At 40.6% G+C, this 72,089-nt stretch overlaps 3 protein-coding genes across 3 annotated transcripts; 2 read left to right on the forward strand and 1 right to left on the reverse strand.

Moving 5' to 3' along the window:
* The first annotated feature begins 10,645 nt into the window (after positions 1-10,645).
* On the forward strand, positions 10,646-35,292 carry LOC137293715 (cilia- and flagella-associated protein 36-like). The gene is made up of 9 exons (XM_067824421.1): positions 10,646-10,766; positions 13,150-13,214; positions 13,801-13,911; positions 14,476-14,690; positions 15,662-15,803; positions 17,082-17,210; positions 24,389-24,628; positions 25,093-25,366; positions 31,579-35,292. Exons 1-9 carry the CDS (start codon positions 10,661-10,663, stop codon positions 31,590-31,592), a joined length of 1,296 nt encoding a protein of 431 aa, XP_067680522.1. The 5' UTR covers positions 10,646-10,660; the 3' UTR covers positions 31,593-35,292.
* Positions 21,588-22,433, forward strand: LOC137294252 (uncharacterized). The gene has a single exon (XM_067825255.1). The coding sequence runs from the start codon at positions 21,588-21,590 to the stop codon at positions 22,431-22,433; it is 846 nt and encodes a 281-aa protein (XP_067681356.1).
* On the reverse strand, positions 35,068-38,771 carry LOC137293716 (nuclear nucleic acid-binding protein C1D-like). The gene is made up of 5 exons (XM_067824422.1): positions 38,528-38,771; positions 38,276-38,342; positions 37,894-37,949; positions 36,869-37,013; positions 35,068-36,429 (listed from the first exon to the last, which is right to left on the reverse strand). Exons 1-5 carry the CDS (start codon positions 38,663-38,665, stop codon positions 36,323-36,325), a joined length of 513 nt encoding a protein of 170 aa, XP_067680523.1. The 5' UTR covers positions 38,666-38,771; the 3' UTR covers positions 35,068-36,322.
* Positions 38,772-72,089: the final 33,318 nt, after the last annotated feature.

Genomic DNA, 72,089 nt, shown 5'->3' on the forward strand with positions numbered 1-72,089 from the left:
TGTGCACTCATTCACGTTTTTGTGTGTCTGTTAGTGGTGTGTGTTTTCATTGCGTCTGTGTGTATTGTTGCGTGTGTGGTGCTTGTTGGTGTGTTTCATGCGTGTGGACACAGGTGTGTTCGTGGTGTGTTTTGAGTGAGTATGTGTTTTGTTGTGTGTATGGTGTTTATGTTTGTGTGTCTACGTGCGTGTGTGTGCTTGCTTCACTCTTACAAAAACGAAGGTTGAGATTTGTACATTTGGCTATGGCTAGTTAGCGTTCGTTCTATATTGTATTCGTTGTGTGCTCTTGTAAGTCAAGCAGACAACACATACACGTATACATACATACATGCATGCATCCATCCATGCATACATACACACACACGCACGCACGCACGCACGCACGCACACACACATACACATACATACATACATACATACATACACACACACACACACACACACACACACACACATACATACATACATACATACATACATACATACATACATACATACATACATACATACATACATACATACATACACATGAGTGCACGTTTTTTAACTCAAATGTTACATTTACTTTAACTATCAATATAAACTCGCTCTGGTCTCTGTTCAAAGGGAGATATATATTATTCCTGTCTTCATTTAACTGCACACACGCCCAAACACCCATGTCAAACATTCTGATGTGTTTACATTACAACGACTTTCAAGGAAATGACTTAATCAATGAGTGTACGAACCTTAGATTGTGATGAAAATGCGTGAATAAATACAACCTACTTGTATGGTGCTATGGTTTAGGACAGACCACTCGACTAAACATTCCTGACAGAGCGCCTTTGTTGTTTCTGGTCAATACTTTCTAAAACAAGCCTTATCTGTGTTAAAAGTTCCTGGTAATATTGTTCAGGTTATACAAACAATTAACCACGTATGTTCATTGTTTGAGTTAGTTATAATATATCGCCACTTTCGATGTTTAGCACTCCCTTGGGACGCAGTTAAAAGCATTACTGATTTAACAAAGTCTCTCCTGCTTTCCCGAGATCTGGGCACAGATTCTAATCCTGTGTTCTCGTCACGCACGAGAGACCGTGAGATTTCACACAGAAAAAGGCGCCAGTTGAGCGATGCCTCCGTTGTTTGGCATCCATTGAATGAGTTTAGATAGAATCTCAATCAACCCATGTACTTAGGCAGTTCAATGTGAAAATCTCGTCAAACGGAGGGGATTTGAGGACAGAACGATATCACTTGGCTTATCGATAGGCTAAACCTTGCTCAGTCAGAATGATCTGACCGCTTACAGGCACGTAAACCTCTTTTAATGGAATATCTAGATTCATTTACTTTTACCTGTCACGGAGCGTTGATGTCGAATAATCAGTAATTATTCACGTCGCCGAAAGGGTGGGTCACGTGATGGCAGCCTAGCAACCTCTGTTATGGATCCACCAATAAGCTTTCAGAAATTCAAACTTGTAAGCCAATAGACAGCTGGACCGTGACCGATCGATGGTCGACATATTACTAAGCATTGTCAAGAGATGGTTTGGAATATTTGAAACAGAAAAGCCATATTTTTTAATCATTTAATCTGCGAAGTTTTCTTTCTCTAAAAAATCAAAATCAGGAAAAACTGAAAAAAATAAAAGTGTTAAATGAAATATTGAGCGTTTCGTGTCCGATATTTTGCTAATTTGGATATGTGTGTTTTAGGAGAAAAGTAGTTTTTACAGGCTTAAACACAGGGAATCTAATCGCGAATCTTGACATTATTCAGTATTTGTAAATCTTTAGAACGCCAGAAAACGGGTGAAAACTATACTCTGGGATACAGAACAAAGTGAAAGCGATAGCGGGTAAAACGCAAGGTAGCCCCATTGAATCATGCCAGAAACGTATAAGAGAGAATAGTTGCTAAACATCTGCTGAATGTATTCTCCAGGTAAAACCAAATATTTTCTTATATCCGACGAAAGGCAATCAATATTCATTTAGAACATCAACTCTGTACAAAGTCTTTGTTTTATGACCCGATCTGCATGTGGAATCAGGTTTTACTACAAGTCAAAATGGAAGTTGATTAAATATATACTGGACAAACATAGTTAGGGATATACGTAAATTTTGAAATTATTAATAATGATTTATCCATTCATTGACACACTGACAAAATATCAATCACAATAATACCAATATCCCTAATTTATTTTGTCCAGTATGTTATAACAGAAAATCGACACCGTGCCTTTCCTTGCTTATAGGAACACCACGACCAAATACACAATGGTTGAAAACCTTCTGAGTTTCAAGAAAATTCTTAAGAAATATATATCTTGGTGGACAATGAGGACCACACACGTTTTGAAAATAGACAAATAGTTAGACGTATGATCTGTGAACACAGATATCGCTTCTATAAATGAGGCACGCATGATGAAATGACAACTTGCATAGCATTCAGGTCCATCTGACATGGTACCTTTATACAATAAGAAAACCGTTGCAATAATTATTTTATGAAGATGGTTGTCGAACTAAATAATATCTAAACATATTTCTACCCTAATGAAATATAATTAAGATAATGACACACTTCTTAACATTACTGATTCTGTTTCTAACTCTTCCCTGTGAATATACGATTTGGATAGACTGACTAACGTATTTCATAAGTGACAGATTATATGTGATATATTTCATGTGACATGGTTTCAAGTTCATAAAGCTGTATGATGTATGTTATGCTGCATTTCAGTTTGATAGGGCGAGGATGACTTCGATCGCCTGTTTATCATTCATCATTCCTCTTTCATAGTGATTTATTGGAAATGGATAATAAGACAATATTCAAGCCTTAGGCATGTATGTACATAAGGTAAAGGCGGCTTACTGAAAGCAAAACTTGTAGAAAGTCATTTGTGTAAATGCCGTTCAGAATTATTTACGTTATTGCCTCAAATGTGGTAATTACATCAAAGATAAAGGTTATTGTTCTGTTGTTGTTGTTTTTCACAGCTGACATAAACTAAATATTTTTCTAGTATTTTTCTAGAGAACGATCCAAATACAGACAGTTTCAAGGAATTCCATTACAAATTGCACCTTATCATATTTATAACTAAACTCAATAATAATTTGTTCCGGTTATGTTAACCCATGTTTGTTGTAAATAGTGCAGTTTGTTGCGTGCATTGTTACATTTATGATTTTCTACTCTGGAGAAGGAAAGACCTTTCCCCAACTCCTCAGACTGGTAACAAAATTATTTCAGTTTATACGGGACAAATCCTGCTGAAATTCTGCCGATGAACAATCGAAGATGAACCGATTATAAAACTGAACAAAGCGGTCGTAAAATCACTTACTGATTTTCTTCACATTTTGTACCTTGAAGATGAACGAAGTACAGTTAAAAATCCCAAATGTTCCTTTAACGTTTTGCATCAATGGATGAAAAGTATTATATACACATGTCGCGTCTTGAAATTATATATGTACTTCTCGCTATTAGGTAATCGTGTTTCAGATATACTGATCTCAAACCTTTGCTATATTCCCTCTCGGACAATGTTATAAATTAACTTTTATAAGAATGCAGCATATTAAATTCTGACAAACACTTCCTCTGCCTGACATGCTTAACATCACTAATGTGATTTTATTAGCCATATTTAAGAAAGCTAACAGGGCATTTAGACACAAGAGAGCGAACAGGATATATTCGAGCCTTCGAAGTCATCCTTAATTTAAATAAATCAAATTTGTATTTGTGTAGCCTACTGTATTCAGTAAACAAAACACTTTATCGGTGAAAACATCGCATAAGCATAACAATTGGTCCCACGCCGTATACAGAGTTGCGAAAGATGTAGGTGTCGCGTTTGACTCTGAACAACAATAAAGGGCGAAAAAAAGTGGGAAATCCACAGTAATTGTGTGTTTACAAAGTTGATCTTCGTTTAAGCCATGTAAGGGATTGTCTTGAATATACTCCCGAAGAGTGCTGAAAGGCAATTTTATTTACAACCTTTCTCGAGTGTCTCATCTTAAGTAGTCTAACGATGGCCATATAAATCATAGCGACTACACCACACAAGTATTAGACGTCTGAACAAGAAATATTTGTAAAGTCGTGCTAAGATCCTTTATGGGGCTACTTTGATACCCAGATAAATGCCCAGTGATGGGCTCTATAAGATGCGCGCGCCGCTTTGAAGCGTTATCTCGAGACGCCATCTCGCGCTTGTGAGAAGTGGGATTTCAATGCGTAGACAGCGTCTTATCAAACGCAATTATCGTGATTAATAAAACATTTTTTGCACTAAAATGATGCTGGCTATTTTGCGTTCCATATTCAATATTGAAATCTGATATCGACACCGAGGGTCAGAACTAGGGGATCAAAGTGGTGAGGAGGTCGGCAGTGGTTTACTTCTCCCTCTGACATATCCCATCATACAAAGCAATCTCCATTCATCAACACTTTTTACCCTTAAACGCCGGAATTAAAATGATCGAGCATTAAACACCGCTTTTGTATACATTTAAATAATTGTAAAATGAAATGATATAAAAAGTTAACAAGAAATCTGAATTAAAATCGACTTATAAGATCGTCACTGAGATTATTTGGAAATACTATACGGTTAGAAGAGACGGGATGGGTGGGTAGGTCGGTGGGGGTGGGGGGCTATCTATATTGATGTAAGCGATCGGGGTGGGTTTGGTAAACTTAACGAAGAGAAAGAAGGATGGGTAGTAGTTGGCATTCACTTGAAAACGGGTAGTGACGGTCTTCGTTAAACTATAAGCCGATAAATAAACAACAGCATCTTACTGATTTGAGAAGAGTGGTAGCATTATTAATGCACGGATTAGCCTGACCGAAAGCAGCGTAGTGATTGAGAGTGGATAAGAGGGATGTGTAAGTGACATAATACGTCGACAACACGTCAGCTACAACGTGACGCGAACATTTTGTTTAATATGAACATAGAAAATGTTATGGGTTTTATCTTCTTCTTGTTCTTGAGTACAACGTCTCCAGGGCTTGTACTCGAGAACAAAAGAAGAGGAAACCCTGAGAATTCCTTATGTTCATAGAATAGCATCTTCTAAAATATCAATCAAGCATATATTTTGTATTTTAGAATTAAACTCGAAAGTTGAAAACGTGTTGTCGATGGACAGTATAATAACTAGACTACCACACAACTTAACTTAATGACGCTCTCATACATAAATTTACTGGTAGATATCACTAGAGACAACAATACAGAATAAAATCAGGCTATAGATTACCAGCAGGTGAAGTCGGATCACCATACTAGGGACGACGGCGACTTACAATAAATATATTTGTGTTACCTGCATTGACCCAGCTCTATTTACATCATACACGCTGGTGTTCATGGGGACTTTAGCAAATAGCCACACATTAAAATGACAAAAAACACTACGATTAACACTCTTGCAAATATAAATCTACATTAAATACTGTGGTCTTAAATACCCTCTCAGAAAGACAACTGAGAGTACAGTTGGTAGGAAGTAGATTGGGGTAGGTGAGTAGGCGTGGTCGTACAACCATGTATTAGAGTGGTATTGAGGAGGAGCTGGGCCCACTTGCACAAAGCGATCTTAGCGCTACAATGATTGTAACCCCCATTCTCCAACATAGGCTTAAGATAGTTGTAGCGCTAAAATCGCTTTGTGCAAGTGGGCCCTGGTAGTTACGGCGTGGAATAAAACATGGAACGGTTAAGTCGAGGGTAGTGTGGTTGGCTTAAGGGGGTGGGATGGGGTGGAGGGGGGAGCTGTGCGTCGAATGGGTAGGGGTTGAATTTGGGAGTGGGTTGGAGTGGGGGCTAGGGGAGGAGAGGGTGAGAGGGATCACTCAACTCTCTCAGACACACCATCAATCACAGCAGTAGACACTTCTAGCAACTCCGGCCTATTCAAGTCAGAGGTTTATTACAAAGGCATTTTACGATTACTGTATTACAGAAGGGCGCGACTTGTGTTAGGATAGTGGGATCACTTGCCTGCTATTGACACTGTTCCTATCACATTCTTCACAACACCCGCCCCTATAACCCGCAGCTACAATATCTCAACACGTTACCCCTTTCATCCGTGTTACCCAACACCTATATTGTATATTCGGGGACAGATTACTATGCGATAACATTCCACGCACGTATGGACGACTCTGTCGCCCACAATCACTTAAGAACAGGAAACCGCCAATGGAATAGTGGAATGCTATGGCAAACACAAGGGACACCACCACGCGCAGCAACCGAGGATATCTGCGTTTTATTATTTGATGAACATAGAAAAAATCTGGGTTTCATCTTATTTTTATTCTTTGATGAAACTCAGAACATTTTTCTATGTTCATGAAATAGTATCTTCTAAGCTGCAATTCATGTAGCGTTTTAAGATTTTATTTTCTCAGGTTGTTGATTATCATCTGTTTTGACAAATAAGATTTTCCAGTGAGTGTTACAGCTTCATGTAGAATATAAATATTATGTTGCTGCTACTACTTATACTACTACAGTGAGCAATACTCCAATGACTACGTCTATCACTATACCTCTGCTAATACTCCTACCACTGCTGTTAGCTCTGCTACTATCTGCACCACTACTTCCACTAGTGTATCTAAACTACCACCTCCACTACTAACTACCCCAAGACCCGTACCCACACCACTACCTCTATTTCTACCCTTCGTCTCCTAGACCTACAACTACCTCTACTTCTAAATCTATCACTACCTCTATACAGCGAGGCCCCGGATATCCTAACACAGTACCTATTTTGCTTAAATCGTCCGGATAATTGAATATCTGGCTATCTGGATTTTTCGTTTTCGTACACCTCAAGGAATACTTTTACTATTAATTCTATCATCACCTGTCACCATTCTATCATCATACTTCTACAACAACAAGAAAAACTTCTACTACTGTTGCTGCAGCTAAAAATACTATAAGGGCAAACTTTATGGCATTCTACAAATACCATTACTACCACTACCTCTTCTACTACCGCCATCTACTACTACTACTACTACTACTACTACTACTACTACTACTACTACTACTACTACTACTACTACTACAGGTGCTGCTGCTGCTGTTCCTCCTCCTATTGCTACTACTATTACTATTACTACTATTATTACTACTGCTATTACTATTGCTACTACTATTACCACTACTATTACTACACTATCACTGCTAATAGTAATGCCTCTACTACTTCATATCCCATTACTACTACTACTGCTGCTACTACAACAACTGCTGCAACTGCTTATACTATCACTACTGCTAGTAGTACCACCACGTTCTGTCTATCTATCTATCTATCTATCTATCTATTTATCTATCTATCTAAAGACTAATTACGTTTCACCAACTATAAATGACGCTTATGACAGAGGAAAATGACATCGCTTTGATCAAAGACCGAAACGTGCCATCATCGACAACAGCAGACCGCCGCCAAATATTCTGACAGAGTTTCAAAGGGTAGGTTCCAAATAAAGTACTTAATCATGTCAGAACTGGCTAGTATTTCGATTTTAGTACCGAACCCTTTATAGGCGTTGCTGAAGTGTGACTTTATAGTCTTATAACGCGGGATGGCGAGCGGCTCACTTGACGGTGTCAGCACAGAAGCCCAACCTTGCGAGCAGGGATGGGTATTGCTTTCCTGAGAGAATACTCTTAGCGCGGTAAGTGCTTGTAATTACGACCAAGGCTTTTAATGGGGGAAGCCTTTGTTGCTAATACTTTAATATTGACAATCATTGACTTCGCAGAGGCGACGATCGAGATACGAATCGGAAGCATGACACTTCAAAACAGATCTTTTGTCCACGTTTAGTGAAGTGGGAAGAATGTCAAAAATGTTTAAATCTTTTTTTGGAGAGTTTCATAACCAATAAACGTGCCTGGCCACCACGATGTACCACAATATGGCGCAGGTAATACATTTTGAATGAGTACATGAATGACGCCGCTTTGACCAGTATTCTATTTGTATCTGGGTGTGTCGGCTTTGTGTTGAGGAGGAACACTAAGTGTTGTATGCGTTCGGCGTTAACAGCTTTGGCGGAACCCAGAACATGGGTATGGTATTGAGAGACGCTGGGATTCGAAACCACTGACAGAGGTTTCCGGTGTGGCGAGTTGTAGCTATTGAGCGCCAGTGGCGCCACCTGTGCCGTGACGACATTAGCTAATAACGTGACGAGTCAGTTTAATGTTGAAAGATAGTAATTTGAAAGCATCGCTTTGACGGAATCACGGGGGTGCGTGATGCATACAAACTAAGGACCATAATCAACGAGAATCTGTAATTCGAAGTAAGGTTCGGGGATCCTAGGATATGGGACTCGAAACTCCGAACAGTGTCTGTTTGCTGAACATCTGCTCAAGGTACATGGGTTTAAGCAACGGGTGGATTTGGAAATTAATTAAACGTTTTACGCCATATTTCACATATGATCAAAATTGTAATAATGCTACGCAAGCGTTTCACTTTCTTAATGAAGAAAATTACTAAGCGTTATATGGTCTGTAACTGTTGTGTCAGATAATGTGTAACTTCCGGTGCAAAGATGCTTCGGGATGGAGAAGATTCATTTGTTTAATGGCGATGGAGAAGAACGTGTCCATCTGTACTCTGCACTCAAGGGTGACTAACACATGATTTGAATATAGGGAAAAGGTGACTGACAACATATTGATGCGATCGAGTGGTCTTGGGAACAATTAAATCTGATGCAATTTGGCCATAATCAGTAACACGCATTTTAAAGGGTACACGGCATCCAGCATGAAATGTACCAGAATGGGCTTGGCATGCATACTGCGTTATATGTTCAGGTTTGTTTTCATATTTGTCTTTGTAATATATGATTCTCAGTCTAAGTAAACTTTTCCTCAGTACTTTTCGTTACACTCCACTACTGAGTCTGACAAAACCTTATGGGGCGTCGCGTAAGGTAACCTTTGAGATTGACCAATCAGACCACGGCTTACCAAATCGCGAAAGCGCACATTCGTACATACCTTTTGAACTTTTTGTCTCGAAAAGGTTCGTACCCAAACGATTCTGAATGCTATTTAGCGTACGCTCGCTTCCGGCTGATGCACAAGGCGTACGTACAATCATGACAACGGTGAGTAAACAGTCGATGAAATTAGTGTTTGGGGCAATATTCAAGGATGTTATCTTGCGGAAATATTAGCTAATGGTAACCATGTCAACAGAAACCCCAAAGCGTATATACTGCAGGTCAAATAACTGTGTTATATGCGGATGTTTGTTTGTGGAGAGATCTGTGTCAGTGACCTGAATATTTTGAAAGTCCCTCCGATCCCTAAATAGTAACCGTTGTCTGGTTAGTTAAATCTATTTAACCGTCTCGCATTTGATTGGACGGTCATTGGTTGCTCAAAGGTTACCTTCTACTAAGTTTTGTTAGACTCATTGTTGGAGTGTAGCGAAATACACTAAGACTAAGTTTACTTAGACTGATATGATTCTATGTTTTGTTTCATTGTCGTAGGGAGTGTCTATCATGCAGGGTGCAATATGTCCTTGCTCAAGTTGCTGTACGTGAAGAGAAATGCTATTTATCAATTAGCATTTATCAAATTTCAGTTTTGATGCAAATTAGTCACTTATATACTTCAGTAATATTCCACAATGTATTAATTGGGTTGCTAAGATGGTTTGCTCCTTTGGAAGAATTTGGTTTAGGAGATCTGGAGTTAATTAAGATCCGAACAAAAGTTTCGATAATTTTAGGAATACTATTGTGTCAGAAGAGAAAGGGGTGATTCTGAAGTTACAAAATTAATTCATGCAGATTAGATAAGCTGGAACTGGCATTCAAAATGGTTTGAACGCTTGCTAATTATAACTTACTACATTGTAATGGTGGTGGCGTAGCCAGTGTTTAAACCGTTCGCTCGTGACGCCGAAGACCCGAAGTCCATTCCCCACAGCATCTCAATGCGTGGTCCCGGGGTAGAATAGGCCTTCAGCAACCCATGCTTGCCATAAAAGGTGACTATGCTTGTCGTAAGAGGCGACTAACGGGATCGGGTGGTCAGACTAGCTGACTTGGTTGACACATGTCATCGGTTCCCAATTGCGCAGATCGATGCTCATGTTGTTGATCACTGGATTGTCTGGTCCAGACTCGATTATTTACAGACCGTCGCCATATAGCTGGAATATTACTAAGTGCGACGTAAAACTTAACTCACTCACTCACTCTCAATGCGTGAGGCCCATTTCTAGCGTCATTGGTCGTGAATTTGCTGGAATATTGCTAAGGGTGGTGTAAAACCATACTCACTCACCTCCCACAACATTGTGTAATTATGTAAATAATTTATAACGTGTATAATGCCCTTAATATTTGATGATTGTAAACTAATACAATAACCGCACATTTATTCCGAAATATTGATAGTAATTTATGTTTTGTCCGCGGGGTTCAGGACAAAACTGTGAAAGGAAGCGCTTTGCACTCATGTCATCAGATGTTTGGAGTTCGCAGTTCGGAGTTCGTTATAAAAATTCGCAGTCTCTCGCGAGATCTGTCATCGCGTCGTATGGATTCAAAATGGCGTCGAGAAGCAGAGAATACGTTTTGGATGAGTTGCTTTGTTTCCTAAGCAACCCAATATTTCAAGTTCCGGTTTTAACCTTTATGGAAGATCGGTGCATGAGTAAGTTATTGCACTGACAATACTAATATTTATTGCTGTGTCTGACAGTCCAAAAAGTTTTCAGCTATGGGAATAAACTCCCGATCCGTCAGCCTTCGTTAGTTTCAATTGATTTTTCTTCTTTTTCGATTTCCAAGTCTTATCTCCTTATTTCGCAGACGTACATATCTTGTAGTGCTAGTTTTCAGAGAAGTGACCTTCCCATATAGATTACTTTTGATAAAAAGTCAGAGGTATAGCTACCTTTACCGAGTGCACCTTATCTTGTCCACTTTATGCATCTTGTCAGCAATATGAAGACATTCAATATCTACAATATCATGTATTCCCATTTTTCGTTTTGGTACATGCGAACAAATTCTCGAAAGTCTCAATGGAAAGAGTTCCTTCCGCCCCCTCTCATTTGGGAGCATCGTTTAAAACTGAAATATATATCAATTTATAAATAATATCTGGGATGGGGAACAGAAGGAACTGTTATTAATTTCCTTGTTATTTATTTTAGTCGAAGTAATATTAAATATGCGAAATATCAAATTATACAACATCAATGAACAGGAAATAGGAAGCTCAAGTATTTTTCAAGGCATCATCTTTATTCTAGTTGAATCACAGGGCAGAAAGCAGGAGTGAATTAGTGTCCTCAAAATTCAGGTTCTGGCTATTATCAAAGTTATGGGAAATAATGCAGAGCCATAACAACACATGTTTTGGTACACCTACAGAATACCTGATACTTATCAGCCATGTTGTTTGGCATCACATGCACTTCCATTACCAGGGAAGCATGAGCCATAAAATTCGAACCAAATACGGAAGCATCAAATAAAGAATAACCATTAAAATCACATCATATGGGACAATTTCCAATCAGTATAACTAGCCAACGATTTTGAAAATGAAAGGTTAGTTTCAGTTATAGAAAATATGTATGTATCTTTGTGAAAATGAAGCTGCAGAATTCTGCAAGTTGAGACTGAAGGAGTATGGGAGAGTTTTCTAACCCCAAACCTTATATTCATTAAGCTATCCCCAAAGAAGGTATCTTAAAAAGAAAGAACACTAACATGCTAAGATAGTGAAGTATAAGTAACTCTAGTGGCGTAGAACATATTTTTTGTGCAGTTCTACAGTTTTCAAAGATGATAGATGGTATCCAGTCCTTTGTTGTCTTTCCCATGTTTTAAGTCATGTCTAACTGGAGGTGATTGTGTCATGCACTTAGCAATTTGTAACATGTCTGAGCAAGTGGAGTATTTTTCATGAAAAGTGAGAAAGACCATATTTGCCACTTCGTCTGTTGACTGAATAAGTTATTTCTTTCAGTTTTACCAAACTATGACACTGACATTATTTATAGTGTGTGAAGGTTATGATAAGAAGGAAGTGAAGTCCTCAGTGAGTATATAACCACAGGCAAGCACCTGTTTCTCATATCTCCCTGATAAGAACCTGTGACATGATGAATATTTTGGAGTATATGAGGAGGTTCCGTCTTAGAAGTGAATTAAGAATATAATCCAAAATTTAATCCATTTAGATTTAAAATGAAGTTTACGATCATGAAGAACATTTCTTTCTTTTCCAGCAGTGAAAAATATGTCAATTCACAGGTGTAATAGTACTCATAGTCGCTATTTGAAGTCACTGCTTAGAAAATTAGTCTGTCAGTACACTGAGAGTGAGATTGTAGACATTGTTAATGTTATGTAGCCATTGTAATTCACAGGGACAGTGTTCAAACTTTTATGAGTGAGGGGTTCTATGCCTCTCAGAGCAATAGGGAACAACAAGGAATAGGCTTCACACATTCAGAGAATCAAACCTGGGCCTTCATCATGATGAACTGACAACTAGGCATATAACAGCTTTGCTGCCTCAGCTTGAGCTTTGTTCCTGTGGTATTGGAATCTAGTTACCTGCTCACTTTTCAAGCTTTGCTGTTGTTGGTGTCAGGAACACTTTTGTCGTTACAGATATTTTTCAAATCCTGCAGTCCATTTCTAAAAGAGGTGTAAAACCTTATTCCTTCACTCGATTAATTATGGAACAAGGTATATATTTCATTTGACATTGTTCAATCAACACGATACCAACTAAGATCTGAGTTGGAATTGGTCATCAGTTACATACACTTGTCATAAGAGGCATGGTAACAGTAGGGATGGTCAGGTTGTCTGACTTGGTTGACATAACCCAGTTGTGTGGATTAATACTCATGCCATTAATCACAGAATTGTCCGGTCCAGACTCAGTTATCTGTAGACTGCCACCATATGGGTGGAATATTGCTGAATGTGATGTTAAACGCCAAAGCAACTGACTGTCAAATCCTGTAACAACATGTTTCTGAGTTTATATTTCTTGTTTCCCTGTTTTGCAGTTTTTGATCCAGAAATAGAAGATTCTGCAGAATATCGCAAGACCCATGAAGACTACAAGCGCTTGGTAACTGTTGATCATCTGTACCTCACATTTAAGGCTTAAATTGTCATGTTTAGGATGAGATTGTCATGCTTATAGTCATTTTTATGATGATATTGTCATGTTAACAATATCGGCTGGAATAGTTTTTTTTATTCTGGTTGCTGGATACACACCTGATTTCAATTATGTTGAACGACTTTTTCAGTCATGGATGTGCCATGATTTGATTGACAATAGTAACTGAACAGTCCAACAAGTGTGATTTCATATCAAATACACTACTGCCATATTGCCTTATTGCCAGCTCCCCTCAGAAAGCAAACTGACAGGACTCAAACGATCATAAATAATCAAACCTGTTTTTGCTGAGGAAGTGTAATCCCAACTGTAACCATGGTGACGTTGTACAGAGCGATCTTAGCGCCAAGATGACTGTAACTCTCATACCTTAACATACTCTTAAAAGTAGTCTTAGTGCTAGGATTGTTTTGTACAATTGCACCCATAACCATAACATTTGACCAGATTTTAAATGTTTTTTGTGTATTGATGTTTGTTGTGATCTTGGAATGATTAGATGTTAATGTTTTTGTGGTCACGTCACCAGGTGGACCGGATGCTACTGTCCTTTGAACAGGACACAGGCCTGGATTACAAGGCCATTATGGGTGCAGTGCAAGAGATGAATGACAAAGAGGACATCAGGACTGTATTCCAGGTCAGTCGAATCTGGACAGCCTTCCACACAGTGATCATAGTGTTAAGGCGATCGTAACTCCCATGCTTTAACAAAGGCTTACCAAATATGTAAAGCTGCGATTGCTTTGTGCAATTTCAGGAGTAACCTGCCAGTAAATACTCCTTGCAATGAGATCGTCACAGAAAACTGAGGACATCCCTAAGCGTAACAGATGACCTCAAATAGTTCAGTCAGTCTAGTTAGAGCTTTGCTTACGAGATCAGGAAAGTGAATCTCACTATCTATAATTTGTCAACATGGGTCATTCTTGATGACAGATTATAGTTTTCCATGAAAACTGTCATGCACCTTTCCCTTCAATTATATAACCGTTTGAAATGTAAGCGACATTCCATGGCACATATGATGGACTCACAAAGTCACATAAAATTTTGCCTGTTCTGTCTTGTTTATCCAAAGCAGTAATTACTGATGACTTCAACATGCTCAATCACTTTGGGCTTACATCAACACTGAAAGTACAAATACGTGTGTTATATACCTTTGTGTATTGTGTTGATTCTAGTGATTGTTCTGTGGCAGACTGTGCTGGAGCAGGTGATGTCTTCAGTCGACTTTGGCCTGTTTGTGCGAGTGATGGCTCATAAGAATATTGTGCTCCAAGAGGAAGCTCTAAAGATGATCATGAAGAATCTCGGAGCTCTCCCCAGCAGTCTAACTCATGGCAGCAAGGAGGAACCACGGAGGATGAACACAAGGCAGAAGGAGGAAGATGCAGTGCTAGCCGCAGCTATGGAGTACGTAAAATGTGTGGGTTTTATCTGATGAGAGCACTGTGAGAATGTTTTGTTGGTTGTGTAGGAAGCTAGAACCAAGTGTCGAGTTTTCATACATCACCACAACTTCATGTTCAGGATATTTATTACACATGTATCATGATATGGATTGTCTCATGACACTGCTATTGTTACAAATAATGTATCACAACCTCACATTCAAGAAGTATATTGTATCATGATCCCACATTCAAGAAATATATCGTATCATTATCCTAATACATAGTGCCAGGAAATCACGGTCAAGATATCTATTGTGCAAGGACCTCACTGTCAACGTATGAATGTTGTGTTAGGACTTCTCTGTCAAGATGTATTGTGCTAGGATTTGCTGTCAAGATATATATTTTGTCAGTATATGTATTGTGTCAGGACCTCACGTCAAGATACATATTTTGTCAGGACCTCACTGTCAAGATACATATTGTGTCAGGACCTCACTGTCAAGATACATATGTGTTGTTTGAGGACTTCACTATCATCAAGACCTGTATTTGTCTAAGTGGAGTGTATTGCTGCAATACCAGTGTGTAATGATTGTTGTCACCTGACTAAATCCATGCCATTGTGGATCCTCATATTATAAACATCAGTGACAAATATCTAACACCCAAGGAGGTTCCCAAAATGTTGGGACAGACCTCATTTACGGCGTTTCAAATTTTTGCTGAAATATCAACATGGGCAAGGAGACCTTGTCATAACTTTACTGTTAAGGTCCAGGATTAAGAGTGTTTAATGGTTCACAAACCCTCGAAGACCTCAAGGCATGATATGTTATTCTAATATGTTTGGTCCAGGTTATTTTTCAGGATGTAGATCTAGTATTACTCTCTGTGGTATTCACATTACTTCCCATTCAGTTGCTCTTAAAGCAAGAACACTATTTACATGTTGATTTCATTTCAGTGAATTTGTTCTGTTAATGTCAGGAAATCACGGCAGGAGTTTGAGAATCAGAAACGTAGGAGCAGCCAGGAGGAGGAGGAGATGAAGGCTGTGCTTGAAATTTCAATGTGTGAAGCCAAGCGCCTCAGTGACAGCAGGAAGGTGGAGGAGAAGAAGATTGACATGGTGAGTCTAGGCGGGGATAGTGACTATTGAGGAGTGAGTCAAGAGGGATGGTGTACTCTTGACCAGTGAGTCTAGGTGGGGATGGTGTACTCTTGTCAAATGAGTGTAGGGGGATGGTGTAATCTTGACAAGTGAGTCTGAGGGGATGGTGTGTTGGTGACATGTTGAGTTTTGTGGTGAAGGTGTAATACTGACAGGTTGAGTCCTAGGGTGATTGTGCACTGCAGTGAAAGCCCTCTAAATCAGCGTTTGTTGATAGTAGCGAAATATGCCGCTAGAGAAGACATGTCAGTTTAGAGGACTTTTCTAGGTGTCTTGACGTGATCAGCAAGTGGCAAATTGAGACATTACAATCAATTTATAATACAAGCGACATATGTCACCAATGTACCTCATCTACCTGTTCCTAATGCTTATCCATATTCTTTTTTATCAGGTAACATCAATGAGTTGAATGGCAATGGTAACAGTGTTCATGAATGTTGTTTCAAAGTAGCAAGACATTGGGTCCTGAAAGTTTCAGATGAAGGACTGACCCACTGAAAATTGACAGGACCCATATAATAAAACTTAAACACACATTTCAGATTTAACATTTCTTATAATAGGCATTAAATTATTAACAAAAGTGAAATTTATAAACAGCAGACAAGTGCGACGTGTCACATACTACATCTTCAGGAAGAGTCATTGTGAAATATACAGTCAGACACTAGGCCGCAGGTTTTAGACATCCGCCACAGCGTCAGTGAAACTGCTGCTTTTGCAAAGGGTCCATGCTAATCGTGAACACAGTGGTAATTCATTGTGTTGTTTATACATGTTTATCCAATCAGCCTATTGAAAAGAGAGTCGAGATACCAGGCCCAGTTTCACGAAACAAACTTAAGTCTGAGTTTTGAGTTTGTACAAACTTAAGTTTGTCTCGAGAAATCGGGGCCTGATGCCAGATTAAAGAGGGTAAATTACTGAACAAACAGTCAATTGGGTAGGTTTTTTTTGTGCCAAAATACGGAATAGAATGATGCCAGATTAGAGGGCATGTAAATTATCATAAATTAACTAGGCTCTGTCTGAACCAAATTCTTGTGCCGATATTAAGAGCAAGCAGGATTGGAGGGATGCCTCTGAGAGAGATAACACTGTATTGACAAGATGAAGGTGTGTTATTGTGTGGGTCCCAGTAGGAAGATAATATCTTCTAGTTATTTCAGGTTCTTGTCATAGACAGTGCTGGTATCTGCCTTTTCACAGATGTAATTCCATTCTGTATTGCAGGCTCTCAAGAGTGGATCCAGTGGTGGATATGGAAATGTCGCAGTTGTCCCCCCTGTTTCATCAGGTGCCCAAAATGCAACAGCCCAGCCAACCAGTCCCAGCAAGCCAGAAACTGACCTCAGATCTGCAGTAAGTCCTCAGTTACTGAAGCAAAACTGGCATTATACTTTGCAAAGACTAGTTATTGGGACTATTACAACTACATAGCAGTCTGTGCTAAGCATGTTTTGGATGGCTAGCCCAAACATATCTTGTCATGATTCATATCCATCAATTCAGTTGAACTGGAATTTAGTGATAATGCATGGATAATTTCTTTTGCTGAGCTTACTGGGGAAAATGGTAATTTTTCCGTATCCTGACTCATGCTTAATGGCTTGCTCTCCTTTTTCTGGGGAAGGTAGTGGAACACCTGAAATCCCTTGAAGTTCCCTTCTAAAAGAAGCGGACGTAAAATTCACACTCACCCAAGTATTACCTCCCTTCCCCCTCCTCATGATACTTCACTTTCTCCCTATCGCCCAATGAGGGCGGCTGGAGGCCTGGGTTCCGTACATGGCGATACGTCTTTCATTCTTTTGGTTTTTCTAACTAAATTTGTGCTGTATGCGGTTTTTGGCTGGTATATATTTGTCATTATTATACAAATTTGTGATTATTGTGTCTATTTCTAACACGTCTTTCATCAACTGAGCCTTAATCTCAGTTGATGAAATCGTGTTTTCAGTTCAGATTATGGCTGTCAGCGGTTGACTCGCACATACTTTGCTCAGCGTGTAAACCTTTATATTCTGCTCATACTCGTTGTGTATTTTGCATTAAATTGTCTGAAGCAGAATTCTTATTATATTTACGGTCTGTTCACAGACGTGCTAGAGATAAGCAACGTTGGTTCGAATTAGATATATCTAAATCTGGTGAAATAAAGTCGGGAAACTGTTTAATTATTGATGCTGAGATACATTCCAGCGAGATGCCAGCCGTATCTCCAAGGTTGTGTCCAGGGTCGGGCGAGTCCAGGGTCGGGCGAGTCCCCTCCCAAGACTCAGAAGAGACCATCTGTTGAGACAGGACCATCTCAGACTAAGAAAATTAAGAAGTCGAAGTCTTCATCTGCAAGATCATCACAGAATTATACTTTGTTGATGAAGAAGTCATTCGGGGAGGAGATAGTCCCCTTAGAAGAACGTCAGTATTTTGACAAGTCTCTGTTAATGATACGAAGTGAAGACACCACTCATCGGACATTGGCAACTAGATCAACACCAACAGCATCATCAGCGCCTCAAAACACATCTCATCTACAACAGACATCGCTGATGTCGACTGCATTCACGGGCATTGCAGACAACTCTTCAACACAGTTGTCAATGCACGCACCGCATGCATTCAACATAGGCGTCTTCATGCAACAACTCACAACGCAGATGATGAACCTTAGGGAACAAAGATTGGAAGTGGAAAGACGACTGCACTCGTCAATGATGTTGACTGCGAATCAGTGAGAACATTCATTTAGACCTGCACTCACGTCTGAGGATGAAGAGGAGGTGCATTCACGCATGCACTCCAGAAGATCCAGGTCCCGATCATCAGAATGCAGCACAGAGAAGGATATACCCACACCGAGAGAGTGCACTCACACGAGTAGTTATACTTGGGTGAGTGACGTCACGCACTTGCGTGAGTGCACTCGTGGATGGACTTGTCAGTGGAGAAGGTCTCCTTCAGTCTCCCCTATTCACAGAAGACATCGTAAGCAGTCATCCCCCCTTCGGACTTAGACTCGTGCAGTCGGGATCGTCGGTGATCTGTGAATTCGTCTTACTCTAGGAAGAATGAAGTTAGACATCAGTGTGATTTGTCGCCGGAGGAAGTCTTATTTTCAGATTCTGAAGTCATATCATGGATCACAGATGGTTTAAAACTGGCTTCCCCATCTAAGGATACCAACGAGTTCAACACATACAAGATGAATGACGACATTGATACGTTAACATTTCTGCCGATAGCTCCTGTATCTACGATTCCTGAGACTTTGTCTGCAGCATTCAAGACATCAACCAAGTTTCAACAGCAACATGTGCCGCCTTTTAGCATACGTCGTTTCCCTCTTCATATGGAGCCATTCATCAGACCCCCTGAGGTCGTCGAAGGTTATAAAGTCATCAACTCAGCTCGCAGCCGATTTTACAAGGTGGAAGACAGAAGACTGGCACTACACTACTACGAGGCGCACTTTTTACGGATTAGCTCGATCAACAGCCATCAACGAGACTCTCATCACTAAGTTTAGCAATCCAGTAAATGAGGAAGAGAGGATGATCCTGTCGGCACTTTTTACACGAGGAAGGATCAGCGGTTTATGTCTGAACTTCTAGCTTCTACTACTGCGGCGATTAATCTACTTCGTAGGCAGGGGCTCCTGTCTGCTGCGTCGTGGAGTGAGAACTTCACAAAGCCTTTGTATCAAGCCCCATGGTCTGCACGTATGGTATTCGACGGAAGGATTGAAGGGGTAGCAAGATCGGTTACTGAAGATTCAAGGGAAATTATGATGATAAAATCCATCAACACTTTGACTTCTGTCCTTAAACAGACAAATCAACGTTACACTAGCAAGTCCAAGTTTTCCAGGGTTCAAAGAACGAAGGACAAGAAATTCAACGATCGAGGGGAGAAATCATCTTCTTCATTTCTTCACCCCTATGGAGGAAATAAACGTTCTCAGACGTCAGGAAGATCAGCTAGGGGCAGTGGAGGAAATAAACGCTGAGGATCAGGTTTGGAGCGACTGGAATCTTCCACCCCTAGCCGTTCCCATACAACCGTCTCAAGTGGGTGGACGTCTTCAACACTACTGGAAAAATTGGGGAATCCTCAATGACAACTATATCATGAATATTCTACGAGACGGCTACAAGATTCTGCTTGAGGATACACCACTGCTCACAAAACTACCAACTCCCATCATTTATGCAGACGATCAACTAGACAAGTTGACCGATGTTATATCAACACTGTTGCAGAAGGGAGCAGTAGAAGTAATACAGCCACAAAATCTAACGCCGGGAATTTACTCCCCAATTTTTGTAGTTCTGAAGAAGAATTCCAGAGAGAAATTTCCGTCTCATTTACAACATGAAGGAATTCAACAAAAAGTTTCTATTAAAGCCAGAACATTTCAAGATGGTACATCTTCCTCAACTAAGACTCCTCATCAGACCAGCAGACTAGATTATCTAGCCAGCACAGATCTACAAGATGCATACCTGCATATCTGCATATACATCGAGTCAACTTAGACTACAATTACACTTCGCGATCAGGCTACTAACACAACTGGGTTGGTTAGTAAATCACCTAAAGTCAGACCTGGATCTCAAAAAGATATCAAATTCCTCGTGGATTTGTTTCATCACTACGTTGAATCAGACTGTACTTCCGGAAGACCGGAAATGATAATGCAAGCTCTACTCTCTCCGTTAACACTTCGACAATGGCAGTGTCTACTAGGCCTCCTCACATCAGTGCAAGATATGACCAGAAGAGGACTGCAGTTGCATCCCTTACAACAATTCTTGAATCTTCATCTCAACAACAGAGGACAGATTCCGCTCCCAGACAGCCTGAAGCCTTTTCTGATGTGGTGGACTCACCGATCGAATGTCTGCGCAGGAACCTATATGTTAGACCCAGTATTCAGCAACCACCTTTATGTATACGCATCTCTACAAGGATGGGGAGCTCATCTGAGAAACGAGGTAGCAGCAGGAATCTGGAACAAAGAAGAACAGGCTCTTCACATCAACCAGTTGGAAATGAAAGCAGTCATTCATGCCATCCACCACTGGTGGACAGCATTGAGAGACAATATTAATGATCCACACGGACAACTCAACAGTAGCGTTTTACATAAACAAACAAGACTCAACAAGATCACTCTCTCTACTATGCCTAACGTTTCAACTGTTCAACCTAGTCGACAGTCTGAATCTTCAAGTACAAGCATTTCACATACCAGGAGTCTGCAACGTCATGGCAGACGCCCTAACTCGTCCCCTTCGTCCATCTCCAAAAGAATGGATGCGGCAACGGGAAGCATTTCAACTAATCAGTCAAGCTGTCGGATCACCGCAAATAGACCTATTTGCAATGAGATTCAACAAACACACAACAATCTTTCTGTCACCAGTACCAGATCCCTTAGTCTGGGAAACAGACGCTCTCAGTATTCCATGGGAAGGAATAAACACATACGCGTTTCCCCCTCCAGTACTGTTACCCTCCTCCAGTACTGTTACTAAAAGTCATCAAGAAAGTGAGACAAACAAATAGGTTACAACTCATTTTTGTCTCGCCCTACTGGCCAACGAGAGATTGGTTTCCAACACTTATAGAAGAGCTAGGACAACCAACACTACAATTACCAGAATGGAAGAATCTTCTCATTCATCCCCACACAAAGCAAATGCACGGCCAACCATTGGTATTTCATCTTAACGTATGGACAGTATTAAGACTTGCTTGAAACGCAGAGGATATTCGGTGAGAGCAGTGAAAGCAGTCACCTTAGCCTTACGGAAATCCACTTGCACACTTTATGACGACAAGTGGAAACAGTTTGAGACATACACCAGGAAAAAGGGATTTTCTGTGAACAAGGCAACTCATCCTCAAATAGCAGATAATTTATGCTATTTACCTCATTCTAAGGGTCTGAAGGGTTCTACATTATCTACGTACTTAGCTGCTCTCAGCTCAGTCATCACCATGGGGACAGGGACCAAACTGACTAAAGCACCAGAACTTATTGCCTTACTTCGTTCGTTCAAACTGGAAGATCAACAACACAGATTTAGAGCTCCAGCGTGGGACCTAAATATTGTATTCCAACATCTCACAAGTGATGCATATGAACCACTTTGTCGAACTTCAATTGAAATGTTGAATCAAAAGATGCTATTTTTACTTGCCCTGGCTACAGCAGCAAGAATGTCAGAAATTCATGCTCTAGACTTTAATCGAACGAGCTTTGATACAAGTCACCAAGAAACAGCTCATTTAGGTCTAAGATGGGATTTCATAGCAAAGAATCAACTGCCAGGTCAACCGAATAGACAGTTCCATATACCGGCTTTGTCATCAATCTTAGGACCTCACGATACACAAGATTTAGCATTATGTTCAGTCAGAGCATTGAAAATATACATTGCACGTACCAACTCTAGAAGACAACGGTTCAAGCGCCTATTTATCCCTATATCTATTGAGATACCCATGGAGGTATCCCGCAACACTATCTCAGTGTGGATCAGAGCTGTTATACTTAGTGCATATAAAGCAGCATGATTACACCCTCAACGAGTCTCTAACCCACATGAAGTAAGAGCTCTAGCCTCTATACTAGCAGTACATGGTAATTGCTTGCTATCTACTATTATGGAAGGCTGTTTTTGCAAGTCAAATATGGTATTCACCAACCATTACCTACAAGACATAGCCACAGAGGACATCACTGTCATTCATCACTTTGGACCACTTGTCATAGCTCAGCAACTAACAGTTTCCCGACGGAGCTGACTTAACTCACCCGATATATCACATGACCTGTGGTGGAAAGCCTATGCCCACGTCTTGAACAGACTAGCATAAGTGATTATGACCTTGCATTAATTATGAAGATAGTTAAACATGAAGGAAGGTCGCAACTAGCTTCGATTGTTATATCGTGATATTTTGTTGCATCAGAAACTAACAGGACACTAGCTATAGCAGTGTCGTCATGTACCAGTCAACAAAGCCATTTTTTCACCTGGATGTGAATTCCCCAAAAATCTACAACGAATATGGGAAGAATAAGACTAAATTATCGCTGTTACAAGTTCCCGTTAAGGGGGGAAATTATTGGACGTAATTTGCAAGAGACAGCAGAATCCAGCGTAATCTGGCCCACCACCATTCCCGTCAGATTCTGCAAGCAATTAGGTGTGAGTCAGTATAAGGAAAAATATGTAATTTTCTGAATAAAATTGATATTTTATACTTATCCTGACTCATGGCGAAAGCCCTCCCAGCCGCCCCTCACAGACACGCTGAATTCTCGTATTGTCGTGTCGGGTGATTAAAGGAGAGAGTGAAGTATCATGGCGGTCAACTGACCATGTGGAGGGGAATGGAGGTAATGCTTGGGTGAGTGTGAAATTTACGTCCGCTTCTTTTAGAAGGGAACTTAAAGGGATTTCAGGTGTTCCACTACCTTCGCCAGGAAGAGGAGAGTAAGCAATTAAGCATGAGTCAGGATAAGTATAAAATATCAATTTTATGTAGAAAATTACATTTTGGCTCAGATTCCTGACTCATGTCTCATGTCACCAAGAGCAGAGTACAACATTCTTTGTAGCACAACTGAACATACCATCCTCCTCTTGTTAAAGCAAAAAGAGAAAAATATCTCCTTCCTCTTTCCAACCAACTCTATTGTTACCCCACCGATCGAAAGCTATTTTTTAATCAAGTCAAAGTCATGACTGGAGTGAAATTTGACTCATTTTCTTCAAAATTGAGTATGTTATTTTCATGTTTATCAGTGTACAGAGGGCAAAAATGGATTGCAAATAAGTAATGTGAATATGGATTTGATAGAGAAATCTTTCAATGTTATCAGTCATTTGTCGGCTACTTTCTGTCATCGGTATCTTGAGAATCTGACAGATCTGAATGTACTCGCTTTTTTTTTAAGTTTTCCAATTTTGCAAAATTGTGTGAGGTTATATTTATGATTACATTATGTGACGGGAATCAGTCCATTGACCATCTGATCCCTCTGGGTGACAGAACTCAGGACAAGATGGACATATTGAAATGCTCATGTGGTTTGGCTTTTTGTAGTACACTCATGCTTATTGTGACAGTGCATTGGTGGATCCAGGTAGTTGTGCTGCTTGCTTTTTCAGACATCTAACATGTGAACTGGTTAATGGTCACACCACTTTATGACTACAGTATTTTGACCAAATATCCTGAACAGTGTTGGCTCAAGAGAGGGTTTTTGAGTGTTTTGATTCATCAAATTCAGTGAGGACCCCTCTATTTTACATCTGTCCATCTATTTAACATTAGAGGGGGTCCAGAAACATTATTTTCATCAATTTGGACCCACTCAAAATTTCACCCAAGTCTAACACTGCTGAATCTACAAAGGGTGCCACTTTTGATCAGGTGTACATTTAAACTTTGTCATATTTCTAAGTACAATCGTATCACATACACTTCATAATGCTTGATATGATAACTGAACCTTTCAGCCCAAAATAGCTGCCATGTCCGCTGCCTCCCGTCCAGCACAAGCGGCTGCTGCATCCCCCAAATCCCCCACGCCTGCCACTGGCCTTGCCCCTCTAACATCACCTGTGCAGCAAAAGCATCGAGATATGCCAAAGGCAGTTGGGGTGAGCAATGCTGATGCTGCAGCCAACTGGATGAAGTCTGCCCAGAATGAGTCCAGCTCCAGTGTCCAGCAGTCTGAGAGGTACCAGGCAATGCAGGTGAGTGAAAGATGCAGATAGGATATTGTGCATCTGCTTCTGTATGGACCAAACAGGATTTTTCCAAGACTTTTCAGTTTGAACAAAAGTTGAAGGAAAATAAATATTGGTTCAGAGGTTTATCCACATCAAGATATTTATCACAGTGTTGGAATTGTTTTTTGTGTTACTGATTCCTAATTGTGTAGGAAATCTGTGGGAATCTTCGACAGAAATATGGTAATTAAGTACTTTGCTTCCTATCCAATAAAGCCTAGTGCTTCAAGAGTTTGCTCATCATGCCAAAGACCTGGGTCAGACTCCCCACATGCAAACAATTTCTGAAGCCCATGTCTGGTGTCACCCTTTGTGACACTGCTTGAATACTGCTATAAGCAGTGTTAAACCATACTCATATCTTATATGTGTTATTTTGGTCAAAATGTGCCCAGAATAGACAGATCAAAATGCCTTTTTCACTGCAGAAATCAATGGAAGCAATGTCATTGGATGAGCGCCAACAGCGTCTGCAGTTCCTAAAGGAGCAGAGGGACAAACTGGTGAAGATGAAGAAGGAAGAGAGAGAGAAGCAGCTGCGACGAGTTGAGTCTGCTCAGCCGCAGCGACCGCAGTCAGCAAGGGCTGCTCGCGCTGCAATGTCAGGCAAAACAAATGAACCCGAGAAACGAGACCCTGAGATGGAGAAAAGACTTGCTATGAGAAAAGCCATAGCTGACAGACTCAAATCTGAAGTGATTGGTAAGAAGTTTTGATGTTGTGTGCATGCTGAAACTGTACTTCGGACACTGGTGGCTGTACACTGCATGATTTATTCACCCTGCCTCATCCAGAGATGCATGTCTGACTGAGAGTATGACATCAAGGACCCTCCTGCATGGCTCTGCACTGTTGCATACTCTTTACAGATGGTCCATTCCAGAGTCTGTTGCTATCAGTGCTGTCAGAAATTCGTCATTTAGAGACTGTGTTACCTCTCAGTCTCAGTAACTTGCAATATTTACTTGTGTCGAGTGCAGTTGAACCTGCTTTAGTGATATAAACAATTGCTTTTCAAAAAATAAGGAATTCTTAGAATGGAGAAGCTAATGTAAGTGTTTAGTCACTGGTCATTAAGGTTTGATTTTCTAAGAAATGGTGGAAAAGGTACCACAGCTCTGCTCAAGTTTGGTTTGTGTAATTACTGATTTGTGTAAACCAGCACAAATGAAGTTTTTTGTAAGGAATGTATACTTGAAACATATATCCTGCATGAAACTTGGCAGATAAATACAATCATTTCTTAAAATAATTTGAAGACATCAAATTTCATGGAGGTTTGTATTTTGTAGTTGATAGGTTTAATTTATTCAGCTTGAAATAGAGGTGCACATCCACCTGGCAGCACACACACTTGTACTCACATACCAGTCATTTTAAAGTACCCTGGCTCACATCCTGGTACTTCAACTCACATCCACATCTTGAACTGCTCAAGGTCACATCCACTTGTTGTATTCCACCAACGCACACCCCTACCACGTAGCACCGTCTCACTTACCTGTTTTGTTTTTTTTTTGTATGGCACTGTTTCATGACCCCATCTTGTACCGCACCCAATTTTATTGAGTTTAGTTCATGTATGGTGTTCTGTAATGTACAATTCACATGTAAGTGGAGGTCTCAAGGCAGACCAGGCCCGTTCCATGAATCAGTCTTAGTGCTTTGGTGATTGTAAGCCTATGTTAAACTATAGAGAATAAGATCACCTTAGCACTAAGACTGCTTTGTGCAATAGGGCCCAGGGTGCTGTTGTACAAATCCTCTTTAGCGCTAACATTACCTCAAGTCAATGTTAAGGTATGGGAGTTTTGGTCACCTCAGGGCCAAGATCGCTTTGTACAACGGCACCCTGGGCATCCTTTCAGAAAGCATTGAGGTGATCATAAGTCACTGAGGTATCCTTAGTGAAATGTTAAAGAATGGGAGTTAAGGTAAACCTTAGTAAAGGTTGTTTTGTGAAAGGATCTCCAGATCAGGAAATTCACTGTGATATCATGATATGTGAGTTAAAGAATACTGATTTTCTTGAATGTTCACTTATCAGTGTAATATGAAAATGACTTATTCTGCCATGTTTGTCAAGTAGTTACTCATATTTGCACTTTCATCCCAGGTCTCAGGGACACAGGTGCCATTGTTGTCTAGGTTCCATCAAATGCCAAGTAGCATCTCTAAGAACAAAAGAAACCACTGATTGATTGTCTCAATCCCAGACTGCCATGATTTTACTCCTACATTTCCCAGCTTCATACCCATGTTTGGAGTTTCAATAAATGGAATCCATCTGACCAACAACACTTAGAGGAATCTTCCAACATTGAGCTGACACCTCATGATACAAGTATAGGAGAAAACACGCCTCCGAGATTTTGGTAGACAAACTGGAGCGGGATGGGGTGGGATGGGGTGGGGAATCCCAAGAAGTGTTCTCTCTAACATATATACTGTCAATGATGGGTAATTACAATGTAGATGATCTAATAATGAAGCTACATAACAATAACTAAAGCACGTGTAAAATCAATTTAATGGCAGTAACTATAAGTAGATGATTTAACCACTCCACCTTCGTCAGCCTGGAGTGTCTACCTACAAATGAGAGAATTGCATTTCCAATGCCACTTCGGAAAAGGTTTGTAATGTGAGTTAAATCTTGAACGATATTTTTCAGTTGATTTCAAACACTCATGTATCATTTGAATGTTGATGTTCATATTAAGTTAGGAAAAGTAAACCCTGGGAAGGGGTCTTACTAGCGAAAAGTAAAACCTGGGAAGAGATCTTACAAACGATAAGTAAAACCTGTCCCTCCAAAACAAAAACCTCAAATGTGATTATTCTGGGAAAACAAGAGATGGCATGACAAGTTGAAGCATTCACTTGTCATGCCAAAGAAGAAGTTCAACTCCCCTCATGGGTATGATGCGTGAAGCCCATTTCTGGTGTCCCCACTCACTTACTTGGGTCCTTTTGCCTCACAATGTATTGAATGTATGTATAAAGCCCTACCTCCTTGATACAGGATAGTTCAGCATGTATAGATGTAACCCTCTGATGCAGGATTTGAAGGTGAGACTGGAGTGAACCAAGTCCGTGAGTGGACCAAGGTTGTGTGCACTGTTGACTGACATCATGCACTTAAGTTACATCACAATGTGGGACAAAGCACTTAGCGATTTACTTAAATTAACCCCCAAATTATTAATTTAATTGCATCATTTATGGGAATGTTTGATGAAATCAATTGAATGACATAGCAGACAATAATTGTATACAAGGCAGTATTGGAAAAAGTGGATTCAGTTGTTTGCTCTGATGTCCTAGAATTTCCTTTTGATGTGGAATCATATATGGGTGATGGATTGCCAAGGTTACAAATAGCCTTCAATCTGTGAAGATCCTGGTTGGAATTGATCTTCAGTAACCCATGCTTGTCGAAAGAGGCGACTATTGAGATTGGGTGGTCAAGCTCGCTGACTTAGATGACACGTCATCAGTTCCCATATGTGCAGATCAGTGCGTATGCTGTTAGTCACTTGACTGTTTGGTCTAGAATTGATTACTTACAGACTGACACCATATAGCTGGAATAGTGCTGAGTGTGGCTTAAAACTTAACTCACTCACAAATAGCCTGCCTCTTTTACGCATTGTGGGTTAGTCCAGCAAGTCACTCTGAGACCCAAAATCCATCACAAATCGGTAGTTTGACATATTCTAGATGGATTGAAATAAAGCATTGTTCTGATTTCCATGTGAATTGTGTATTTTCTATTTTGTAGATATATGTTTATAAATAATATGTATGTATTTCAGAGACTAAATGTTCCTCTGAGTATGCTGTGCTTATCCTCTGCTTCTCTGTCGCTTTTCTGTGATATTTGCCATTGATGTGGATGTGTTGATTTTGTTATTATTTTGAAATTATGTCTGTATTTGTGTGAAATAATGTTTATAATGTAACCTGTTTGTTACTTCACGATGTTGGTTCACAACACATATTGTTCGGTTTGTTTCACCTTGGTTGACCATCTGCACTAAGCTTCTAAAAAATTTGTTTTCAAGTTATGGTGAATTACTCACCTTCAGCATGATGTTTGTACCCTGAAATGTTTATTGACAGATAATACTTTCGTCACGGATGTCAGCTACCTTTAGATCTACTTGAAGAAAGCCTATGTATATTCTCTGTGATTTTCATCACATTCATCATAATCAAATCGCTAAGGCAACACAGGGTAAAGAGTATTGAGAATAGTGGGGAAAACATTTTTGGAAGATAGCTTAGATTAACTCTGTGAGACTAAACCTGCAGAAGGTTTATTAGTTAGTGTTGTTACGCAACTACCTTCGAGAAATCTCCTGAAGTCACAATGAGGTTGTTGGTACTCGTGTTGGTAGATCAAGTCATGTTTTCTCAGGTCATCACTACAGTCTAATGGCTTCAAATGTAGCAACTATTTAGTAGTATTTGGTCTGTTGAGCCATTGTTTAGTGTTTTGTTTTCTAATATTGTAAATTAGGCTTGTCATCCAGACACTAAAAATATTTGATAAAAAAAATAAATAATGAGAAAAGAAAAAGTAAGCCAACTTATGTGTAAAATGGATTTGCATGTCCTCATTGTGTCAGTACAAACGTTAGAGGAAATCATAGTTCAGACCTCCATTTGAATTTACATTTTGTTGTGTCAGTATTTATCTTTAGATTTCTTTGTGAAACGTAAGTTGAAGTTAACATTTAAAATCATGTTTATACAATGTATGAAAAAACCCCAAGCCCAGTCACGCATCAGGGCTGGTAGCCTTAAAATGTTACCAACCCAAAATGGATTTACCCAGACCAGGCAGTATTACTCAGACGTATGGAACATGCTGTCCAATGATTCTACCAGACCATCGGACTGGCTAGCTGTAAATTTAGACCCTTCATCAGAAATCTAGCCTGTCTTGCGCAGTCCGACTTGCCTGATTTCATAGACGTATAGAAGTCTTGATTGTGTAATATGTCTCCTCTCTTTTCATGGAATTAAGTAAGTTTTAATCGTGTGTCATGAAAGAACATGTAGTGAAGTGATGTGTCATGCATATGATTGATCTGAAACATTACACCTGCCACGTTGCTGAAAAATAAAATTAAAAAACTGGTGTCAGTGCTTATTGAATAAACAGTATGTTCTCAGGCAGCGTAATCATGTGTTCATTAACGTGAGGAAGACAGCCACAGAGGTCTAATACCCAAACCATTCCTTATGAAAACTGAAAGAGCAGTACTGTCAACAGGTTTTTTGATGAGGGACAGAAAGTGTTCGTTGATACATACAATTTCATTGAGCAAGATCCGTCCACAGAGTGTCGCAATATTTTATGTGGGAGATGCATATTTTTTTGTGTTTGTATGCACTTTATTTTCTGTATGACCATGAAGACTGAATTATGTTGTCATTTCATGATTATGTTGTGCATGGTACATAATGATGATATGCCGTCCATGTCTTTTATCCCCTTTACCTTATCTGTATCAAACCTCTGTGAGTCTTATGTATCTTCTGTCAGTCGTCTATTTTCTTGCACCCCTACTTCCACCCCTACTTTCACCCCTACTTCCACCCCTACTTTCACACCTACTTCCACCCGTCTCGGTTATCTGATGTTACTGTTACTGCCCGAGTGTTGAATACACCCCTGGTCTAATTCAGAACTGATCATATCACCGTGAATATCATTACTTCTATACTCAAGAATGTGATGGTGGTACAATCACTTTATGAAACGGGCGTCTGACTTTATAGGTGATGCTTTCTGTCTTGTGTGTTTATGACTTTTTTTTACTCAGAATATTTTCATAATAAACATTATCATGAGTATAACATAACACTGTTTCACCTTTGTGTTTTTGTTTATTTGAGGAAAATTATTTGCCTGTGTTTGTCTTCCTCAAGTTTGACTTGGGTCAGGATATGTAAACTTTGGCTCAATATTATGAGTTACACTGCCATACTGAGTCGAACAAACCCTAGAAGCAGGTTGCATCAGTTAATCTTAGCGTGACCTATGACTGTCCAGTCAAATGCAAAATGATCAAACAGATTTAACCAGTCATCAATGGCTACTATGTAGGGTTCGGCGGGAATAACTGAATGTCTTTTCATTCTCTTCCCCAGTTGCTGACACTGATCACTCAACAACCAAAAATTTGTGTAAAACACAGATATTTGATCTGCAGTATATATGATGAAGGGCTTCTGATGACATAGTTACTGTTAGCTTATATTTCCCCAAGATGACATTCTGGAATTTTCTGGAATGCTATTTTCAGCGACTGTTGTGAATAAAGGCATCCTCCATGTGTGTCGCTTCCAATGGATCAAAATTGTGCAGAAAATAGCATTTGGAATCGTTAAAGTACAAATGATTTTGAGGTAAAAGTTCAAATGGTATGTGCAAATGTTATCTTTCATGACTTGGTAAGCTCTGTTTTCACTGGTCAATTTAATAGGTTAGCTGATGTGACCTTTTGTCAGACTCTGTGTAGCAGTATAACGAATAATACTGAGACTAAGTTTACTTAGCCTGAGACTTAAAATGGTCTTAGCTTTAAGATTTCTTTGTGCAAGACTCCATCTTTCACCCAAACAAGCTGCAAGACTGTTACTTCAACACAGTTGAAAAGACTGGTCTGGCTTCCTTTAGACAGCATCTAGGACAAACCTGAACTGACATATTATCTCTAATTCTCTGTCTAATGAACATGGGATCAACTTGAACATGGGATAGTTCTTCCGAAGCCAGTTACATACTTTGAGATGAAGGCTAAGTCATGGAAAGAAATATTTGTTTGATAAATCAGTTTTGAGAAACAGCTGGTTGACATTAATTATGTAATCAAATCCTTCTGTTTTTGTTTTCACAGATCGTCACCATTAGATGGCACTGCAGCTACCATTCCCCACTCAAAACAACCGCCAACTATAACTGTTGTAACTGTGTTGTCTCGCACCATATTGAACAGACCAATGGGTCACAGCCCGCACTGAGATAGAATCAGACCTAGACAACAGTTCTACCAACTATACCCTTCATGAGATTTTTCCGTCCGGGTACTCTGCTGTACCACAACTAACAATGTTTGAGTTCTTAAACAAACTCCTGTCCATTTAGCATCATATTCCCAAGTGACATAAGTGACTATAGAAATCTATTTTTCAGCCTTGACAAACTTGCTGGAATTGTTTGTTCTGTTTTGGCACTCAATGAGTCCTATCATGATACTCCAAAAGTCATGTAACAGAAGTTAGATTACAAAGAAATGTGTCTTGTCAAATGACATCTACAGGTATATACAAAATCTTTATTTATTCTGTCAAGAGCCTAGCACAGTTGGGTAGCCTAGTGGTTAAAGCTTGTGACGCTGAAGACCCAAGTTTGATTCCCTACTTGACTACAATGTATAAAGCCCGTTTCTTGTGTCTGCAGCTGTCATATTGCTAAACGTTGCATTACAATACACTAACTCATGAGACCTAATATATTACAAGTTAGATCATGATGATGATTTTCTTGACTGCAACCCTTTTGTGTTAATCAAATGCAGTCGATATGAGTGTTGAGTCTGGTTGGATAGGTCACAAGATTGGCATAACTGGTGGCACCACCATCAAGCCACAAAATTCCTGTCTAGTTTGACAAGGGAAATGTATTTTGTAGTCAGTCAATTTGAGAAGATGATGTGTCAGTCACAACATTTTTGTCTTTTTAAAGATACAATCTCTTACACATTAAAACCGTCCAGACATGTGACAGCTGATCCCACTGCATCAATGCAGTGGATGTCTTTCAGAATGAAGCTTGATGTCCAATGTTGTATCGATGCTCAGCATCCTCAGATGCAAGGTTAGCACATAAACCTCATTGAGGAAACGTCTGTTTCCTCACTTCTACTTCAATCAAATTGTTTGCTGAATGTTTTGTTGGGTACCTGTATGTGTACCATAAATGGAGTTAGTGATTTTGTTAGTAATACATGCAGTTTATATATATATATATATATATAGCATAATATGTTCTATGTATGATGAAAGACTTGTGTTTCTGCATGTGTGTGTCTGTCTGAATGTAAGGAAACATGGTTGAGACAAGCTGGTGGATCCCGTCACAGTTTGATATTATCATGCACTTGGTGAATATATGATATTTAGTACTTGGACTGTCATTTTGCATCCTCATGGAACTTTCGCTGGAGCAGCTGCTTCTGGTTTGGATATTTTGTTCGTTGTGTTGTGCTTTACTGAGCAACTTTCTAGCTGCAGAACAATGGCCTATAAGTAATCTGGACCATCAATCCAGTAATTTAAATTATGAAAACCATTCCATGCTATCAGGGTATTATGAAACCTGACCAAATTGTTCACTTCTTCACCTTGACTGGCTAAGTTTGCTCAGAACCAATTTTAAACTAGAACCCCACAGGCTAAGGCTTTGAATTATACCAAAGATGTCACCTCTCACAATGCACTAAGGAAACTTTCCTGTGATTCTGTTGGTGTTCTTGAGTGCTATGTACATAACTGGAAAAACATCAGTGAGTGCAACTACTGACCCAAACATGCCTGGAGTTAGCTCCCTTGCTTCAGTATTACATAACAAACGTTCACAGTTTTGTTGCCTTCTGCCTGTAGATTATCACTGATGTTCATCCTCATTGAGTGTTTCACATTCACACCTGGTGATTTAAGAACTCCATTATAACCAAAATTACACCTTCATGTTGTCAATGTTAGTAGTGTGAAGTTTCATGAAGCTTTCAATTTGACATTCATGCTTCATACCAGATAGTGAAACTGCATTCAAATGTATGTTAGTGTGTCAAATGGAACTGGATGGATATCCAGTCACACCTTTCCTGTGAAGCGAAAAAATACACATATGATACAATGACTGCTGGATGCACACTAATTGCTACCAAGGAGAAGACTGCAAAACTCTCTGTCCAGGTTACCAGCTTCATCAAACTTGGCAATTGCATCTCCAATATTCAAACATAGGTACTATGCATAATATTTGTTTATAAGACTCCATCCTTAACTGGATTTGAGGAGTCAATCCTGAACTAGGTCTGTGTATTACAATCTTGAACTGGACCTAGAGGAGTCAGTCCTGAACTAGGTCTGTGTATTACAATTTTGAGCTGGATCTAAGGGAGTCAGTCCTGAACCAGGTCTGTGTATCATAATCCTGAAATGAAGTTTGGTTTGCAAATATTACCAAGTGATGTTCCTTGTGCTCACCTAATCAAATTCTTGAACCACTGTCCAGAGGTAAGACTTATGGAGTAACTGGACAGTGTTCTAAGCTCCTAATGTTACGCTTGTTCCAGAAGTGGAACTTGTTGTGTATGCCAATCATAATAATAAGCCTGTATGAAGACGTGATGTGAAACCGTCCAATGTTCTTGTGTTTGTCGTTTATGTTTGATGAGTTACTTCTTATGGGATTTGTTGTCATTTTGATTTTTTTACTTCTTTAACATTCCTCGTTATTTTCCTACTGATATGCAAGATGGGCTGTCTTGGAGAAATGTGCCTGTTAACACATGGCCATGTTTGTTGCAGAGCATCTCTGATCACATAATCTTTGATTAGCATTTAGAAGCTGGGATAACATGACATGGAAGTTTTATGGATCTGTATGGGCTACTCCTTGCCTCTTGAAGCTCAAGGGGTAGCTCAGTGGTGTACATGTTAGAATCCACAGATGGGTACACTATGTGAAGCCCACTTCTGGTATCCCTCATCGTGATATTCCTGGAATATAGTTAAAATCATCGCTGAAAATGTCCAGGGTATAGGTTCTGATAAATCTATGGCTTGGCCCAATAACATCATTATCTCCCTTTGCTGGCTCTGCATTCTCCCAGTATCCAAACCGCCATTACAACCCAGCTTGCCAGTGTCAATAAAGATGGCAGTCACAGCCACAAAGGGTTGTTTGCAGTACAACTCAGATGTTAGTGGAAATCATACAGAAGAAATGACAGGTCTGAAACTTTAAAAAAAAAAATATATTCAAGAACGTTCAGAGAATCTCTACATCAGTTGCATTTCCAAGTTTAATTGGTTAGGTCATTTAAGAAGCAAAAGTGGGTTGTAGATGATACGCTTAACTTCCCAGCATAGAGAGCCAGCCAAAAGAGGTAATAAAATCATTGGCCCAAGCTTTAGCTGCATCCAGGGTATGTATAGTGGTATTTATAGGTAACGCATATGCCTTGGAGATTGATTATTACAAAAACGCATATACCTTGGAGATTGATTATTACAAACCAAACTCACTTTGGTTCATATGTTTCGAGAGAAATTTGGGGGCTTCTTCTCACCTGAATGGTTTGGGCATGGAAATAACGTTGACATTTTAAACTTCTTATTCGTTTTTCATGTTTTCTTGGGTCACAGAACCGTCCACTTTAAAAATGTGCAAAAATGTTTTGTTTCCTGCAGACTGAATACTTTCTGTCAGTGTTCACACATCTGAATTCTGTATATTTTGTTATTCTGCACTTAGTTGTTGGCACAAACACTGTGATATATCTGTTTATATCATCCTGTGCAATAAATATTTTACACAGCTACTTCATGTCTGTCCTGCATGTTTCGTACAAAAATGTACATGACACACATTTGCTACCAGTACCATAACATTTTTAATTTGCTACCATGAAAAAATTCATTTCTGCTGAGTATAAGGGGCGATGGGGTAGCATTGTGGTTAAAGCCCAATTCTGGTGTCCCCTGTCATGACATTGCTAACAGTGGCTTAAAAATAAACTAAACTTACACATTGTTCAGCATGAACTAATTTTGAACACCAACAGAGAACCAGCTTTGGTATTGATTGGGCAAATGTTTTGCTGAAAAAAACTACCAAAACACATACTGCACATAATAAACACAAGCTAAGAATTATTTTCATCACTACTGACATGTTCAATGCTTCTATATCTACAAGACCCCAATATTTAACATAGGGCAAAGATTCCTTTCCCTCGAACTCTCAAGATATGCAACATGTAAATCCTTCAACATGTTCAAAGTGCCATCCACCTTGACTGAAATATCAACAGTTTTCAAGTTAAATATGTTAACAGCTTTGCTTTTAACAGACTTTCTAGTCCATTTCTGTGCTTGCATTTAGTTTTAGGAAATATGTGCAAGCTGACTTCACATGTACTAGAAGAATGTGAAATGTCTTATCCTTGGAAACCCCAAGCAATGTAAGTGTCCTTTTTGTCTCATATGAACAGGACTCTGTTCAGTTGAAGTTGATACAAGACGAGGAACCTGACCTTCCAAAAGTCTTAACTGAACAACGGTTTCTGCATCAAACCTTGTAACTGAGATGCACAGGTTTGCATCTTCTCACTCAACACTCATCCACATTACAGTCTTGGCAGTCAGACAGGGAACTTCACAAACACATTTCTCGAACTTGCCAAGGCCATGTGAGTCCCGGTGTCACCAACAGATTAAACACCAGTTGAAGAATGAGATAGGGCAACTGACCCACAACAACCAATGTATCCTCATCCTGACTGTTGTAGGTGTACTGCTTGTACATCAGCACCTGCACATTTACTCAACATCCACCTGTCTAGCATCCTGTCACCTGGTCCTCCTGCTCTTTCCAGACTCCTCAACATCATCAAACTTCCTCTTCCTGTTCTCTCCAGTGGTAGGTTGGGAATGTGATTGGGATGGGCCTGCTTCATCTGAATAGAAAAGATTACGAATTTAAATCCTATTCACTAGTACTACATATCGTGAGGATACATATCAGTTGAGTTACCAGGGACCTTTGAAAAGTATAATGGGTGTAATTGCTGGATTCATCATGGCAGGTAAAAATATTGCTGACTCAGCCTGTAGTTGGTGACATCTTCTAATTAAGCCAATCTACAGGACAAAATCTGTCTATATTTGACTTGCAAAGATGCCAGAGGGAGGGGACACTATTTTAGAAAGTGTATCAAAACATCAAATAATCTACCGGTACTGTATTGTGGCAAGAAACTGCGCAACACACTGGAGTCCTGTGCATCATTTCACTCCTGCTTTCTTGGTTACCATGTGACCAGTCTCACTTCCATATCATGTCCAGCCTAAATCTAGCTACCATACAAACTGACTTAAACTTTTCACCCATCTCACCTCTACCCCGTGGATGGACCTTCTTCTGGGCTGCCTGCCACAGAGCACTCTTCACCATACGTTTAGCTGCTCCGGAGTTAACTTTTGGAGCTTTGGCTTTGTCTTGAATCTCCTTCACACGGTTCATGTATCCACGCACACGTTCCTAGAGAACAACACACATGAAAACTGAAAACCATTCCTCACAGAAACATGACAACCATTACTTCATCTACAGTAGAATCTGTCTAAACTGGCACTCATTGGGACTGAAGAAATAATCCGGTTTAGACAATGTGCTGGATTGTAGAGCTAATAATAAATGTACAAGTCATGGGTGTGCCTGAGATTTTAAGCCTGTGTTGACAAATTGCCGGATTGGTCAGATGCCAGTCTAAGCAAACTTAGTCTAAGTTTATTTCGTTACACTCCACTAATGAGTCTAATAAAACCTAGTTGAAGAACGCGTCAAATAACCTTTGAGCAACCAATGACAGTCCAATCTAATGTGAGACTGTTAAATACATTTAACCAATCACACAACAGCTACTATTTAGGTATCGTAGGGACTTTCAAAATATTTAGGTCACTGACACAGATCTCTCCACAAACAAAAATCTGCATATAACACAATTATTTGACCTGCAGTATATACGCTTTTGGGTTTCTGTTGATATTGTTACCATTAGCTAATATTTCCACAAGAGGACATCCTTGAATATTGCCAAAAACACCATTTTCAGTGACCGTTTTCTCACCGTTGTCATGGTTGTACGTACGCTGCATCACCTGGAAGCGAGCGTACGCTGAATAGCATTCGGAATTGTTCGGATAAAAAGTTCAAAAGGTATGAGCGAAAGTCCACTTTGTCGATTTGGTAGGCGATTGGTCAATCTCAAACGTTACCTGACGTGACTTCCCATGAGGTTTTGTTAGACTCAGTAGTGGAGTGTAACGAAAAGTACTCAGGATAAGTTTACTTTGACTGGGTCAGACGCCAGTTTTGACAAGAGACTACTCTTGAAACACCAGCAGATTCTTCTTACCAGCTCCTGTTTGATGGGATGATCCTTAGGGTTGATTCCACACACATTCAGATACACTGCAAACAACAGGAACACAGGACTGAATCTAGTGGTCAAAACATTATCAAAAGTCCTAGTTGGCCTCTAACAACTTATACTGCACCTCTACAGAATCTGTAGGGCAACAGTCCAATGAACGTCCGGGATAGAATAGACTTAATAACCCTAATCCTCTATTTATTTATTTCCATACCATTATGATACCGAGAAGAATCAGAACCAAAGGTGTTGAGCATGAAGACAACACTTTGATTTATACAAACAAACTGGGGTAGTCATGTTTTACTGTGAAGGTACATGAAGCATTTCGACAAAATGACCAAAACATATTGGGTGAACTTACTCCAGAACAATGAGTTGACAGCATAGGAAGCCACCAAGTCCATCTTGCCCATGTCCAAGGGCTCGAGCTGAAATATGCAAGATGCTGACACAACAATACGATATTAACATAGTTTTAGTGCTGACGGTGGTGGTCCAGAAAGAGATAGAGAGGAAGGAGTGAATGGCCAACCAAAATAAACTAAGGTTCTTTTCTATTACCATCGGCATAGTCATTACTACTAGATCTACAATAAAAAGATCTAAGAGCCACCTTTTCGAAGAACTCCATTCTCGGTTTCGCCAAAAGTGGCTTCAACTCTGTCTCTAAATTGGTCAGAGCTGTATCAAAGGAAGCCAGCTTTTCTTTCATTTCACTTGGAATAGTGCCACCATCTTGACCACTCGTCATTTTGAGTTGTTCACAATTTAGCACTTCAAATATTTCCAGACTGTTTTCCTTTTCTCACGTGTTGTGACAAGGACGGTGTCACTGGTATTCGATCACTCCGATAACCCGCACAGCTTCCCTTTTTCAGTTAAAACGTACACTACTTTCGATTTATGTCACAACCCGAGTTATTATAATCAGAATTATTGTGTGCCTTATACTTTGTTGGAATGGAACGTCACAGTAACAATTATCAATATGGCTTTCTGCTTATTTTTATTCCATAGGCTGTCAATTTGAACTGTCACCGGTTAGAGGGACGTAACTCTTCATAGCGTATGAGCTGGCCACTAAAAGTTAATATTTCGCGATTTTATGAGAGCTTCTTTCGATAATTTGTTTGGTGAACGTGATTATATTTATATTTGACGAACTAAGGGGAACCAGTTGGATTAACAGAGTAAGCAGTCATATATCTGTTCAGTTGAAATGAGTGCTTGTTATGTATGACACATCTTATTTTACTTGTCTCGTACGTACAGTTTTTTTTCTTAGCAAAAGTATATATGAATTGAGGCATGCCCAAGTAGAGTAACGTGTCACTTTGTACAAGGGGCACAACTCTGCATGGATTAGGTTTAATACCGATTTGTGAAATAATGGGATTATGCAAAGTGTTATATGTACTTACTGTACCAGACATTTCATGGGACTTTACAAGATATTTCGTATTAAGTGTACGTCTCGATGTTGAGGCACCAACTGCAGCTCGTTCTACCCACACGACTGTAGATATATATACATGTACACGCATATCGCTACAAATTATGAATGATCAAACCTAATACGACAGTTAATGCTATGAACATGCTAAGAATTGGTATGTTCTGACTTTAAAAGACATTAAAAAAACACCACTGAAGTTTATCGCATTACCTGACGTTTCAATGTTTTAATAAATATTTGATTTGATTTTTTACCTCGACGCCAAACTGGGTTAATGAATGAATGCATGTGCATTCCATGGGCACATGTCAGTACAAACTATAAATTAAACTGACTACGATCGGTGATAACGTTTACAAATAAAGCACATGCATCAAAGTAGTGACGAAATATATTCTGGACGGTCGACGTGAAATAAATGCAGTCAATCAATACATAATTTGTGGGAACGGTTTGTTTATTATGACTGAGTGAGCCGGAAACTAGCGTTCTCACTCGCGATCAGTTATTGATTGAAAGCGAAGAACTCGTCCATACAAGGAAGCACGAATGGCATCGTCCTGTCATGCCACTGACATCTCTGCCATATCGATAAACATCTTTATTTCCTTGCTTGATTGATACTTTTACGATCAAGTTTGTACTTAAGTGTCTAAATCAAGTGTACTTAAAATTGAACTTAACCAAAAACGTCCAAACCATGCTTTCACATTGTTCTCCAATGCATTTACACTGACACGATTACCTATTTTGTTTCATGTTGTTCTCCATTGGCATCTTTGATTGGCACTCTAGAAGTCATGGAGATGAATAAGTATTATTTCATTCATGATATGATATTAATACAGTGTACACATCCAAGCAACCAGTGGTCGCTTATGGCACTGGTTCTTTTCCCTCGATCACTGGATGGCAATCTCAAAGTCATATCGTATTGTCAATCTCAACTGTCTTGGGAGTATACAGCTCTTGTTGACTCTGGCGCACTGAGGTGATTGTGGCTTTCTCATTCTAACGAGGTACCAATTCACAACTGGATGGACGGGAGCACGTATAGTCACGGTACAAGTTTGTTGCACGTTGTTGTACCCGCACATGGGTGTTGGCACATAATTATGTGGTCACCGTATGGTCAGCTACCAAGGAATTTGTGGGTTCTATACAGGATTGTGTACTGTACACTAAGGGTTGTGAGGCCACTGAAAGAGTCTGCACACAAAGTTAACGCCAGGGGTTTTTTTACACCTGGTCACAGGTGGGCTTGATCCCGACACCTCAGCCTCGCTGGATCACTAGCCTGAGACAGCTCGCTCACCGGAGGAAAATATTATGGATGTACAACTTCTTTATTTTGTATAGGTGACGTTTTGAACAAACTTGTTTCACATTGATCGTTTGCCACCGACACCATTCTGTCAGTTGTTCAACACTGTCATCATTGTCTGATTAGTTTCATTTGTCTGATTAGTTTCATATTGACACCATTGTCTGATTAGTTTCATATTGACACCATTGTCTGATTGGTTTCAAACTGACACACCATTGTCTCATTAATCTCACATTAACGCCATTGCCTAAACTGTTTTGAATTGATACTATTATCTGACTGATTTCAGGATTGTCTGACTGTCGTTACATTCACAACATTTTTATTAGTTTCATGTGTACTGTTAATATTTGTTACCAACAGTCCTACCATCAGAACCACTCACGCCGACAGGGCCGCTTTGTGCTCGACAAAGGGTCAATAATCTGTTCTTCCAGCCAAATAGCTAACGTTTATGACGTTCACATCAGCGACGGGGAATTGAAAACACCACCAAGTGTTTATGACGAAATATAGTCTGGTTCATAATTATTGAGAATTTTTCTTCTTACTTTGAGCTATACTAACACCTCAACTGATTCACTGATACTTAAAACTAAGTAATGGTATAAGGGAGGTAACTCATCTTGGCCTACTGAGTATAGTACAATTAGAGTTACCTCCCCTGAATTTGTAGCAGACGTCATTTTCCTCAGCACTGTCAACAATGTCTGCTGAAGATAAAAGAAGGTTGATTTTTTAGTTGTGTAATCAAGGAATTGATGATGTAAATACATTGGCAGAGAGAACAGGAACTCCTCTTTCTACTGTGTATAGGATTAGGAAGAATTTTAAAGAGGGAAAGGATTTGGGGCACCAGAAAGGAGCAGGGAGACCCAGAAAATTGGACTTCTCAGATCGCGTCCGGCTGAGAATTTTAGCGTCTAAAAAGCAAAGGGCAAGCATCTCCAACATCAGGTATGAAATGATAGAAAGGGGATCAACAGTTGTATCAAAATCTACAGTTAGAAGAAATTTGATTGATCTTGGATGGGAGAAAAAGACTGGAATTCCATCTCCTCTCATGAAACAAGAACATAAAGACAGGCGGCTTGAGTGGTGTTTGGCACATGAAAAATTTGACTGGGAAAATGTGATTTTTACTGATGAAAGCTCAATATGGGTATATCCCAATAATGTGAAAATATGGACAAAGTCTGCGTCAGCACCGTTGTATCGACGACCTAAATACAGCCCAAAGTTTCATGTATGGGGAGGGATATCCTTATTAGGAACGACCCCGCAGTGTGTGTTTGAGGGAAATATGACAAGTCAACGCTACACTAACATATTAGATAATTTTCTCCTTCCAAGTGCACATGTGTTTTATGAAAATGACTGGATTTTGCAGCAAGATAATGATCCTAAACACACCGCAAAACATGCCAGGCAGTGGTTTCAGGAGAAAAATGTGACTGCATTACCATTTCCTGCATATAGTCCTGACTTAAATCCCATTGAGAACATTTGGGGGATGATGAAGGAAAGTGTGAATCAAAAGGGGTTGACAAAAATTGAAGACATGAAGAGAGAAGTGGTCCGATACTGGGACAGCATAACTCACGAGACACTAACCTCTCTGACAGGAAGTATGCCTACCCGTCTTAGACTGTGCCGTGAAGCTCAAGGAGACTTGATAAAATATTAAATTGTTACCTACACAACATGAAAAGGTCAGTTCACTTTCACAATACATTCTCTTTTATCTGATTTGTTCTCGTTTAATAATATGAAATGCTTTAGCTATTCTCAATAATTTTGAACCATACTGTACATACACCTCAGTTGATAGTACCAAATTGTTTGAGATGAGAGTTTGTTCATCACAAACATAACGCACATACAGTTCCCATAGGTCAGTGACTAGAGATCCTTGTCAGCTTGGGAGCGGGAGTTTATAGACACACTCCCAGTTTTGCCACAGATCAGTACGGTCCGTTTCCACTTCATTCAGATAGGACGTATTTGTTTTGGCCCCTGAAGACAAGTTAGAATGATGTTCCAGGCATGGGAGCGACAGAGTGTGTTTGCTTTGCAGTCTCCGGGATATCCCATTAATCCACATGCTTCCTTCATTGCATTAGTTCAGTCACACAGATGATTACAAATCCTAGCGGATCTACTACACACGCCATTGTAGCGAACGCCAAGGAACGACTTCAGCTATCAACGCATTGGGTAGGCCCTCTTGGGTTTGTTCGTCGTGTTTGTATCTATTTCAATCTTGGTAATATATGTGAAGCATATATACCTGTCCTGTGGGATGCTGTTGACAGGGAGACATTACAAACATGATCATTACAGCATAATCAGATGAAGGCATCGTTTTTCAGTCTTAGAATGGAGGCGGGGCGTTAGGTTAGCCCAGAGGTTAAAGCGTTCGATTCCCCACTTGGGTACAATGTGTGATGCCCATTTCTGGTGTCACCTGCTGTGAATTTGCTGGAATATTGCTAAAAGCGACGGGAAACCAAACTCACTCACCCGAATAAAGACACGGGCTGTCCTTTAGGGGTAGAGTCATCGGTTCCAAATTGCGCAGATCGATGTTCATGCTGTTGATCACTGGTCTGTCTAGTCCAGACTCGATTATTTACAGACCGCCGCCATGAAGCTGGAATATTCCTGAGTGAGGCTTAAAACTAAACTCAGTCAGTTAGTCTTGTCATAACCAACATATAGCTCTAATATGTTTATGAACGGCACGTTTTGTTTATCAGAAAGGTGGTGGGGTAGTCTAGCGGTTAAAGCGTTCGGTCATCACGGCGAAGATTCGGGTTCGATTCCCTAGATGGTTAAAATTTCTTATGCCCCTTTCTAGTGTCCCTTGCCGTGATATTGTTGGAAAATTATTAAAGGCGGCGTAAAACCTCATTCACTTGTTAGTAAGAATACATGAGAAAAAGATCCATCACTGGTGCATACCCACTAGTCATGTGACTATTACGAATATTGGCATTCCTTAGATTTATACTACTTGAGAAGCATGCATAACTCAATGTCAATAAATCACCTGCCATGTTAGGAGGCGAGCCAAATCCAAGGTTGCTGAACATCCCCCTTTCAGCAATACAGTTAGGTCTGACAGGCGGGATCCTCATACTTAACCTCTGTCGTCCCCCGTTCATTGAACGTGGCAAGATGCCGAACTGTGATGCGTCAACTCCGACAGCCCTTTACATATTGCATAGCCACTAGAAAAACGACGCAGTCACAACTTTCTCGGATGCAGCTTCTCCGTTTGCAAATTCAGTTCGTTGTCTGGCAGACGACACCTGTGCCAGACGAACACGTGACAGGTTTGTATGAGCTTTACACGGGCTTAATGCCCGCCAGTGAGGAATTGAATAATTAACTAGTTATTACTAGAAACATGAGGCAAACAACATCTACAGGAGACTCAGTCACGTACGCCTCAGATCCGGCTTGGCATAATCTTCAGGCGCCATTTTGCTGTATGTTGTAATGGGATAAACCGCGAGACACAAAAGGCACTGGCGTCAAGATACTGACGGGATCTTAGCTCTATGTCAAAAGGTACGACCCTGTCAGTAACAGTATATACAATGATGCCAATATAGTATGAAAATATTGCTGAGTGCGGCGTAAAACTAAACCCACTCACGTTACAAGCTCATGTGTGATGAGTGTATTAGTTCCTTTCATGTATAGCTGGCGGCGGGGGTAGTCTGATGGATAAAACGTCCGCTCGTCACGCCGAAGACCCGGGTTCGATTCCCCACATGGGTACAGTGTGTGCTGCCCTTTGTGGTGCCCCTCGCCGTGATATTGTTGGAATATCGCTAGAAGCAGCGTAACACCACACTCACGCACTAACAAGTACAGAGTACAGGCGTAGCTACTGTATTTTGTATGATGATAATGTTCTAGCATTCGGAGGACACAGCAAGCGATGAACCCATTTGGAGCATAGAACCCAGGTTTTAGCCCAAATGTTGAATGTTAACCAAAAGTGGTGTCCCAACGGCCCTTCTGCATGGAGGGAAATTACCAATGTTCAATATTCTAGTATATCCGACCTTATCCTACATACGTCGCTTATGAAACCACAAATATAAAAATAACCAGTGATTATTGTCTTTCCTGCCCAAAGCCAAACCGTCCAATGCAGGAAGTGAACTGCACATGGTAACAGTGAAATATTCTATAAACAATGTGTTTAAGTGACCTCGTGATATCCTCGTATTCACCCTATCAGGTCAAATGAAATGCAACATTTTTAAATAAGAGGTGACTAAAGACGTCGAGTGGTCAGCCACGGTGAAATGGAAGCGGTTTGCTAATAGTCGAATCTGGACCAGAATATCCAGTGATTGACATCACGAGCATCGGTCTACGCAACTGGGATACGATGACGCGTGTCAATCAAATCAGGGACCACTAGCCTACGTTCCCGTTACACTAATCTTAGAGAAAATCATGGGTTGCTAAAAACAAATCCTAATCCGTATCCTCGTCCCTGGCTGTATATTTCTCTCACATGATTGTCTGGTCCACACTATAATAAGTTATAAGTTATAATAATAAGTTACGCATTTCTATAGAGAAAATTCCAGAAAAGCCAGGATTTTCAGTTCAGATATGACACTTAGCATTGGGCTTGAAACAATGGACACCCAAGCAACCAAATCAACAGCAAGTATATAGAACGCTTTATTGCAAAATATTAAATCTCTTAGAGATGTCAATGAATTCAAACCTGCCTTAAGTCCCAGAGCTAATGTTACCAGTCCGTCTATTTTAATTGAAACTAGGCGATTTAGCTGAGCAAACCATATACTACAACCTATAATTATAAGAAGCCTTAGTGCTATAAACCCATACTACAGAGGACATAAATGTATAAAACCATCATGATTCTAATTTTCTGACTACATGGTGCAACATCAGTTTTCATTAGATATCATCTTTCCCTTAGGATACTCTTCCATATGTATGTATGTATGTGTGTGTGTGTGTGTGTGTGTGTGTGTGTGTGTGTGTGTGTGTGTGTGTGTGTGTGTGCATTGGGGTTCTCTTGAGTTTGTTGACCAAACCAAATAAATATGTTTAAACCTTTGTCCTTTATCAAAAGGGAATATTAGTCCTTAACCACGTGTTCCCTAATTCATAGTTATCTAATCTATGACATCGTGCTCATGAAATTATTTATCATGTATGCAACACGTGTAATGATATAGGATAGGATACAGGATATTTACATAGCGCACAAATCCACGACATGCTCAAGGCATGCTCAAGGCTCTTGTATTGCTGGTAATGCCCAGAGGCCCGTTGCTGAGAGCTTTCGTAGCGCTGCGTCAATCGTAAGTCCATGTTAAAGTATGGGAGTTACGATCACCTTCGCGCCACGAGGCCAAAGGCCTAGATTTTCGAAGCTCTTTTAGCGCTAAGGTAGCCGTAAGTGCCATACATTAACATTAACTTACGACAGTCTTATAGCTAGCGCTAAGATCTAGAAATCTGTCTTAACGTACGACTGTCATCAGGTCACGTTAACTTACTGGAGTAGCACTTTGACCACATTTGAGACGGGGCCTTTATCTTTAACAGACCTCAACGGTGACATTTCATGCAACATGACATTTTCCAGCATTAAACAGCCCACATCGCCCCCACAATGTCTAAGATGGCACTCGCACGCGATCAAACTGTTGTTTGTGGTGAACGTTTGTTCATTGTGTTTCAACTTACCCATCTAACGGGTTTGCCCTTCTGATAAGTTAACTTAGATCTGTTCTCAGTCTACCTTGTAAGCAATAAAGACGCGAATATTCCTTTTATTATCGTAAATAACACAACTGGTCAATCTAATAAAATAACACAATCTGTGATTAAATACGAAAAATACTTATCAAAAGATCATCCTTCCTCCACGGTTATGAATATGCATCAGAATTATATAAATCTATCAACTCAAGCTTTCAAGAGATGGAAATTTGGGACCATATATTAACCGCTAGTATATTGGCAGGGACTGTGCTGACTGGCTACCGGCGGCGAGAATCGCCAGGACGTTGTTACAGCCGCGCACAGAATCTCCTCCCTGCTTTTAGCTTTCCTTGATGCACATTAAGTAAGGCATTACAGATACCGTTCGGAACTCTAAAATAATTTCCAGAGAGGACCCTAGGGCATGGCCCGATATATTCGGAAGACGTTAGTCGCCGATGAATATCAGTTGAGGTGTTAGACCTTCGCTGGGAGGTTCAGCACGAGGTGTAAGAAGTGGAACTATGGTGGCGAACTGGACATGTCCCATGGCCTAGGGGTACGGCCAGATCCATATTTCTCTCCCCTTCTGCCGGACTCTGAGTGGACATTGCACACGCGTCGGTGCTGTGACCGGAAGTGGTGTTTAAAGGATTGTCATACCTAAATGAACGGACACGTGGTATGGATACAGAACGATATAACACGTGAGTACGTTTTTTTTCACTCTAGGATCCCTCAGAGTCACATGATGTATTTATAAATTGCATGCTTTCTAACGTTTATTTTCCGTTTCTTGTGTCCCCTGCCTGGCATATTAGTTTTATATAAAAGCGGCGAAAAACCCTAGTCACTCACTCTGGGTCCATTGCCAAATATCAGTCGAATCGATTTATATGCCACGTCATACATGTGGTTCTAATATTTGCCAGAATGCTCACAATATTAGATATCTTTTCGATGGGTTATCAGCTTGAATATTATTTTGTTTGAACACATAACCTCATTCACTGCTAGGAAACAAAGATTAGAAGGAATGACATCTCAAAGTGGTTTCTAAAGCGAATTATATGGTTTTGAAAGTATGCACTTGTATGCATTCAGCATCAAAAGTCCGTGGAATCGATGCAGATGATGGGTTTGGTTCCGTTATCACTGCCAGAGTTTTGACAGGCTGTTTGAGAGTTAGCCCGCTCTTCAGAACTAACAGCGAGTAAACTTTTGGCATCCTGGCATATATAAATGGATTGTAACTTTGGCGACTTTCGTTGACCTATACGTACAGTATTGGGGGTGGGGGGGGGGGGGGGGGGTGGGGGGTCTGGTTGCGAATCCCATGATGACATCGTTGACGGGCGATTTGGTTACGAATCCCATGATGGCGTGTGTCATACTTGTCATATCGGCGACGAGTTCTGGTTGACGAACCCACTGATAACATCGGTCAAAGCTGTTAGGTCGGCACTTGGTTTGGGATCTTTGAATCCCATGATGGCGTGTGTCATACTTGTCATATCGGCGACGAGTTCTGGTTGACGAACCCACTGTTAACATCGGTCAAAGCTGTTAGGTCGGCACTTGGTTTGGGATCTTTGAATCCCATGATGGCGTGTGTCATACTTGTCATATCGGCGACGAGTTCTGGTTGACGAACCCACTGATAACATCGGTCAAAGCTGTTAGGTCGGCACTTGGTTTGGGATCTTTGAATCCCATGATGGCGTGTGTCATACTTGTCATATCGGCGACGAGTTCTGGTTGACGAACCCACTGATAACATCGGTCAAAGCTGTTAGGTCGGCACTTGGTTTGGGATCTTTGAATCCCATGATGGCGTGTGTCATACTTGTCATATCGGCGACGAGTTCTGGTTGACGAACCCACTGATAACATCGGTCAAAGCTGTTAGGTCGGCACTTGGTTTGGGATCTTTGAATCCCATGTTAGCACGCGGTTCCACGAATCCAGAAGCAGTATTTTTTGTATTCACCAGCCTAGCTACCATTTAGAACTTACGGAATCCATGACGGTATGGGTTATACTTATCATTGCGGCAACTAATTCAAACCTTACGATAAGAGTGAAGATGGCGTCGAAGAACGGTTGTGTCATGACGGGTTAGAATAGATCTTCAATAACCCATTGCTGTCGTAAATGGCGACTAACGGGATCGAGCGGTCAGGCTCGCTGACTTAGTTGACACATGTCATCGTATTCCTATTGCTCAGATCGATGCTCATGCTGTTGATCACCAGATTGTCTGGTCCAGACTCTATTATTTACAGACCTACACCATATCGTTATATTACGACGTGCGTAAAACTAACCTCACTCACCCTCGCTCCTACAATCGTTTTGGTAATACGGTACCAAAATTTGGACCAAAACTAAGTCTGCTTCCACGATTCACAAGAAGGTATAGGGAATATTCGCCATGACAGTACTCATATCAGAACCACTAATCTCAAGTTAGAATGGGGCACATCGTCATATTGGCGTGCAGGTCACGCCAGTTAATCCCCCGATGGATAAACCATTCACGAATTCATAAATTCGTGTGTAATGGGTTTATTGAACCTAACACCGTTCTCCATATCCCTCATGATCCAAGGAATTTTCGATTATGCAACGGTGCCAATAATCAGAACCTCGATCAGTTCTGTGTGAGTTAACCTTAAGGCCATCCAGTGACAGTGAAACTGTAACACGCCAATACAATTTCATAGAATACAGTTCGTCTACGATAGATGGACAGTGACTACTATTATTCGGGTCAAAAAGATATGAATATTATCTTTCGTGAGATTGAATTATGGAAATTACTGTACACGTATGAACCCAAACCGCACAATGCTTAAGTTGAATTAAGTGAGTATGGTTTTGTTCCGCTTTTAGATATATTCCTGCAATATTACGACAAGGGATCCCAGAACTATGTTTTACATGTTGTACCCATGGGAAATTCAAACCAAAACCTCCCATAACGAGGGAATCACTTTTACCTTTAATAATTTAATAACTGATTAAAATATGGGTTTTACAAGGACCAGTATCTATGTGAAATATGCGATTTTAAATTTTACTGGTCTTTATCTCTTGTAAGACGACACGCGAAGATCCGGGTTAGAATCAGTCTTCAGTAATCCATGCTTGTCGTAGGAGGCAACTGACGTGACGCTGGGCCTAGATTATCGAAGCTTTCTTAGCGCTAAGATAGTCGTAAGTTGATGTTAATGTATGGCACCTACGGCTATCCTAGCGCTACGAGACCTTCGGAAATCTAGACCCGGGTGATCGGGCTGTCTGTCTTGGTTGACACATATCGTATCTTATGTGCGTAAATCGATACTCATGAGGTTGACCACTAGATTGTCAGGTCTAGACTTGATTAGTTACCGATCGCCGCCATATGCCTGGAATATTGCTGAATGCGGCGTAAAATTAAACACACTCGCTTACTCATGCACTCACTCACTCACTCTTGTGCAACAACCGAAGGATACTTATGTAACGGTGCATAGAAATGTCATCATGGTCATGGTCATGAAGACAGAATCGATATCTGAAAACAACTTATTTCGTAAGAAGGGAATTAGGTTTAAGGTGAAAAACACGCACTAAATCAAATCAGTTATTGATGATAATTTTACGTGACAGTGTTGTTTATAATTCCCATCTTAACCAGCCTCCATACGTGTATTTCAATAATTACATCAGGCTGAGGTAATTGTCTTGATTCCACTGTGGGGCCGCTCCGTCCTTATTTTCTGCACGTAACCGTATATGGCAATCACGCTCTGGTTGGATAATCCAAGAGAATGGCACCAGCATTACGATTCTGGAAGTGAGAGCGGGATGCTGTGTGGTTTGATGATGCTGATGACTTCTCCGTAGAGATGGGCATGCATGTGTGGTGGTGTCAAGGTCCACTCGCGGTTTCCTTGACCACCACTGCCGTAGTCAAGACTATCATTGGTAAACGCACTGCAGTTGAGGCAAGCATTAGGCAAAAAGACGCTAGTGGGCAGTAGAGTGTGAAGACATGACATGGGAGTGAAGGACAACATAGAGTGTTCTTAAATTGTCAGCGTCAACAGGGTGAAAGTATTGTACTGTATTGGATTGTGGGGCGCTTGAGTGGGTTGAGGTTCGGGGTAATGGCACTATCTTTTCGGGTGACTCAGGAGAGGAAAACACCATTCAGTAAGTCAAACACAAGATGAACACATTGTGCAGTTGGTGGAATACAGGATGAATACAACACGCAGTCGGTGACACTCAGAATTAATATATCATACAGTCAGTGGAACACATGCTGAACACCATACATACAGTCGAACACATGATAAAGTCAGTGGAGCACAGGATAAACACATGATAAAGTCTGCGGAACACATGGTGAACACAACATACAGCGGATGGAATACATGAACACATGATAAAGTCGGTGGAACAGAAGATGAACGCATCATGCAGTTAGTGGAACACTTGAACTTAACATAAAATTGAAGGAAAACATGATGAACATATGATAAAGTCGCTGGATTACAGGATGAACACAACATACACTAGATGGAACACATGAACAGATCATGTTGTCAGTGAGTCACAGGGTCAAGGCAGTGGGACATGGGGGAAATGCATCACACAGTCGGTAGAATACCGGATGAACACACCACAGTCGGTTAAATATGTGATGAACACATGATAAAGTCGGTGGAACACAGGATGACCTCATCGTACCTTTAAGGGAAACATGATCTGGAGACACATACAGCCAAAGGGCGCACAATACGTAGACATCGCGGAATCAGAGAAGACTGCGGTTTTAGGTTATTGAAGATTCAAATACCTTCTGGACCTTAGTTTATTGTTTGATACCGCACAACAAAATGGCAAAGAAGATACTTGTATGCTAGATGTAAGACATACATTATGGCACGTCTAGAGAGGTACAACTGCCGGTCACGACTGACCTAAATGGTCAAGCAGTATTGATCGGAGTGGACGGGCAGTATCATCATCATCACAAGTCTTTGCCTACTTAATTACTAAGATTCACCTATTTGTCCATGGATCACATCTCAAGCCCCCAGATTCAACACAGTAGCTATCTTCCGGAGCAATCAAGGTTAGGGTATCCACAGATTTCCTTAGGGTAATGGGCACTATTTCCGAGGTACAAAGGTCATTGCGCAGTAGAGATACCGTCCATGGGTAACTTCCTGACCTGCGCAGCATAGAGAGATTTTGTTGTGCGGTGAAGCAGCGACACAACGAAGGTCCCAATCCCTCTGCTTTTCCGACTTCCCATACGTATTAAACCTTTAAGTGAAACGGTCGAAAATAACTGTTCTCGAGCGTACAGTTGTCGTTCGTTTTGTTGCTGTGAACCTTATTTGGGCCTCTGTCATCCCTGATGTTTGACAAGATAGTAAGAATAGAGCCACAATGATCAATACTTGGGGTCACTTCGGAAATACATGTATACTCAACAAAACAAATAAGGCAACATAGACGTGGTATGCGATATACTTGACAGTGAAATCAATGTCATGAAGATATCCCTCAAAATATTCATGATACTTAACCCCTAAAAACTTTCACCAGTGACGTTCTGCTGTTTAACACACGTTCCTCTTTGGGAGCTAATTACATGCGGCACACCAGTGGACTGTTGTCTTTACATACTAGTGATCATACAGATCGAATCTAGTACTTTATTATTATTGATCAAAGATATGTCGGTGACCTTTGACCTGAAAGAGGGTTACCGGTTTCATTTTCCACATTGACTATATGATCCTTTTGTATGCCCACAAATTTGCTTTACCATACCCCACTATACTACATAACATCTATCGATCTCCTCTGAGATCTCAAAGACAAAAACTATTTCAGGCTTCAACGTTTGGCGAGAGAACCATTCAAACATGCAGCTGCAGAAAAATGGAACTGTCTACCCGAAAGCCTGAAATCTGCCTCTTCACTTGAATCTTTCATGTCACAACCAAAGACTATTGTCTTCTCCTAGGCCCTCTCTTGCTTAGCCCGCGGAGCATAGGATGCACTATAGAAATTTATGAATTATTATTACCTGAAGAAGGATATATCACTGAAAGCGGATATGTCATTAAAAGAGAACATATAGCTGAAGGAGGATGTATCTCTGAAACTGGACAAATCGTTAAAAGAGACTAGGCTATATCGCTGAAGGTGTATGGCTGAAGGAGAATTTATGACAAATTAACATGACATAGTGCTGCAAAAATGTCACCCATTTATAGTTGACCTGTTGGGGCATGAGAGTTTAACTGTAGACATATTGAAGAGCTGGGATTACTAACACTGAAAAGACTGAAAAAGCAGTTGACTGAGGACGAATTACTGAGCTAATGTCAGTTCAGTTTGACATCATGCTTGTAAAACACAGACTGTAAGTGAATCGGGTTTACATTGATAAGGCAGCCATTACATGTTTTAACAAATAGTGAAAACATGTGTCAACCAAACTCGTACCCAATACATGGTAATGTGTTAATTCTGACTGGAAGTCACTCTGACTCTGGCGAGCTACTGTGATAACAAGAGTGAACGTCCATCAGCGCTGTTGATGTTTGATTGTGTGATAATGTTGAACCTTGAGCTGACGGTAAATTAACCAGATGTGAACCCTCATGAGTTGAGTGACGAGCAAATCGACTGCAAGCGCGAAAAAACCCTTTGTGTGAACACGGCACTCCGCCTGAATGAAGACAAGTGAGTGAGTGAGTTTAGGTTTACGCCGCACTCAGCAATATCCCAGCCATATGGCGGCAGTCTGTAAATAATTGAGTCTGGACCATACAATCAAGTGATCAACAACATGAGCATCGATGTGCATTTAGGAACAGATGACACGTGTCTACCAGGTCAGCGAGTCTGACCACCCGATCCAGTTGGTTGCCTCTTACGACACGCATAGCGTTGCTGATAATCTGTTCTACCCAGGATCTTCACCAGATCTTCACTTTGGCCACATTTTGAGCACTGGTTATGGCTCTGCCGTTGTACAGTTATCAGAAATCGTACTTTTGGTTGTGCGGAGCGGTGGGATAGCATAGTAGTTAAAGCGTTCACTCGTTGCCGAAGACCCGGGTTCGATTCCCCACATGGGTATAATGTGCCCCTCGCTGTGATACTACTGGAATATTGACGAAAACGTCGCAAAACCTCACCCACGTATTTTTGTTGAAGAAAGTCTTGTTTATACATTTCTTGTGAAGTTACTGGTTACAAGTGGAAAACTCGCAACAGCACTGGGCGTCGCTATGTGCGTTTCCTCTCCAACACGGAACTAATAGTATTCCAACTCTATATCATGGGTAACAAATCGGGATTTCGGGATGTACTCTTACTCCCTTAACAATCAATGTTTATTAGCTATCAGTACTAATTTATTTTTGGCTTCCATTTGTCCAGTGTCATTACCCGTCAGCACAAATGAATCGCTGGCTTCCCCTGGCAAGTGTCCATCTCTGTTATCTGATCAATTTTGTGGTCCTCACATGTCAGTTCTGAAGCTCTCTGCATCCCAGCTCTCATTCAACGGATGAAGTTGTATGAATATACACCGAAACGTGTTCCTAAAATAAAGAAACTGACATATATTTTCAATTGTAAATGTCATTCATAGACTTGATATTGCTTTTCACATGTGCAAGTTTCGTTTGTGTCAATCTTTTCCACTCCGTACTTTAGCGAGCACCACATTTTTTAGAAAACAATGCGTCCAGTAACGCTGTGTACATTACAGACAACACAGCCTTACGTCAGTGGCAAATGCTCATCAAATAATGAATATAAATTAATTCTTTGTGGACAGTGATCGAGTACTAATGATATAAAAAGGACCCTGAGCATCTGTTTGCTTGGTAGCAAGTGTCCAACTGAATGCGGAATCGCAATGTTTGAACTTAAAAGCAAAATATGTATCTACTTACAAAACAATGACTTAAACACTCAAGGAAACGGTAATTTACATTCAAGTTACAAAAGATACGTAAGCAGGTTGGTTTAGTTTAGTGTTTTACACCGCGTTCAGAAATATTTTATCTGTATGGCGGCGGTCTGTAAATAATCGAGACAATCCAGTGATCAACAGCATGAGCACCGACCTACGCAGTAGGGGTACAATGTACATGTTGACATGTGTCAACCAAGCCATCGAGCCAACGATCCCGTTAGTCGCGTCTTATGACCACCATGGGTTATTGAAGGCCAATTCTAACCCGGATCCTTGCGGTTAATTAAGCCGAGCGCCGCGTTCAATGTCACTGCACTTACACAAAGCGTGCGTACACGAATAAGTATACATGATATGCACGTGCGTTATACACGTTTGGGCGAATGCCGGTTTTACAGTGCCAGCCATTTAACATACCATACGACTTTTTCACATGGATGAACTGACAGTACGGCAGGCAAGTGGGTGAAGCGTTCGCTCTTCACTCTGAAGACCCGGTTCGATTTCCCAACCAGGTTCGATGTGTGAAGCCCAATTCCGGCGCCCTTCGCCGTGATATTGCTCGGATATTGCTAAAATAACCTCAGAATAAACTCATATCATTCCACACTGACGCATAACTCCATGCTGACCGTCATTGTCTAGTCCCCTTAATACGGACCTCCAGGCAAGGTGACAACAAGCATCATATTTTAATAAATTTTCGTATGACGCATTTGGGGTTCGAACCATCGAGTTTTCGCTCTCAATGAAGCTGTATCCATTAGGCCAGGCAGGCACCAGGCAATTAAGTATATTTCAAGGGAGTAAATAGCATTGAGATGCAATGAATGAGTATTGTTACAATGAAAGTGTAATTACATTTTAATGATGCAGTAAGGCGTATCAATCACACCCGGCAATAAACTTGAACAGTTGTATAGAAATGTGTGAAAAAAATATTTCTATTTAATTAAACTATTGACAAGACTTAAAGTAACATTAAACTGACGAAAGGAAATTAGCGAGACGGAAATATCACAAGGGATTGCGTGTAGACAGAGTGTCGGTTTTCGGGAAATCGATCGCGAATGCAAAGAAGTATTCTCTGTAATTGTTGACAATCGATAGGCGGGAACTTTAGTGCCAATGATCAAATGGTACATAAACCATGAATTGAACCGTTCTTTCCGATAGTAAGTCAGGTTACGACAGGCCCCAGGAACACAAGGACGACAGGATCTGGGAACACAAGGACGATAGGCCTCTTTAACACAAGGACGATAGGCTTCTTTAACACAAGGACGATAGGCTTCTTTAACACAAGGACGACAGGCTCCGGGAACACAAGGACGACAGGCTCCGGGAACACAAGGACGACAGGCTCCGGGAACACAAGGACGGCAGGCTCCGGGAACACAAGGACGGCAGGCTCTGGGAACACAAGGACGCCTGTCTTAGGGAACACAAGGACGACAGGCTTCTTTAACACAAGGGCGACAGGTTCCGGGAACACAAGGACGCCTGTCTTAGGGAACACAAGGATTGCTCCTTGATTGTCCACAATTCCTTGCAGGGTTGTCCTGAAAAACCTGTCAATACAGGCGAATGCAATGCATCGTTTTTTACTGAACACATCCTTGACGATATACACAGGTAAGCCGAAGGAATAATATTTATTTATTTATTTATTTATTTATTTATTTATTTATTTATTTATTTATCTATTTATTTATTTATTTATTTATTTATTTATTTATTTATTTATTTATTTATTTATTTATTTATTTATTTATTTATTTATTTATTGCTACAAAGACATAAAGACATTCAGGGATACTACTAAGACACTCAGAAACGCTTCTGAATACGTCACTAAGGTATTCAAATATGTTACGACGACATTTATATATGCTACCAGTTAGTTAACAAACCATTACTATGGTGGCGTGCGATCAGAACTTAAGTAACGATGGGCGCGGACAGTGTTCGGATGGGTGTCCGGCAGCTTGCCTCGTGAGAGTTTCTAGTACTTCAGTTCTGCCCCACAACGAAACACATGTGATATGTGGTTTCAATTAGGCAAGTGAGTTTGTTAAACAATTGCCTCTGTTCACCCAGCAGAAAATGGGTACCCGGTGGGTTAAGTCATGTGACTATAACCTTCTAAAGCTTAATAGGGTTATCCTTGGTAATGATATGTCTTGCTTTGACTGTTAACGCTATGACCATTCACCTCGTAAATGGGGTTAGCGCAATATAAATGCACATATTATTATTGGTATGTTTTAAGATAGAAATGCAGTGGAGGGTGGAACGAGGGTGGTGTGCTCTGTTATCAGACATGATCCTTCTGGTCATGCGGTCAAGACCCTGGATGTCTTGTTTTGTCCAATCAACTACTCCAAAGGAATAGGAGAGGACTTAAGTCTAGCACAGCCAAAGTATTGGTGGCTTTGACCTTGTTTCGAGCATTTAGTTTTTCTCCAGATTTTCTTTAAACGAGATTTAAACTCAGCCCGAAATGTATCTTGAATCTGGGCATACTGGAGCTTGTTTCGAACTTGCATTCCACGATAGGTGTGGGCCTGATCTTCCACTAGATGCTCAATAACTCCTACAACTTATAACCTGACCGATCCATCATTAGTTACAGTGCCAAGAGAAGACTATTACATTTGACGAGTCCAAATGTCTTGCCGATATCCTTGGAAGACGACTCGAAAGGGGAACCAGTTCTTTCAAATTGGTATCTATTTTGGCAAGGAGCTCGATGTCATCCATGTGGAGGAGATGAGTCAGAGGTGTTGGGGATCTGTGCTGATGAGGTCATTATTATGTTTTACAGATTAAGATTGAAATGCAGCAGAGAGGGTTCGGGTGATCCTGGCACAGTCAGGTTGGTAAGGCTCATCATCAGCTCAGGGCCCTCGCCCCCTCTCCACACAGCCCAGACTTCTCCCGGGAAACACTGCCTACCCGAACCCATCAAGAACCTTCCGGAGAATATCAAGGCTCCCCAACTCTGCAGCCTTCAGCAATACCGAGATTGTCAGAAGGGCTATGCTCCCGGTGAATAACCCGGGCACTCTCCTGATCTTTGCCAAGAATTCAGAAGGTACCAAACCAAGGGCACCGAGAACAATGGGATGCCTGACGACTGTGTACTTGGGATGCAAACGAGACATTTCAGAGGCAAGGTCCGCATATTTATCATGCTTTTCCTGAATCTTGCCAATCCCATTGCTATCAAAAGGGACAGAAAATTCAATGATATGAATATATTCATTGGCTTTATCAAAAAGAAGACGATCAGGTTTGTTGGCTGGGATGCGTCTTTGGCTGTATATTGGCTTATTCAAGAGAAGTTTAAAAGCATCATTTTCCATGACGCCTTGGGCATGTTCAGGGTCGTACCATGGATGGACCTCGGGGTCAAAGCCACAGGCGGATAGTAAAAAGCAGCGAGCCATGCCATCATGTCTTATAAGATGTGCTGGTTGTGTCAAGGAAGGGCATCCACTGACAAGGTGTTGGACAGTCTCTGTAAATTCATTACACAATCGACATTTCAGGTTAACATTTTGATTAGGAGTCGCATTCAGACGATTGCTAGTTGGAAGTGGCTTGTCCTGATCAGCAAATAGGAAGGCCTCAGTTTCATATTTGAGATCAGCCGACTTTATCCAGGCGAAGGAGTCGGTTGGATTGCAGTTCTGTCCCACACACTGCATGTACACACGATGCAATGGCCTTTCAGAAAATTTCTCCACAAAAGACCGACTCAGAGCAGACTTAGTGAAGGACTTCACCTAGTTTACTCCCATCGCTCTACCGTCCAGCATTACATCGCCATCAACAAAATCAACCTCAAATTTCAGATTGTGTCCAACAGCCTTGGCACGCTTAAAATAGCTGTGGAATTCCTTGCTTTCATCATGAGTCTTGCCGTGTATCACCAGAGGATCATCCGATAAATAAATTTGTGCAAATGGACACAATATAATTCTGTCATGAAGAGTCTCTATATTAATCAAACCCCGATCTCCAGAACTGATTGGCATATATAAACGATTAACGGGTGGTGTGCTCTGTTATCAGACATGATCCATCTGGTCAGGCGGTCAAGACTCTGGATATCTTGTTTTGTCCAATCCACTACTCCGACGGAATAGGAGAGGACTGGCAGAGCCAAAGTATTGGTGTCTTTGACCTTGTTTCGAGCATTTTACGCATTCACATATGGCAGAAAGGTATTCAGATATACTACTTAGGCATTCAGATATGCCACTGAAACATTCAAACATGTAACGACGACCTTCCCATATGTTACCCAACCTTACAGATTTACTACAAACGCATATTCAGATATGCCACAAAGGCATTCAGATATGATACAAAGACATTCAGATATAACATTAGGACATTAACAAATGCTGCTAAGACACTGATATATGCTACTAAGGCTACTGATTATTGCTAAGATTTTCAGATATGCTTAGATATTCAGATTTGCTACTCAGACGTTCAGATATGCTAAGACGTTGGGGTATTCTACTAAGACATTCAAATACGCTAAGATGTTCAGTTATGCTGCTAAGACATTCAGATATGCTACGAAGACTTTCAGATATGCTAAGACGTTGGGGTATTCTACTAAGACATTCAAATACGCTAAGATGTTCAGTTATGCTGCTAAGACATTCAGATATGCTACGAAGACTTTCAGATATGCTAAGAGATTCAGATATGCTATTAAGACGTTCAGATAAGGCATTCAAATATGCTACGAAGACGTTCAGATAAGGCATTCAAATATGCTACGAAGACGTTCAGATAAGGCATTCAAATATGCTACGAAGACGTTCAGATAAGGCATTCAAATATGCTACGAAGACGTTCAAAAAATTATTTTCAGGCATCATAATTCCCCTGTGGCCCACAACATCATTTAACAGAGCTTCAGACATCACTAAGGGATATATGTGCTTTAATTAAGGGATGTGCATGATTCAAAAGGAGGATATGTGTGATTCAGATGTGCGATATATCTGATTCAGTATTGGGAATATTGGGTTCTAATAGATGCTAGATGTAAGAATGAAAAGCAGCATTAAGACTAACATCTTCTTCACCATAGATTTACACGTCTCGTGGCTATAGGAGGCCATCTTCGTAATACTCCTTGTTATGTTTCAAGTGGCGCTGGTAGATCGCTAAGATTTTCCTTCAACATCCACATAAAACGACTACAACTCCGCACAGCTGCAGGACGGGCTCTCTGACACTAATAACCCAATTATCTTCATATCATGCTATAAAACTCCGAGCAAGGCTTTGAACGTTCTCATTATACTTTTTCTTGGATATTGCTATTCTCAGTGGCTTCTGTCAATATTCTGTATGTTGTGTGGTTATTAAACTATAATCATATTGTTATAGTTAAAGAAGGGATCGTTGTCAGTTAGGCGTGCGTTCACTAGAAACGAATTTATCTAATTAGAGTACACGTTAATGAAATAAATTTTCAAAATAGCATCGACCTGACAGTGAGGATACGAGGCCGGGATGCCAAAGGTCTCTGACCGTGACATGTGGTCAGTTCTGGGTTGCAAAATAAATGTGGTCACTCATGAAACTGTCTCTCGTTAAACCAGGTTAACACAAGAGAAGAGGTCGTCATAGAAACTGTGTATCTAGTTAGGCCAAGCTTATAAAGTGATGAGGTAATCCATTAGGTTGCGCGTGTAGTAGACGAGGGTAGCGAAATGGATGACTTGATCATATTACATATTAAAACCCCTTGTAACATGTAATATGCACGCGGGTGTCTTGTTACACCTGTGACCAGAATTACACAAGAAGTGAGGTCACCATGTGAAGTATTTTCTTGTTAAAGCAAGAGAACAAGAGATTAGGTGACCATGGAAAAAGGTTTCTCGTTAGACCAGGATTATGAAAGATATCTTGAACCTGTGTCTCTCGTCAGAAAAGGATTACGATAGAAATCTTGAACCTGTGTCTCTCGTCAGAAAAGGATTACGATAGAAATCTTGAACCTGTGTCTCTCGTCAGAAAAGGATTACGATAGAATTCTTGAATCCGTGTCTCTCGTTAGACCAGGATTACAAAAGAGACGCAAACACGGAATTTTGTCTGCCGTGAGACCAAGATTACGAATTAGGTGTTGTCATTCATGAAACTATGTCTCCCGTTACACTAGGATTATGAATGGCCTGCTATCACACATGAAGCATGTGTTCGCTAGGCCTGGTGAAATATTTGGAAGGTCATGCAATCTAATAAAAAAATAAACAATCAACAGGAGCTAGTCCGCCGATAGATACTGGTGTTGTAATATGCGAGATCGATGCATATATTTGCATACTCTTAGCTATGAAACTGTTGCGTCACACCACCATATTTACATTACCACTAAATGTCATGTACACCTTACAGACGTATGATATATGTAAATATTACCAACACACTCATCAGGTATCTATAGCAGGTAAAAATGACAAGTTATAAAATCAAGAACATTCTGATGGAATGTAGAGAGGGTAAAATTACCAACACATACAGCAGGTAAATATGACGAGCTCACAAAACAGGTACCTGTTAGAACCTGTGCACAGATACATGTTACAGTAACAAATCACAGGTACTACCGACACATGGCCCGGGAATATGAAATAGACACATATCATAGGTGCATATTACAGACAGATATCACAAGGATAATATTTCAGACACATATCACAGGGATATATTAGAAACACATACCACGGGGGTATATTTCAGACACATATCACAGGAATATATTCCAGACACATATCATAGGAATATAATATAGACACATATCACAGGGTATATTTCAGACGCATATTAGAGACACTTACCACGTAAATATATTATAGACACAAAATCACAGGTAGTTATTACTAACGTTCATGACAGGGACATGTTTCAGTCTCATCTCCCGACATCGTGCAATCACACATCTCCAACAAGGAAACAAGGAACTACATCCACATTCGTGACTATGGATGCTCAACGTTTTATCTCAGCACACGTTGTTCAATGGAAATCTATAAATCGTGTTTACTAGCAAATTGAAAGATCAAGATGCACAACAATTCAATCAAAGGAGATTCAAAGAAAGTTTATTCAATATTTGTATGTGCAGGCCGCGCGCCATCAACTGCTGTGTTCCTTGTAACAAACGAAGTTAATCAGAAAGGCTGAATACAAATTGATGTATTAACCGTAATATTCAGTTGGTTCGGGTTTTCATCAACCACGCCATTATGTATGCCACCCTATGTTCCGACCTAGCCCGCTCCAAATAACGAAGATATTCTCACGCCAAAGCTCGCCCTATAGTCGTCGATTGTCCGATTCACATAGAGGCCAGGCTATAAATTTGTTTAACAAGTCATTTAGATTACATAAGCGTCATTCGTCAGTGGATTCAGAATTCGACAACTGCATTGATCATTTGGTGCGAAATTAGTCTTGATGATATTGAATTCTGATGATGGTATTCATAGAGGTTGAACAGTCAACCGGTAATCCCGACCAACAGGCGAGATGTTGATACGGGCTGATACAGACGTCCACGATGGGGGCGTTGACTTGATGCCACGTGACTGCTGAGGCGAGAAAAAGGGGTTCGGATAATAAGCTCACAGATCAATCATTCGGCATTGGCATAACACTACCAATTATAACAGCTCTATGCCATTGCGGTGACCTTGACCTCCGTGGTTCGTATCGAATGTGCAGGCCTAATGCTTGATCGGATGGTTTTAGTTATCATGTGAGTGTTTTGGGATTTCTGATGTGCTAAATCAGCTTGTGAGAAATCACCACGTGGAAATATTCAACGTTGAATAACAAATCTCATTATACGCCCAAACCAATTCTACTAGGCGAGAAAGACATGACAAAATCAAAATCTAGCAAACCGGAAATGTGACTTCGCTTCACTTCCGGTCCACAACCAGCGATTGAATCTTTACGAACACATGAATAATATTTCTTTAATGTGATCGCAGATTTGTGAAAACATGCCCCTTGCACACCAACTGGTAGCTGTATTGTATCGTTGCTCGATAATCGATCTGTTTTCGTGTAATATACAACGGAGAGTGCTTCGGGATATAGTAGTGCTCGCTGACACATTACGTGAGTACGCATAATACATTGTCAATATCGCAGTTGGAAAACATGTTACAGTTAACAGAAAATACGCGATTTTTTTCTTTTCGGTTTTACCAAGCTGACTGACGGTAATTTCAACTTCTTTACCGGAGTGCTTTGCTATACGTGACGTTTCAGACGTCAAGGCTTTACAGTCAATAATGAATTATCAGATTCATAGGACTATCACTGCTGTCTCACCGACCAGACTTTACATTTGCAACATCATGTGTATCTTAGAATTATTCTTTTCTGTTTGATAACTTGCAATCAGAGTTCATTAGGCAAAGTCACTATTTTCATACCATAATATTATTGCAAGTCCTTTTTAAAAACGGTAACCCCAAACTAATTGATAAGTCGCGTAATTGTCCATTATGGCAATGTGGCGTATAAAAGATGATTTCAGTACATATTGGATACATATTATGGGCAGTATAGATCAAACAACCATGGCGAGTTTCACAAATCTGGAACACAAAGACATGTTTGCCATTGGAACTGAGTGGTTTACACTGCCAACGTGACAAAGGCACGTTTGTCATTGGAAATAGTGTGGTTTACACCGCCAACCTGAATTTCCGGGAAATGTTATTTTGGTATCTGTCAGCTTTAGAACTGTATATATACACACACGGACTGCCCGCTTGGTTACCTTTCTCCCACGTATTTATGATATTTTTGCTGACGTTCAGGAATCAACGTCCCCGCGATACGTATAAATTCACACTATACGAGCGAGAAAAGTCCAATACAGTATTCAATATCAGGCTCAACTATCCATCTATGACATCCCCGATCACTTATATATTGATCACTGTATCGATGTCCAATCACGCTGAAAGCCTTGACCTTCTTCAACCACTGGCTTGACGCTTTACCTGTAATGTGATAGATGACATTCGTTGTGGACGACAGCTCGAGATTACATGAACAATGTGTCATGCTCAGCTTGTGTTGTATTAGATCGCGTTGAAGATTTACTTCTTCCCCGTCTCTGTGTTGCTTCTCCATCTGTCCCTCGTATCCATTTCCTGTCTTCCTCCAGCATCTTCACCTACACACAGACATATTCACAAACTCACTGTCTCTCTCTCTCTCACACACACACACTCACACACATATATTCAGAAACACACAAGTACACACATATTCACAAACACACACACATATACACACACACTCGCTCATGCATACAAACACAGATTGACACAAGCACACATTCACACATACTCACAAAACACACACTAACACACAAACACACAAAGTCAGACACTCACACAAACACGCACGCACGCACGCACGCACATACATACAGACAGACACACACACACACACACACACATACATACATACATACATACATACATACATACATACGTACGTACGTGCGTACGTACGTACGTACGTACATACATACGTACATACACATATACATACAGGGGGCGGTGGGGGTAGTCTAATGGATAAAACGTCCGCTCGTCACGCCGAAGACCCGGGCTCGATTCCCCATATGGGCACACTGTATGAAGCCCATTTCTCTTGTCCCCCATGATCTTGCTGGAATATTGCTAAAAGCGGCGTAAAATGATACACTCAGTCACATGCATACACACACGAACACTTACACAAACACATTCACACAACACAAATATACACAAAAACGTAGAAAGAAACACATGCCCCCACACAAGACCTCTTCCTTCTCCATCTCCGCTGCCTTTCCACTCATCCTCATCCTCACCTACACCCACACATACACACACACGCTCCCTATCTCTCACAAAAGCCAACACGCTGTCTCCTCACATCACTGTCAAGCGCACCACCTTGCTCTCAACTGACCCCACTCAACCGTCAACCATTATACAGTCGTGTCAAACAGAACAGTAATATCTTCGCAACCAAAGTTGTAATAACTCACGATTGCGTTGATACTTTCGAGTCAATCAGTAAATTTGTAAAGTTCCATAAACCTGTCTGCTAGACAATCATGGTGCCACTAGATCCGGTATGGTACCCTGAATGAACATGCAGCACGCAACCCAATTGGAGTATAGCGATGACCAAGTCCAACCATAAATACCACCTTTAAACGGAATCAGATGTTGGTAAGCCATGAATAATCCTAGACAAGGGGAAAACTATTTCATCTATAATTATCCTTGAATTCTTAAAACGAAAATGAAATGCAAGCAGATATTCAAAAACGTCTTATAAATGTCTGTCATGTACACATGGAAATAGAATTTCATTTTTCCTCATGGAATTCGGGACATTTTCATCAGTATGTTAGTATTCCTGCATCGCAGTCGACGTAAGACCATGATGATGACTTCACGGAACGTTCCTGTCGGTGAGGTACGCCTTGGTACTGCCAAACAGGCTGATTCGACCGCATCGCTCAACTCCACTGACCTGCACATCCACTGGAGAATGTTGTCACATTCAATTTGTCCAAGATTACATTCAAAAAAGGTCCTTCGTTCCACTTCCTCAAGGGGAAACACAGATTGAAATCAAACATTTTTTGTAATTCCAACCTTGCGATTGTGACATTTTTGTTAACCCGATATTCCTTTCGTGAGACGTGATTACGTATAGAGCGACTTGGCTATTTCAGCGTAAGTATCTACACCCCTGCTAAACGCACAAGATAGTGAGAAGGCAACGACAAAAAACACATCCACGCTTGCTCTTTGTGTCGACTCTTCAAATGAATAAACAGCTGGAAGAAATCTATTTCTAATCTCGGCAAGAGGCAAATGGTGCATGTCATTGTTTTTTTTATCTGCTGAGCATAAAGTCGTTTCAAGTGATAGCTGTCAATTTCAAAACTTGAGTCACAGTGAATTATCGATATTTTTTTAAATTATCGATATTTTTTTAAATTATCGATATTTTTTTAAATTATCGATAGCATCGTCACAGCCGTTATAAACGTTGTCCCCATCTGATGTATCACTACCACGAGACTTGGAGAAAACAGAGCGTGATTCTGAAGTGAGATTTGGAGATTTAGACCTATATTCTTTAGGCTCTTTTACCTCTAAGATAGTCGTAAGTGCCATTCATTAACATTAACTTTCGACCGTTTTAGCGTTATGAGAGCTTCCAAAATCTGGGTCCTGAGCTCGGGAGAGCCAGCAAGACTTGGAGATGAGTGGACACTTGCCTTAAGTCATATCATGTACACTCATCTTCGAGTCTTTCTGTGACATCTCGAACTCTCATTTTCTCCTATCTCGCAATGATCTCCAAATCTCGCTGTCATATGACGTACACACCGATCCTCAAGTCTCAGTCTGTAGCCTGTGTGCAAAATGGTTACATGAAATAATACCTGTACCGTTTTCGGGTGAAGCCTTGTGTCAAACTGAATAGATATCGTGGCCTATGCCATACGGGTAGATGAAATGGAATTTGTGCAGCATGGATAGATGAATTTCTTTGTATGCATCACTGGAAGTTGCAGCAATCTCTAAAAGAAGAGTTGTTTTTGCAACTCCTTACCGGGTATATTTAGATATATTTGAGCTTTTCACCCAAGACGGTCTGACACCGCACAAGAGACAGCCACTGACTGACTCACTCACTCACAAGTGAGAAGCGGCATACGTCAGTCTAAGTAAACTTATCCTCAGTACTTTTCGTTACACTCCACTACTGAGTCTAAAAAAACCTCATGGGCGGTCGCGTCAGGTAACCTTTGAGATTGACCAAACAGAACACAGCTTACCAAATCACGAAAGTGGACATTCGCACATATCTTTTGAACTTTTTATCTCGAAAAGTTTCGTACCCGAACAATTCCGAATGCTATTTAGCGTACCCTCACTTCCGGGTGATGATGCACACGGCGCACGTTACAACCATGACAACGGTGAGTAAACAGTCGCTGAAAATAGTGTTTTGGCAATATTCAAGGATGTCTTCTTGCGGAACTATTAACTAATGGTAACCATGTCAGCAGAAACCCAAAAGCGTATATACTGCAGGTCAAATAACTGTGTTATATGTGGATTTTTGTTTGTGGAGAGATCTGTGTCAGTGACCTAAATATTTTGAGAGTCCCTCCGATCCCTAAATAGTAGCTGTTGTGTGATTGGTTGAATCTATTTAACCGTCTCGCGTTTGATTGGACTGTCATTGGTCGCTCAAAGGTTACCTGACGCGACCTTCTACTGGGTTTTGTTAGACTCATTGGTGGAGTGTAACGAAATACACTGAGACTAAGTTTACTTAGGCTGCGGCATACGTCACCCCTGACAGTCGAGAAGCTCATTTGAGACACCCCCCTACAGCACACACTGTCAAAAAATGATCTTCATACACGTTTCAGATATAGACCTGTATCTGTGCCAGAAACTCCAACACACCCCAAACTACAATTAACCATGACTTCTGTATGGTGTGGTCCGTGAAGATCCGGTTTAAAATATTGATCTTCAGGATCCATGTTTCTCATAAAATACGACTCATGGGATCGGGTGGTCAGGTTCGCTGACTTGGTTTACACATGTCATTGGTTCCCAAATGCGTAGATCGATGCTCATGATGTTAATCACTGGGTTGTTTGAATTGATTATTTACAAACCGCCACCTTGTAGCTGGAATATTGCTAAGTGCAGCGTCCTGCCGTAAAATGGTGGGCGACTTCACTCTATTTATGTGAATACAACAAGGGATTTGGTCATGCAGTGAAAGGAGATGTCAGTGCTGTAGTTTTCAGTACTTACAGCGAATGCTTTAACAAATCGATGGAACACTGGATGGTGCTGAATGACACAGAAACGATTCCCTTCCTCTCGAAACCTCGAAACGGCTTACGTTTGTTTCTCCATCCATTGCTTCGATACACAAAGAGCCCTAACTGATTTGATATATGGCAAATGTTCACACCCCGTAGCACCCACAAATGACTCAAAATGAAAGTATGCACTTCACCGGTTCACATGTTCTAAGTATCGAGAAACGTCTGTCTGATAGTGGATGTACTTCACTAATTCTTATGTTTCATCTACCCAGAAACGGCTGTCTGATAGAAAATATACTTCACCTGTTCATATTATGTTCTAACTACCCAGAAAAGATTATCTGACGGTACATATGCCTTCACCTATTGACATGTTCCCTGTACGTCAAAACGATTCAAACTGATATATATTCTTCGCATACTCGCATGCTCTATGTGTCCTTGAACGGCCCTATCTGATAGATGGTACACTTCACCTATTTCACACTCTTCAAAGGCATAGTGTATATGTTTCAGCTATTCTCACCCTGCGTGTCCACAGGGACGCCTCAATCCTATGGTCTATATGTTCTATCTTATCACGTCATGTGTGCATATATCTGTCAATATGCAAGAGGCAGCAATATAACTGTATATTTCTGATACATAGATGGGATGAGGCAAGTGTTCTGGGCCATAAAACTCTCGTGTGCTATAAGTATCATGGTTTTCTTCAGGCAATCACTCTTACTCGTTCTCACAGACTGGTTTATCTCAGTCGTAAGGATGTTTATTGCCTGCACAAATCTCCCAAATGAACGACAAAAGCTAGGGTCTGATGGATGCCTTGCCTCAATGTGGGGCTGCTCAATTCGACTACAGCGTCCGAGAAGCAAAGCCGAGGTGGTTTAAGTACCTCATGCCTCACCGCCCATTGCCGTATCAGCACGTCTCTACAGAGCATCACTCGAAGATCAGGATTTGTGAATATCAAAAACCTCTTGACCTGTTTGCTGACCAGGGAGTGACCGCTATTCATACAGGACTGTGTTCTTCGAGCTTACACGTGCTTTGTTTTAACCGTCTTACCTTTTTGGGCTGAATGGAATCTGTCTCAAGAGATGAGACAAGTTATTATCTCAAGTTTATGTTCATATTGACATGAACTGAGTTGACTTTTTAGCTGGTGGACTGAATTATCATCATGCGCTCAGTAACAGTTATTGATTATGCTGACTCAATTACAATTAAAGAAATGTAGAGGCAGAGGCATAAAAGATCCGGGTTTTCATCAACCCATGATTGACAGCAGAGGCGGATAACCCGACCACATTGTCATGGTCACTCACTTGGTTCCTCATTATGGCCATAGTGAGTAAATCGATGCTCATGATGTCAATCATTGGGTTGTCAGGCGTATTATAGCTGAATTGTGCAGTGTTAAATAAGAAACAGAACCATAAAAACGTCTTCTTTCCCTACTCACTGTAATGCCACACGAACAAAGGTTTTCTGTGGTGTGACAAGCATTAGAATTCTACACATGCACACAGAAGGAATAGGCCTTACATAATTACATAAAGCTTTTAGTGTCAGCAAATCGATATATGTCTGTCGTTGTATTTTGAAGTCCATCACTTGATGACTCGGTAGTTTACATGCCAATGTCGGATATCTAGACAACGATGAAGCAACAAACACATATCATATTTTAATGCGTGGTTTGTGAATGGCGGATGCTGCCAGTAGAGTCAGGACAAGCTTAATCTTTTCCTAAACACCTGGTGTCATTTCTCATTACCAATCATCCTTTCATACCTTTTTCACCGTAATGTTACCTAATGGAATCTCTTTAATCGAGACCACAATCCTGATGTACATGTTATATGCTTGAAAGTAATGGTTTCACAAATACTTCCTCCATTGCCCATGTAATTTAACTCGGTCAACAGTCTACGATTCTGGCATCAACTAAATCCAAGACATCGTGAATACAGCCTAGTAAAAAAGGAAATGAAAGAAGCCTTCAAACGTTGAAAACGAGAGCGAGTGAAAAGACCAAAACAGCGTTGGAGCGCTTTTACGATATAGAGCCGCATCTGCAACTTGTGTAACAGATGCTTCACCACCGATATTCACGGGTAGTCCACATCCTCGACTTTCCACAAAAAATATACTAATTTCAAGTTTTAAATGCAAAACAGATGATGGCCCCCTTCCGGGTTTTTTTCCGAATCCTGTTCTCAGCGCCTTGTGATTTTCTTATAATATACGTATGCTAGTTCTGGGCCAATACCTGGACCCCCCTTCTCCACATAGGGTCATAATTCACCATCCCACCCAGGCTGAAATACCAAACAATTCTTGCCTTCAAGTGCTTCAAGAAACTAATCGCACTTGAAGAAAAGAAACCTTCCGTAAAAGATTACTTGGATCGATGGCAGTAAGACTGGCCGTATTTGAGTGTGGCCTCAGCTATATGAGACGGCTAACCTGTCCCGCAGAGAGAAAGGCTTAATTGCCCTTCTGTTGGTCAGCTGGCCCAACAGAACAAATGGTGAGAGGCACTCCAGCCATACATTACCCCTGATTAGAGACGGCCCGGTTCAGTATGGGGATGATTCTCAACGGTCAGTGCAGCGGGAATCCGGTGTCCTCATCCAGCCAGTGACCGAGGGGTGACAGTCATCTGTGTAAAGACAGGTAATACTGCCATGTCGCTCTGCTATACCCGTGCTTTGTAGTGATGTCTGATTAATATATTCAACAGATGTTTATTGCATTGTTCGTTTGGTTTGTTATGAATGTACTTTAGGATTTGTCGTGTACTCCGGTACTCATCTCTTCCAGATACTTGTGACTCGTACTTGAGTGTACTAGGGTACTAAAAGCACGTATATGTTCTATATGGGGCAAGGTGTAAGTTTACTCATATCTCCTTATTGGTATCAGGGTATCATGCTCCCTCCAAACCGTTATCCAATAGCAGTCCCTACTACTCCGGTACCAGTGGTCGTTGGTAACTTGGCACCATGGACTTAAAATCCGCGCACCCTAACCAGAATCTACAGCGCCTTCCATTGATACCTCCTAACTTTGTCCGTAATTTATTTAATAGCTGCAGAAACTACCACTTCCAGAACAAGCGTTTGTGCAGACGGTAACAACGGTTCAACGTTTAAGAGAGAACCATTCAACGTGGGTAGCAGAGCAGGGAGGTACGGCTAAATCATTAGTGGCAAATCAATGTATATATCAGGCCCAGGGGAACTTCCTGCCCAGCGTTGACACGTTACGAGGAAAGGTGTCTGTTTATCTGGGACAGAGAAGCCTGCGGAGTACTCCTGTCATGTAGAAAGTGGGAAATCAACCTTGAGACACTCCACAATACTGCTGGCTTTAATGTGATGTAACATCGACGCCTCATGCTATTGATGGTTAAGCGGGGATAAGGTTGTTACTACATCGAGCGGCGTTTGGTGCCAGTAATCGGCATTCGTGCCTCCAGGTTAGTTTCTTTCAATCTTCGTTGGTTCTCGAGTTTTGAATTCAACATTTCTGTTTGTCTGTTGTTGGAGCTCCATGCCCGTTTATTCGTTATTCTCGTGACCTCGAATGTATCCTTGCCATTTAATCTGTGGTGTATTATTCAACACTGGGTGTGATCGAAACCTGGATATCTCTTCATGATAACGGTCACCGAGTATGTTGGTGCAGTAACACCCCGAAAACTGGCATATATATTCATATTAAGCATCCTCATACCTTATTTATTGGTCCCATGGTTATTATCGGTAGAGCATTACTACATGAACTTTATTTCCCAAGAGGCAGAACAGTACTACATGTTCCTTTATTTCCCACGGGATAGAACATTATATGTTCTTTTATTCCCCGCGAGGTAGAACAGTTCTACAAGATCTTTTTATTTCCTGCAGGTAGGACATACCTACATGTTCCTATATTTCCTGCAGGGTAGGATACACATTTCCTATTGTCCTACTCTGCAGGTCGACAACAAATTTGTGATTATTACGTGCATTTCCTGCAGATAAGGACTTTACTACACACTCCTATATTTCCTGCTTTAAAAGGCTTTGCTACATTCTATCGTGCCACACATTCCTGTAATTCCTGTAGAGAAGGCATTACTACAGTACCTTTATTTCTTGTCACGAAGGATCTTAGCACACGCTGCCATATTTCCTACAGTCTAGCAGGATACGACGTTAACAAGTTCAGAATTCATGACGGATAGGACATTGCTACAAGTGTCTATTTCCTGCAAGTAAGCGATGTAAGAATATGCCCTTCTAATTCGCATTACCCATGGCCTGCCTAACTGAATACATGTAGTTGTATTTCCCGAAGCTTGTCAAATATAGAACGTCCCATTATTTCGTGAAGGGTTGTAAGATGCTACATGTTTCTTTATTTCCTACAGGCGAACATGCTACTACATCATGTTCGTTTATATGTAGCAGGCAAACGTTACAAACTGCCCTATTGTTTCATGTATGATTTTACTAAATTTACATTACATACTAAATTCCTACGGGATTGAACAATACCACGCATTACATCACTTCATGGAGAAAAGGACCCGATGCCACATTTCCCGCTGGGCAGAATGGTACTATAATTCCCATAATCCTGCAGGAAGACACAACTGCATGACTCTCTATTTCCTGTATTG

Source organism: Haliotis asinina, chromosome 8, assembly GCF_037392515.1.
Source record: "Haliotis asinina isolate JCU_RB_2024 chromosome 8, JCU_Hal_asi_v2, whole genome shotgun sequence".
NCBI classification, from domain to species: Eukaryota; Metazoa; Mollusca; class Gastropoda; order Lepetellida; family Haliotidae; genus Haliotis; species Haliotis asinina.

Coding starts and splice junctions, on each gene's coding strand:
- LOC137293715 (XM_067824421.1), top strand. CDS start 10,661: ATGGCGTCGAGAAGCAGAGAATACGTTTTGGATGAGTTGCTTTGTTTC. Junction 10,767..13,149: donor TATGGAAGATCGGTGCATGA/GTAAGTTATTGC, acceptor CCTGTTTTGCAG/TTTTTGATCCAGAAATAGAA. Junction 24,629..25,092: donor AGAGGTACCAGGCAATGCAG/GTGAGTGAAAGA, acceptor TTTTCACTGCAG/AAATCAATGGAAGCAATGTC.
- LOC137294252 (XM_067825255.1), top strand. CDS start 21,588: ATGGACAGTATTAAGACTTGCTTGAAACGCAGAGGATATTCGGTGAGA.
- LOC137293716 (XM_067824422.1), bottom strand. CDS start 38,665: ATGACGAGTGGTCAAGATGGTGGCACTATTCCAAGTGAAATGAAAGAA. Junction 38,343..38,527: donor GAATGGAGTTCTTCGAAAAG/GTGGCTCTTAGA, acceptor TGCATATTTCAG/CTCGAGCCCTTGGACATGGG. Junction 37,950..38,275: donor TGTCAACTCATTGTTCTGGA/GTAAGTTCACCC, acceptor TGTTGTTTGCAG/TGTATCTGAATGTGTGTGGA.